Below are 72,089 nucleotides of genomic sequence, written 5' to 3' on the forward strand. Positions count from 1 at the left end.
AGTTTTCACTTTTTAAGGTCCTGATGAATCGCAGGATATTGTTCCATTTGCGAGAAACATGTTGACCACTTGTTGTTTTTCTTAGCTCGACATGAGTCACTCTACCTAACGAGGTGACACTGAGCGAGCTTGTTTTCACGATTTTAACTGTAGTAGGGGGACCACCAGAATAAAATAGTTTCCGGCACCCCTTGCTGCATTTTAACTATCACCTCAGGCTCATTTGCCTTCCCGCCCACACACCCACACTTCACCATAGGGCAGTTGGATACAAAAGATCTCCGCCAAAGTGCCCCTCTTTGAGGTGTGCCCGTCGGGGATTGCACCGCCCCCCCGACGAGGAGCAACCACCGATGATGAAGCATGACATCCTTCGGGGTGTGTGAGGCAAATACATCCAACAAAAGGGATGCCCACAGGTGTTATATTTACACCTCTGGTCACGCCAGTCTTTGCTTAGTCCTTTTTTAGTCCTCCCTTTAACTTCCCACTCCTTGTAGGAACAGTTCAGCCCCCCCTTTTTGGTGAAGACAACCCCTTTCTTATCACCTTTCTGAATTTACACAGTTTAATGAACCTACCTATATAGTGTGCTACAAAAGACAAAAAATCAGTTTTTGCTTGCACGTTGTCTGTTTTGTAAGCACTTTATCTGCTGTTTAGACAGGTATATTTTTTCCTGAGAACGTTGTACCTGCGCTTAGATACCACTTCCTGGGTGATTTGTGCACGTTATTAATTAAGTTGACATAACCTAACTCCCTTTTCACAGAAAATCCTTGTGATTCTGCATATTTTGGTGAACAAATCCACCTATGTAAGGGACAGGGAAGCCCTGAGGATATGTCTTAGTAAGCATTTTATTTGGATTTATAAGTATGATACTTGCAAGCCCAGTCTGCTTCATTTTATTTTGAGACTTTCCTGATTACCATTGTGATTTTGAAAACTTTGGCACATGACTCTAACTACAATGGAGGTAGACAAACACTAAAGATCTGTCTCAATAAGCACTTTACTCGCATTTTTTAACTGCTTTCCATCCTTTGACTTTGCATACCCTGTACCCTACTCAAACCCTCCAGTCAAGCAAGGAAGAGGCGTTAATTATAACAGTCTGGACATACTGGGGCATATTAACAACAAATTGGCCCAGTCTGGTGACACAGAGACACTCTTTTCAATCAGGAATTACAGCTTATAAGTGTAAAAGCTAATGTGGATGTTTTTCACTACCAGGACATGCAGAACCTAAGGTTACATGTCCTAGCAGTTAATAAAACAGCACCCTGCCATATGGGTTACCTAGAGCCTACTTGTGGGGTGACTTATATGTGATAAAAGGGTAGTTTAAAGCTTGGCAAGGGGTCTTAAATGCTGAGTTGAAATGCAGGGTAAACTGCACACACAATGTCTGCAGTGGCAGACCTGAGACTTGTTTAAAGTGCTACTTCTCTGGCTAGCACAATCAGTGCTGCAGTCCCAATAGTAGCTTTTCATTTACTGGCACATGTAGTGCACTATATTAGGGACTTATACGTAAATTAAATGTGCTTGTTGGTTAAGAGCCAATGTTACCATGTATAGAGGAGAGAGTACATGCACTTTAACACTGGTTAGCAGTGGTAAAGTGCTCAGAGTCCTAAAGCCAACATAAACGAGGTCAGAAAAGAAGGTGAAAGCAAAAAGTGTGGGGTGACACTTCAGAGAGGGACATTTTCTAACAACATACAATTTGATGGAAGTTTTATAATTGTGCAGTTTTGCTTTTGTGGTTTTGACAAAAATTGGAGTCAATAGTGCCGGGTGATTTAAGAAAGGTTTGTATACTTCTGTAATGGCAATCTGGAGCTTGCTAATGTTATTAATATTAGCCCTCAATATCTTATTGATTAAGGGATTTTTGTTAACTAATGGAATCCATGTCCATTTTATACTCTTTCTTTAACTTGAAGCCTCCTCCAACCAACAGCTCTTTTTTCTGCTGTTTCAGCATTGAATAGTCACATCTAATATGTGCTGGATGCCCAATTTGACTGTATGTAAGATTATCAGGGAGATATTTGCCACTACTGGTAAGACGATACCCTGCAGTGCTGCCATGGACACCTAATATTGCAACCTTGGTGTCTTGGCAGGGCCTATTCTGCGTGGCAGCTGCATAGGAAACAAGATGTCTTCTTATCCAGAAGGAATTAAACATTTTCTGAATATCTATTGAGAGGACATATACTATTACAGCCATTATTTTTTCCAAAGTACTGCTTTATTATTTAGAATCCCCAGGACCTCCTAATAAACATGTTCCATTACAAAGACAGAACCTGGAAGTCTATAAAAAAATTATACACAATCAGTTCAACAATCAGGATGACAGTACTGATATATTGACTCCTAAATTGTTCAGTGTCTATCAAGTGCTTAGGTATGATATCTGTAGAACGTGGCCTTTTCTTCAGGGTCACCCAAAACATTTTGCCTTCACTCCCTTCCTTTAGTGAACCTGTGTTTGTTGACTTTTAAGATGCTGAGAACTTTACCACTGCTAATCAGTACTATTGTTACGTGATTCTTACATTTTTTATTTACTTCTAAGTTGTTAGTAAATGGTGCTTCATGTACCCAGTGCTTGTGAATTTAATGTTGCTAGTGGCAGCAGCACTCATTATGCTATCCACTAAACTAGCTTTTTAAAAACATGTCTCAGGTCTGCCCCTCCTTTTTTTCTGACCTTGTTTTTGTCGTCTAAAATACATGTGCTCTCTCCCTAAAACATTGAAACATTGGCTCATACTCAATTATTCTGTTTAGAAACAGAACAATGCCTGCGATCACAACATTTCAGTATGTAGGGACTGAGTCACCATACCACATCAGTACCTATGGGCCCGGATCGTGACTAGCTCACAGTGCCTTACATGCCCTCAAACCTTCCTAGACTAACAAGTAAGCTGTCACCCCAGAACACAACACTCTAGTCCCCTCAGGGAACTGTGGTAACAGGTCATCACCTTTTATTCTACTACTCACACATGCCCATAACACACAACTGAAAGACACATGCTAAGTTTACAATATTTATTGAAACTATCGTGCTCTACCATGAAGCAACTGTGCAGCAATTAGAAAACATATTCAACTTAGTAACGTGATTAGCATTGTCAGTAGATTGTGCACAATGAAAAGCCCTATCATGTCGAATTACATATTTGCCTTAGCCAAACCTCAATATGTGAGCACAAATTATATATCACAGATCTCTAGGATTAGAGCCTGGCCTCATACCTGGCATTTGCCATTAGCTCGTCTCCATCTCTGATTGCACAAGGCTTTCAAGGTTTTTCAAGGATCCTTCATTTCTGAGAAATTTGCCTCTATTTTCAAAACAGCAAGTCTTTGCTTTAATGATAAGAACTGCCATTCTAAAAACAACATCTGGATCTCTTTGCTGTGTCTATGTGTTAGGTGTGATATAGACAGACCACAGAGTAAATCAGGGCACAGTGTTGTTCAACCTTGTATGAAATGTTCTAACTAAATCCCAGCAGAAAAGCTCAATAGCAAAACACATGTGCAGCCTATTTCTAGAATAATAATGTGGTTTGATCAGATAGAGACTTGTTATTTACAGTCAAATAAATTGTAATTTCAAATCCTCTTAAATGGTGAATTCCGATTTTAGTCACAATTCTGAAAATGCCACTTTTGGTAAGTTTGTGATTTCTTCTCCTAACCATTTGTGCCTTCTGGCAGTGTCCTGAATCACATGACAATGTATGGGTCTGCTGTTGGGGTTTGTCTATTCTTTCCAGACAATGACACTAAGGGGATAAGGAGCAAACAGAATTGGTCATTCTGCCAGGAAGGCTGGGACAGTGCTGTGCGTTCCTTGAATTCGAAGGGTTTGCCTATAGCACATATAAGGGGTGCTGACACTAGTCTTTTATCACCCCAGACTTTGTGAGCTTTTAAGAACCAGATGTTGGTGTAGTATAGGAAATCCCCCACTTCAAAGGTTGGCTAAATATTAGCCCTCCAGAGCCACTCTTCAGAACAATCCTGTACCTGTGGACAATACACAAAAAAGGCTGCCTTGCTCCCCCGAGGAATTACCTTCTTCTACCCGAGGACTACCCTGCTGCTTGAAGGCTGCTTTTCTCTTCCAAAAGGATGACTGGACCTGATCCCTAACCTGGGTTACTCCAAGGGTCAGTTGGCTGACCTCTTGCCTGTCCTACAGAGACACAACAAACCAGCCTAGTTTCTAGTTTAAGAAAGTTTATTGTTTCAGTTAATTAAAACCACAACAATACATTTTATAAAATCAATTGCTACAGTTGAAAGTCTTAATGTTTGTCTACATTCTGTTTTCCTTAATCCTAATATTTTCTTTTTTTTTTAAATATAGACGTTTTAGTGTACACAATATACAAGTTTAAAATTGATCAAAAGATATTTGGAGATCCATGTAAAATATGACTCCCAAGGCTCTGGTACTGTTCTTTGTTGGGTTGGGGGAGCCCTCTGCTGCAGAGTCAACCATCCTATTAACCCTATTCAAAGCAGGGTACCAGGTTACATTTCAACGCTTGAGCATGAGCCAAAAGGAACTTTATTAATAGGCAGTTCAAACGAGTGTCTATTGGATTTAGGGTTGCCATAATCGCCGATCTTCACGTTCTTATGCCTCGATCATTCATGGCTTTTTTTAGGTAGATGGCTTGAGCATGGGCTAAGTTCGGGCAGTTGCAAACAAGATGTATGAAGTCCTCCTTGCTGCTCCCATATAGTCTACAAAATGTGGGTACGTTGTGAACCCATATTGGCTGGTCCATGGTGGAAGGGAATTTTCCCAGTTGTAGCGCCATTAGCTGTTGTTTTCTGTGAACCGGGAATGTGATTGTTGGATATGGAGCTGCAGTGAGTGTTTTGTATTTGGATATAACCATCCAGGCGTGTTTTCTTGTGCTGAAGATGGTTTTGTCAGTTAAAAGTGAATGGAACTTTGCTGACTTATTTATGGCTTGCTTGAAAGCCGGTTAAGGCAGATTGGTTTCCCAGAGGTTTCTTGTGCAGGTATCTGTTAAGGCTTTCTCGAGGAATTGATTATATGGGGACTTTACATCAGTTTTTATTTCGTCCCACAGTGCTTTGTGCAATTCTGAAGCTGCTATATTCTGTTTCAAGCTATACCAATGCTTGATAGCTGCATACTTCCTTCCCAATGTTTCGTTTACTACTCCAAATTCTAATCTGGTCTGTGCTGGTGAAGCTCCCCGGTGAATTTGGAAGGTTGATTTATAGATAGCCATCTGTACTTTGTTCAGCAGTTCCGCATCTTTCCCATGGAGGGCTATGCTGCCGTATGACAGCGTCGGGAGCACCTTACCTTTTATTTTTGCCAGTAGAGGTTTGTATGATGGCCCCTTGAGCTTGTTTGCTCTCTGGACAATGTAGGTTTTTTGCTGCTGGTGATTGTGTCGTTTGTCGAAGTAAAAGCCCAAGTACTTATAGTTAGGCACAGCTTCTATCTTTTTTCCCTCCAGTTGGACGTGTTGATTGACTATCCGTCGTCTGGTGATGAGCATTGTTTTGCTTTTTGTTGTGTTTATCTCCAGGTTGTTAATGGTTATAAGTTCCGCAAGCCCCTCAAGTGACCTTTGAAGGCCAATCTTAGTTAAACTCATCAGTACGACGTCGTCCGCATAGGATAAATGAGTTAGAGGTAAGGAGCCTAGGCCCAGATGTAGGTAATAGCAAATTACGAATGGTAAATACCGAATTTTACCGATTCGGTATTTACTATTCGGTAATTGCTATGTAGGTAAAATATTCGGTAAAAATACTGAATCTGTAAGATTCGGTAATTACCGATTCGGTAATTACCGAATCTGTATTTGCCATTGATTCCTATGGGCCTGAAGCCCATAGGATTCCATAGCAAATACCGATTCGGTAATTACCGAATCGGTAAATTTACCGATTTTACAAGGGGGACAGGGTGTCACGTTGACACCCTGTTTCACCCCTGTTTCTGGCTTGTGTGCCATGTGACACACAGACATGCCCTGTACATGCACAGATGTGCATGTACACTGGAATTCGTTATTTACCATGGAATATTATTCCATGGTAAATAACGATTCGGTAAGGGCCTGTGGCACTGATTACAGTGCCACCTACATATGGATTTACAAAATCGGTATATGTACCGATTCGGTATTTTACCGATTCTGTAAATTTACCGAATCGGTAAATATACCGATTCTGTAAATATGAGGCCCCCTACATGTCAAATCCCAAATACCTGTCGGTAACGGCCGAAATCGGCCGTTACCGACCGGTATTTGGTGACCTACATCTGGCCCCTAGTTTGGGTGGGTGGGATGGGATCTTGTTAAGGCTTGATGCTAGGTCTGCCATAAAAAGATTGAAGAGATGCAGGGCCAGAACACAGCCTTGCTTAAGGCCTTTGCTGGTATTGATTTTTCTTGAAAGTCATGATCCGCTCCCAGTTTTACTTCCATCCATGTGTTGGAATAAAGGAGTAAAATTCCTCTGAGTGTTTTTTCCGGAATATTCCAACTGCGCAGTTTCCTCCATAGGATATTGCGATCTACACTATCGAAGGCCGCCTTTAGATCAATGAAACAGAGATGGAGCTGCTGTTTCCTTCGTAGGTATTTGTCGGCTAGCACTGAGAGAGACAGGATGTTTGTCATTGTCCCGCTCCCCTTCCTGAATCCTGTTTGATTTGGCGGGATTCTCTTTGTGGCGTCAGACCAGCTTATCAGATCTTCAAGGAGTAAGGATGCATAGTACTTCGCGTCCACATCCAGGAGAGCGGTTAGTCTATAGTTTGCAGGAGATGTTCTGTCTCCTCCTTTGAAGATAGGTGAGATTATTGAGCCTTGCCAGCTTAATGGAATTTGATTTTCAATTTCTACCTCATCGAATAGTTTTTTTAAACTTCCACTCCAGAAGTCCGGGTCAGCTTTAAAAACTATTGGGGGGGATGTCGTTCGGGCCAGGAGCTCCACTGCCGTGGCTCTTCCTTGGTATTCTTCTTATGTCGTCCTCGCAGAAGCCTGGGTGTCTGAACGTGTTTGCTGTCTCGTTGTCCTCCAAAGGTTGTACATCTTCGCGATGGGATATTGATGACTATTGATCCCCATCTGATGGTTGAGTTGCACTGCGTTCTTCCTTCGGGTATGCTGCATTTGTACAAGGGGTTATATGTTCGCCACTAGCTATGGAGCTCGTTGTTCTTTGTGTGACCTTTTTATTGTTGTTTTGTTGTTCTGCGCATGTGTTAGGCAGATCTTGTGTTACATCCGAGAATCCCTGTATTAGTAGCGCAGCCCAGTCTGCTTCTTGGACATTTGATGTTGTTGGGTTTGCAGGATGGTTTAAGCCATTGATGATCCTCCAGAATGCACTTGAGTTGGTGTTCTTTGATGTGCAGAGTAATTTTGCCCAGAAGTCGTCCTTCAGAGATCTTTTATATTCCCACATTTTCTTTTTATACTTTTTCTTAAGATTCTGTCTTTGGGCCCAGTCTTTTGATGGCGTAGTTGTCTTTTTTAAAGCTGTCGCGTTTCTCCTTATTTCTATTTTGAGCTTTACCAGGTTTTTTGGAAGTGGGATATTGTGAGTTGAGGGCCGTAATTTTTTTTGAGAAGTGGACATAACTGTTGTTAACTCTTCCGTGAAGTTCTCCCATTTTTGTATCTGGTTACCTATAGTTGTCTCACTCCCCGTTTTTAATCTCTGTACTTTTGCCTGAAGATCTTCAATGTTGGTGCTTCGATGTTTGGTAAGTTTTAAGTTGAAATAGGTATGCTGGTAAGAATGGGCACTTTTTGAGTAAATTCAATTGAAAATTGCTGAACGAAGGGCAATAGTGGAAGTGAAACTGCTGTGTAGTCGAGTCTTGAAGTGGTCGAGGTTCCTAGAACAAACCAGCCCTTCCTGCAACTAACCAGCTGACCCACTGCACTGTACCTGTCTGGAGCTGCAACTAGACTTGCCAGAGCCCTGATGGCCTCAGCCTGAATGGGTCCCTGATCCCCAGGTCCTAGACACTTGGCTGGCATCAAGTGAGCTCCCGGAGTTTTGTGCTCTTCGTGTCCATGAATGGTCATGTTTGTGCCACGACGCTGCTGCCCGTGATGACTGCCAATGCGGAGCACCAGTGAACCTGACTCATCATGCTACAGTGACTTCCAGCAATGACTGTCAATGCACTATCTGCACTTCATACTACAGCCCACACCTCCAGGCCTGCTCTACACACTGCAGTGACAAACATCTGTGACACTCTCCCTTTCCCTAACATCCTAATCCACAGCAAACAAAACTCATTGTGCTTGACTTTGAGAACGCAACTTTCAGCAGGACTAACCTTGTCCCTGTCTCTGTGCCACACTCATGGTTGGCCTGGATTTCTGACTTTTTACCAGTCTACCACCACCGGATGACCATGGGTAGGACTTTAAGCTCTTTGGTGCTATATTTACCCAAAACCTTGAATTTGCATATCTCTGGTTTCACTGATTGGATTTTAGTCATTGTTTTATCATGAATATATTTTTCATTTTACTTCATTTCAGTACTTTTCTACATTTGTTTGGGATTTTTCTTGGGATGTGCTTCTCCCTTATTACTGTTTGTGTGCTGTATACACTTTTTAAAGTTTGTCTCTAAGTTAAATCTGACTGCTTTGTGCCAAACTACCAGAGGGTTAAGCACAGTTTAATTTTGTGACTTTTGTGGTTCACCCTGACAAGGATTATAGTTGCTGACTGAGTAAGACCCCCCCACCCCATAACCCGATCATTCTTACATTATCAATGCATTTGATATGAGCGTATGGTAAGTGACTTACTAGATAGTAAATTTGAGGCATTACTACAATAAAAGACGTTTGTAAGAAATTAAGGTATTAGGTGAGAGGGTGAGTATCAACCTCATGTAATAACTACAACCCTTGTCTTTGTAATCCTTTAGTGTGGGTCAGATACAGAATGCAGATTGAAACCCGTTCAAAAGTTTTACCTTTGGAGTTACCCTCTGTAATTGAAGTAAAAAATCCTCAGCAGAAAAGACAACAGGTTGTGACCAAAGAAGGCTCCAGCTCGTAGATAGCCATTAGACAAGGTCTTTGATAAGCCATTGACTTTTAGCTGGAAAGCAGGTGAGTATGACAAATTTGAATTTCACGCCCAGAGAAGGTCTCCCGCTGTTGTCATACTTTTGACACCTTTGCCCGCTTAAGATTTCTACTTTCGGACTATATCAGTTTTTGGGAGTTCTTATGCTTCCAATGGGGTAAGGCTGTAGCTGAAGACTGCTCTTTGAGACTAAAAACCTTCTTCACAAGGTCCTGCTGAAACGGATTTGCAGCTGCAAGAAACCTTGAGTATGAACAACCTGAATCTTTTGCCCAGCAGCAATGTACCTTGGTCAGATTTACTTGGTGGGTTGGTCTTGAACATCTGGAGGTTCTTGAGGTCAAGACGTTTCTAAGTCCCAGGTCCAGGAGATGATAAGGGGCGTATGCTTTGACAACAGGTGAGACCTGCAGGAGGGTCCAGGACAGGTCCAGTGTGAACCGGCCAGCCGGGCAGTTGCCGCAAAAGGCAGCTGGCAGATTTTTGTCTGCCTTTATCTTTAACAGAAAATCCACTTCATGACATTAGAAATCCACTTCTTTGTCTACCATACAACAGGTCACAAACAGCACGTCTTCTTCTGTTCTTCCACAGCTCCAGAAAGTGTTCTGAGGAGGGTACTGAAAATGCCATATTATTGCCTTGAAACAGGCTATGAGTGGGAGAAACTCCTGGCCACTCCTTACCCAATCGGGTAAACATCCCCAGGGGAACCCTACCCACATCTGGAGAATTTTGTTTGTGCCCACCTGCAATAAATACTGCATTGCCACTCAGAACATAAAATTATTATTATTATTATTGTGTCCTTTATAAAGCGCGCAGCTACCCCAGCGGGGTGTCCCGGCGCTGAAAGAATTGAGAAACCGTCTCCCTGAGGAGAAGTTTATAGGCGAAACAGGAATGTTTACAAGGATCTACGGAATTCTCGTTCCAAATTGCTCCTGCGTAGGTCCAGAGGCAATTTATTCCATTTTTGAGCCGCACCAAACTCAAAGGTTTTGCCTCCAGCTCGCACTTTTTTAAATCTTGGGGTGGCTAGCAAAAATTTGGAATTTGAGCGAAGGGCTCTAGTATTGCAGTAGGGCCGGAGGGTCGATCGTAGGTGGGCAGAACCAAGGCCCTTCGTGGCTCAGTATGCTAATGCCATGGATTTGAACTCTATTCGTTTACTCATGGGGAGCCAGTGCAGTTTCTGCAGATATGATGAAATGTGCTACCTGCGGATGAGACCACCTATTAATCGCGCTGCGGCATTTTGTACCATTTGAAGTTTTTGACAAAGGCTTTTAGTTAAGCCTAAATACAGTCCATTAGCATAATCAAGGTGAGAAATAATGAGGGCGTGGACTATAGTTTTCCTGTTAGCACATGGAAGATAATTTATTAATTTTTTTAAAGTTCTTATTTTTGAAAAACAAGCAGCTGAAACTGTGTGCACCTGGTTTCCAAAGGAAAGTTTGTCATCCCAACGGACTCATAGATTTCTGATAGAGTCCTTTGGTGTGGGGGCTAGACTCAGATCTTCCGGCCACCATACGTTCAAACTTAGGGGGGATGGTTGGTTAAAGAAGATACTTCTGTTTTGCCTGCGTTTAATCTCAGAAAGTTTAGGTCCATCCATTTAGCGATGTCTCTCAGGCAAGCTTTGAGGGGGTCAAAGGCGCTAAGAGATGGCTCCTCAAACGTGAAGAGTAATTGAATATCATCCGCATAGGACGTCGTTTTGATTCCTGAAGGGGAAATCAGTTCTGCCAATGGCGAAAAATAAACATTAAATAGAAGAGGGCTTATGGATAAGCCTTGAGGGACACCCCATTTCAATGGCCTAGCCATTGAAGTAAAAGGTGGGGTGTGGACCTGTTGCTTCCGATTTGAGCCTGCCCTGAATACCAATAGCTCTCAGTCTATCCAACAGAATAGAATGAGAGAAGGTGACGAATGCTGCTGACAAATCCAGCAGCACCAATACCGCCCTCGACCCCTGATCTAAGGTCCAGCGCACAGAATCCATTTCAGATGAGCCCGGGAAGGAGGAGGACGGCGTGCAGTTCAGCTACCATTCACAAAGTGGACCGCTAATGATTTAAGAAAAGCCCCACTAAGATGAACCTATGATGGAGAGGAAATAACCACAAAAATTTCGTTTTTACCACAAAGAGCAAGTGGTTGACGAAACCAACAGAAGGTAGCTCCCAGAGGCGTTCCCCTCAACCTTATAAAAGATCAAGATAAGGTGGACAGGACTGAAGCCTGTCCTCCATCTTTCCTAAAACAAGTGAAACCACATCAAAGGTGTTTTTACAAGGAAATAAAGGGACCAATAAAGTGAGCGGATGTAAAACGTGCTCAGCCATACCATAAGAAATATAACCAGGAAGAATAAACCTGGATTAAAATTGAACTACGAACGAGTCCTTGAAGAAGGTGCAGAATAAAGAGGCACCGAAACGCCGCGTCGACAATTTTCGTTCCTATGATAAATTTCTTTTAATTTTAATTGTAAAGATGATGTTGTAATGTTTGCGTAACACATTGCTATATTAGCAACTTTGTAAGGATGATGTATGTTTTTGTTTAAAAATCTTTATAAATTGTGCATTTACCCTGTACATGCTACCATTTATTTTTAACTAATTTTTAACCTTTTTTGCAATAAATGATTGATCAATGTTTTTATAAATATTACTGTTTCATGTCATTGTTGATACTATTAGGCACAAAGGTGTAAATTTGGTAACTGGTGAAACATTGTAACCCCCTGCGTCGTCATTAACGCCCTCATGAATGGTAAAAAAATACTATTTATGTTTTAGTGAACCCAGGAGAAGGTACCCTGTTTTTGTATAGATTGTTGACCCAATCCTTTTCCTGACAGAAAGGGTAGCTCCCATAAAACCTTTTTGTTCAGCGCACAGAATCAGCCATCTCAATGAGGGCCGACTCTGTACTGTAGCCCTTGCGAAAGCCATGTTGGGAGTCGTGATAAAGGCCATTGCTCTCAATGAAGCAGGCAATTTGCTGGTGGGCTAACCTTTCTAGAATTTTAGCAGGGGCTGGAAGGAGGGATATCGGTCTATAATTAGCCGGGTCTTCTGGATCAGCGTTGGCCTTTTTTAGAATAGGGACCAGGAACTCATGTTTCCAGGCCTCCGGATAGATCCCAGAGCTCAAGGAAGGGTTCCAAATGGAATTTAAAAAGGGGTTAAGAAAAGAAGCTAACGATTTATATTGTTTTGCAGGCCAAGGATCCCCTGGAGAGCCTGACCTGTACCTAAGTAGTTCCTGAAGAGAGGACTCTTTAAAAATTTCTGTGAATTCTGTAAGCATTGGGCCTGCAGGATGAGAGTCTGCCTGTGCCATGGGAAGGTCAGCTCTATCACTAAGCGGAAAGGAGGCATGGATCTGAGCAATCTTGTCCTCAAAGAACTCTGAGAGTTGAGTGCAGAGTTCTTGAGAAACTGGCTGCTTTCGAATCAAAGCTTGGGGGTCAGTAAATGATCTTACGATCGAGAACATTTCTCTGGGAGCATTGCTCGCTCTGTCGTTCTTCTTGGCTAAAAAGCTTCTTTTGTGCTTTACAATCTGTTTACGATACTCCTTAAGGGCTTTGCGGTAATTAGATTTACTATCACTGGAGGAATCAATTCTCCAACACCTCTCCAACACCTTACATGCGGACTTTAATTGGCGTAGTTCGTCCGAGAACCAGGGGGCCGCAGGAGAAGATCTAAATGTTTTTATCAGCCTAAGAGGAGCCAAGGAGTCAATAGCCTTACTGATCCACTCGTTGAGGTTAGAAATACGTAAATCCAAATCCGCGGCCGGGTAGGCATTGCTATCTTTAAATTTATCTTCGAGGGTGGACGAGGAAATTTTGCTCTAGTTTCTCCTGAAATCCCTAGGGGTAGAAGAGGGCCTATCCTGGCGAGTCATAAGAGTAGAGAATGGGATCAAAAAATGGTCAGACCATGTGACTGGAATTGGGTCATCTATTCTCATGGCAGTAAGAATGGAGCAGATTATATCCAATGTGTGCCCGCCTCTATGTGTAGGGTGTGCCACTAATTGGGACAGATCGCAGGCAGGAAGGGTAGAAATGAGATTAGAACTTGTTGTGCAGGTAGGATCTTCAACGTGCAAGTTGCAGTCCCCAAGGACAGTGTAATCGGCGTAGTGAGTACAGGCTTGAGTTTTATAATTCAATAATGCCGGGAGATGAGTAGGACTGGAGTTAGGCGGGCGGTAAAGTAGCAAGCCCGCGAAAGAAACTGACGCTGAGAGATGAATACAGAAGGGAAGCCCCTCAATACAATCAATAGTGGGGGGAGGTGATGGTCCATCTATTTTTATAGATGATTGCCACTTCACCTCCCTTTCTTCCACTCTGTCGGTTAGCGCAGACAATGCTAAAACCTTCTGGGATCGCCAAGGTGATCGCGGGGTTACTTTCCTCATTTAGCCAGGTTTCCGTAAGAAACATGAAATTCCAATTGTTGTCCATAAGGGATTGCTGAATATCAAAAGAATGCTTGACCAGTGACCTACAATTTATCAGGGCGGCCTTAATGGGTATTGTCAAGGAGGGGCTGCGGGAGAGAGGCAGGGAATTTAACTTGTTGGGCTCCCTGAAGTAATTAGAGGACAACCCACAATGTCTACAGGTTATATCCGCTCCTCGGAGTGTGCTGCGGGGTCGGCGCGCATATGAGAGTAACCCGTAGGTAGGAGTGCAAGTATTTCCCTCCGAGAGTAAATAATCCTAGACTGACTGGTGTTTCGGGCAGCTTGTCCGGCCCGGCCGCTTTCTGGTCGCGGACGGGCGCAGACGGACTTCCCTTTGGCGCGCTTACGGCGTGCCTAGGGCACGTCCGCTGTACAGCCGGGTAGGTGGAACTATTTTATGCTGTGGAGGGCGGGGGACGTAAACAACTAGACCTCCATCCCCAGCCTACCTTCAATATGACGGCTGTGTTGCTTCCCTCTTCAGCGCCTAGTCGGCTGAGGGGAATGAGACCTCCAGGCAGGTAACCGTCAGTGTACAATAGCAGAAAATAATTAAAAGACGTTTAAAAACAATGTGCTAAGTGGCAAAGCAGTTTAAAAATGCGGGTTCCTATGTCTCCGGCTTCCGCCTCAGAGACCAGTTCTCAATGCGATCTGCGCGCGGGAACCTGAGCGCGTCTTTTATGCTGTGGAGGGCGGTGGAGGTAAACAACTAGACCTCCACCCCCAGCCTACCTTCAATATGGCGGCTGTGTTGCTTCCCTCTTCAGCTCCTAGTTGGCTGAGGGGAAGGAGACCTCCAGGCAGGTAAGCGTCAGTGTACAATAGCAGACAATAATTAAAAGACGTTTAAAAACAATGTGCAAAGTGGCAAAGCAGTTTAAAAATGCGGGTTCCTATGTCTCCGGCTTCCGCATCAGAGACCAGTTCTCAATGCGATAAAAAAGATGAAAGATACTTGCTTCTCATGTGCAGACCTCCTGTGCCCAGCCCAATTGTGTGGTCAGTGAAATGAGCTACCCCATCCTCTGTGGGCACTCTGTACCAGTTCTGTAGGCAGCTCCTCTCCCATTGGATTGGTGAATGACTGACTGAGGGATCAAAGAAGGGGCCTGTACAGGCATCAGCTACCCTGTGCCTGTGACAGGGTAGTCCTCTTTAAAGTTCATCAAGTTCTTGCGCACAGCACATATGGCCATTCTGCCAGAGGAACAAATGCACTTCTTCATGATAAACAGCCTTTGTCTTACTCAGGCAGTAGTTTTCACACCTCATTCAGAAAGCATTTGGCTGCCAGGTGACAGTTGGAACTTATGCAAATGGCCTCCTAAAGGCTGTATCAAGGTACAAAGTAACACTCTAAAAGTATGTTTCACAAAATATATAGTTAAAATATGACTTCACCAGTAGTCTTTTCAAGGATGAAATTTGTAGCTGTTTCCTAACAGGAAAAAGCATTAGTAAATTTAATATTGTATCCCTATGCTTTTCTATAGAACAGACAGACTTGCCACGGGGAAAATGACTTTTAGGGCTTTTTAACTGTAAGGACGTTTCCATTCAACTTTCACATATTATACTTGATAAATGGCAATGACCTTGCTTTATAGTCAATAAGACTTGATTAGAGGTGGTATTAATATTTAAAAGGAAGGCTTTGATATGTCGAAATGGGTATTTTGCAGGCTGATTTTGCAATTTAAATACTGCACACCCGGGCTAACAATGGTAGGCCTACAGTCCTATATCCACTTTCCCTGCAGAGGCTGGTACAATAGGTGCTACATTACCCTGCTACATTTATATTACAGGCTTTGGGTGAGCTTACTACCGTAAACCAGGCTTTATAGTTAAGGTATCTATACTAATAAACAGTATGCCAATTCCATCATGTTAAATGGGAAGTGTTAAAATGGGGAACATAGGCAATTTACCACTTGTTAGCGTAGAAAAGTGCACAGAGTACTACAACCAGCAAAAATCTGGGGGTACACTACGTAAAATCTAGTAATTTCCTACAGTGTGAAAAAAAGGGGTATATGATTGGAATCCATATATTACATCATATTTTTGGAGTAGGCTGTACCAATCAACTTATGTGGTGCATATATTGCTCTTAGATGACATTCCATTGTTAGTAATGCATATAGTGCAAATAGCTGCTTTTTTTCTGTAATCTGTAAACGTGACCAGTATCAACTTCCTGAAGTCCAAAGGCAAGTGTCTAGGGGTATTTTTCATCAGGACCAGTATGTCATTTTAAAAGAATAAACTTACATACAACAGGATTCTTATATTCTTATTCTGAACTCTTAAAATGGTCTTCTTTACACGGGAGGGCAAAAGTGATAGATGTTATATGTAAAACTTAAAGCTTAACAATTTGTTGTTACAATACATTGCAGTTTCTAACATTTCTTCCGGTTTCATAACGTCTTCCTCAAGAGATGGAGATTGAAACAAACTTGAAACACTGTTTAAGGTTGTCAAAGTGGGAATAAGGAAACATCCCATTAAGTAAATACACCAGATAGAAGGTGACAAAAGTAGATTTAGTATATCCTTAGAATGTGAGACTGATATTTTTATATCTATCAACATTTGTTTCTGTTATTAATCTCAATATTAGATTGTCACATGCACTATCACAAAAACTAGCACCCTTCATTGCCATACCAAAGAATATACTTCCTACACTTCTACAAAATTTTGTTCACTGTAATTTCATTTTATGTAGAGAATCATATGTTATTGAATTACAATTATTGACATAGGTCATTTTGAGGTCTCAACTACAGATCTTAACATACATACTATATTAAATATTGACTAGAGTGAGCTCTATGCCACAACCCCACTCATGATTCAATGGCTTTCTTGTATGTTATTTCCCTGACCTAGATTGGACAGTTTCCTCCATATTCTTCTATTTGTCCAAGCCAAGGAGCGTGTCTATGTTACTGTGTTTACATAGGATGAGTTGTAGTCTTCCACTGCTGACACTAGGACTTTTCATGGCCGTGTATGAGGATATATTTTTTCACTTCCTGACTCGCCCTGCACCCACTTCCTTTACATCCCCACCTTTTATCTTTATTATAATATGACTCGACAGCACTCGATTACCCTGACAGTGACCTCTCACTATCTGCTGCTCACCATTGCATTGATTGATGGCCATGTTAAATGGCATTTATAAAATTTCTAAAAATCCATCTGTGTTTGTGCATGTGCCTGCACTTGTGAATACATGTGGAATGCTAATCTTGGAAAGTTTACTTTTAAAGAAATTAAAAGAAAATTCAACAAAAATTGCATGTGTTAGAATGTGCAACAGCTTTCAGGGAAATTAAAGCTAAAAGTCCAATAAATCTGCAAACCAGTGTCACTAGCAAACCTATTTAATTTGACAATGCTTCTTAACACTTTAGTTGGATCTAATGTAGATTTCATTAACCTGCTATACTAATTGGGTTTCATGCACAGAACTAAAATGAGGTGCATATTTGATATGAATATGTATAATTGTTTAATCATCTTAGAGTAAACACTGTTTTACTCTTACAAGACATGGAACACAAAAGAGAGCTATCTTTCAACTGTTTGTTCACAGAAAAGCTTTACAACTGGTAAACTTGCCTAGAAAGAAAATGCACACTCTTGTTCTTGTGAGCAGAAAAGCTCTGCAGAGGATAATATAACAGAGATAAATTATGCATACATTTTAAAGCTCGTCTGTTGGAAGGTGGTATATTAGTAGGGCTGACTGCACCTACTACTAGAAATAAGGCTGCCAAAGCAATATAAGGTCAAGACAAGGTCTCAGTAAAATTTTCCCTGCTCAACCCTTGTTAGATAGCAACAAGCAAGCAGTCTTAAGTTAGGAAGCAGGAATGTAAAGCATGCAAATGCACCAATACATTAAATAAGACAAAATACACAATAAAAATCCCACACCAATTTATAAAAGATTGAAATATTTTTATCTTTATGCTAACACCCAATCGACAAAGATCCTATATAATGATCCAGAGATATGAGTTTAATCACTTTCTAGTGCTTAAAGGAAAGATGGCCGCCTAGCAGGAGCTCTTAATAGAAGCTCCGGGCCAAGGAATCACAAAGTTTTGAAAATTCCTGTGTATGGCCCCTAGCCATCCGTACACTCTACACGCATCGATAGATGTATATCGCCACAACGGATCGATGACAACAGCAACATTTTGGACAGCTGGTAATATCCCTACCTGGTATCTGCAGCCGATTGACTTGGGAGGGGTTCGGAGTTGAGACCAGTCTGATGAAGATGACGAGTGCCGGAACGTCCAACGGATAGTCAAGAGTATTCAGCCTTGATCAGTTGGCGGGTACGTGTTTGGAGCGGGCAACCGGCTTCGCCTCTACTGCTGGACTCACGGCTGACTCGGTGGGAATCGGGCTGGTGCTGATGCCGAGCTGCGACTCCGCTCCCTCTGGTGAATCCCCCTACCTTGAGGGACGTCGCTGGTGCAGTTGTGGAGCCCTTGCGCTGCTGCCACTGGGTCAAGCCCCCTCCCTCACGGGCCTTCTATTTATCTTCCCCTAGCCAGTGGGGGTTTGCCCCAGTCGGGCGGTCTGGAACGCCACAAACATAACTTTACTCCAGGCTCTGGGATCTGCGTATCCAGCAGGCGCTTTCGGTGTCCCTATTGTACCGGTTATTTGAGGGGGACCGAGACGCTGCCTTTGAGGGTGGGACAGACGATGCCACGCTCTTGGAGTGACTCCTTGCTTGGTCAGTTGCCTGGTTGCCGTTGAGTCGCGGCTGAGTTTGGCATGGTGGCCCGCTTCTAACTGGCGTGAATTTGAATTTGTGTGTAATTTTGTGCGGTCTGACTAGGTGCTATCTGAGCCATGCTTGAAGGATATGAGGCTTGGTGTTGCGAGATGGAGAGGCTTTTGGCAGTCCCTGATGAGGTCTGAAGGGGGAAACTCTCTCAGGGTCCTTTGAGATGCTTGGGCATTCGGTGTTACCCCACCGCTGCTGCCTCCTCTGCCAAGATCGGGGGGACTCCTGGTTTTTGTGTTGAACCAGCAGTTTGAGCCCTGACGATTTTGGCCTGCCTGTTGATGCGACTAGCACACTTTGAGAAGCAGCTTTTACAAGTCTGGTGACAATGATCTTGCTGACCTTGTCTTGTTTTTTGGACCCTGTCCAGGTGGTGGTCCTCACTCTTAGTGCCCATTTTGTTTTGTTTTGGTCATTTGCTCTCTCCCCCTGACTACTCCATCCTCAGGAAAGATAGACCTGGCAGAATTGGAGGTGGTCTTGCCATAATTCATAAAAACAAACTCCAACTCTCACTTGTATAGAGCTCCGATCATTTTACTTTTCAATACCTTGGAACGGAACTTCGATTGCATGGTTACCCGCCAAATCACCTTCACAATATCTACCACCCCCCTAGTGACTCACTTCCCTTTGTAGAAGAATTATCTGACCTTCTTTCTCAATCCTCGCTTTCCAACTCTAAAAACCACTTCCTTGGGGACTCCAACCTGTGCCCTGCTCCAATTAGACACGCACATCGACACATTCAATCTATTTGACTCTTTGCAATCAGGTTTCAGAAGGAGCTGTAGTACGGAAACAGCCATGCTCAATATAATTGATCTTAACACAATAGAGCCACCCAATAATCCCCTATGGACTGGGTATAATCAATACCAAAATATAATTGTCCCTCGAGGAACCATTGCAGATTAATTATAATTTATACTCAATGTCACATTCATGATCATTAATTCAGTTTATCCAGGGAAATATATGTACATATACCTGAGTGTATCAAAATGATATGTTTTTTATTCAACTGCACTTATTTTCATATCAATTGATGCCTGGCTACAGACACACTACTGCAATTCTCAACACGGTTAACAGTAGTGTACACAACACCTTTTGCTGAGGTTATGTACAATCAAAATACCATATCAAATGTAGATTAAACATAACCATTCATCAATTTATACAGTCTAAATAATAGACATATAAGCAAAACAATGTTAAGCGTCGACGTTTCGGTCCCCCGTTGGTCTAATAGATCCTCAGGACCATCATCAGGACGATGTTGTTGCACATATAAATTTAATCATAATACTTCCTGAAGGAAGTGACAAAGGAGATATATCCTCTTTACAATGTTAATCCGATGAACATGTCTTCAACACTTATAACATATCATCAAAAGTTACTTGTACACAAGCGTCTATTAGCTTGGATTGTGAACCTGCTGGGGTAAGTCCGTATCTGCCCAACTCACAAGACCTTCCTCTTCTCTCTAAAGCCCTTCAAAAATGTGCCCTGCTCCAATTAGACACGCACATTGACACATTCAATCTATTGGACTCTTTGCAATCAGGTTTCAGAAAGGGCTGCAGTACGGAAACAGCCATGCTCAATATAATTGATGACATCCATCACTCCCTCGACAAGGGCGAATCCTTCCTTCTCATTCTCCTTGTTCTCTTTTCTGCTTTCGATACTGTGAACCACTCTCCTTTAATTAACACTCTTGAAGATCGTTTTGGCCTCAATGGTTCAGTTCTCAAATGGTTCTCCTCCTTTTTCCAACACAGAACCCAGCAAATTAAAATTCACGACTGCATTTCTAAACTAGTGCCTGTCTTGCTGGGTATCCCCCAGGGCTCTATTCTCTCTCCCTCTCTTTTCAACCTCTTTATGGAACCCTTCACCCTTATTCTTAAGCAGGCGGGATTCAATCCCGCTCTGACGTGCTACACCTTAATGACGTCTTGACTAAGATCCAATCCTGGTTCCACTACAACCACCTCAAACTCAACCCCAAAAAACTGAAATCATTCTTTTCTCCCCTAAAAACAGCTCGCTCCCCATCCAATCCTGTATCTCGGACCTTGCAGCTCTCAACTGTTCTCTCACCTTATCCAATTCAGTTAAATCCCTCGGAATTAACAGTGACCAGAACCTTTCTCTTATCTCCCACATAAAAAAACTCGTCCAAAAGTGTTCTCTTCACTCTCTATCACCTCAAGAAACAAAAACCCTTCATTCCTGCTGATGACTTTATATCAGCTGTCCAATCACAGGTCTTGTCTAAAATCATCTATGGTAACACCATTCTCTCTGAAACACTTAAAGTCCACTTATCCCCAATCAAATCGGTTCTTAACCTCACTGCTAGTCTCATTACTGACCTCAAATGGTTTGATCACATCTCCCCAACCCTTAAAGCCCTTATTTGGCTTCCCATTGACGGCAGATCTACCTATAAGACCACCTGTATTACGCACAAAGCCCTGCATCAACACACCCCACTGTACCTCGCAGATAAACTCCTCAAAGCGGGCTGCTCTCGAACACTGAGGAGCTCAAACACACCCGTTCTTGTCCCTCCTCTGTTAAACAAGAAATCCACTCAATCACGTGTCTTCTCCAGAAAAGCGCCTATCATCCGGAATGCACTCCCTAAAGAACTTTGTTGCAACCCCTCCTACTTCAGCTTCAAAAAAGACCTCAAACTACATCTGCTCCGCAAATTCTTTGGTCCTAAACTCCTTATCTGGGCTCATATCTCTACCCCGTTTTCAACCTTATAGGATCCCCCCTTCTGTTCTCCCAGCACCCTTTCCCCACCCTCTTTTTCACTTCTTTCTTTTCTTCTCCCTCTATCTCACTCATCCCTTTCATAGGCTGATACACTTGATTTTTCTTACCCCCTCACAGCCTCTCACCATTCTTACATCCTGCCCCCCTCTTCTCTATTCCTCCCTTCTCCACAACAACCTCTCTTCAACAGACTTGCTGTTGAATATCGCAATTTGTTGTAACCAGATCGTATAAATTGAGCTGTTATCTATTATTTTAATTGGAGTTGTATGCTACCTCATTGTATTTATTTGCTATTTTTATATCTACTCATGTGATCCTTGTAAAGCGCTCTGATACCCTTGCGCCCAGCAAGCACCATATAAAACCTTTAAATAAATAAATAAAAACGTATAGCACCAACGTGGAATATCTGGTCACACTTGTCAAAGTTTGAGATCACACTCGATGGAACCCTGGTTTGATACACTAAGCGGCTGACCCCGGTAAAGATTTTATCTTTGGACTTAGAACATTTTCTGGATGATTTTCTCTTGACTTTGTGCATTCCCCTCCAGCAGGTCGATTTCAATGTGACATCCTCTGATTGCTTTTCCTTGAGGTCCACTCAAAGTCTGGAGCTCCAGGGATTCCAGTGGGACAAACCTGAAATCAAGGCCAGGTTGCGGTTGAACGTATTCGACTTCACTCTTGACTTTGTGCCTTTCTAATTATGATGTTTTTTCCACAAGTTCTTCCAAACTTCTGGAACGTCTTCCTGAAAGTCCTCGTAAGAGTTCACTCTGTCCAAAACAAAATTCCAAGGATCTAGAAGCTCTGAGATGGAAGTTTAGACTGCATTTCTCACCATGCACCTAGCCAAATCCTTAAAAGTCCACTGACTCACTCCAGGCTGGCACTTCTTGAGGGAGATGGTGCTGGAATCCTCTGTTAACCTGTTGCTTTCAGGGAGTCTACTCCTTAATCCTTTTTGATGCAACGGAATGTCCTCAGGGCTGTGGTTGCAATGTGCAACAGGAACAGTCCTTCAGGGAGCAATCCTGTGTGGCGCAAACAAGGGTTCCAGCAGGGGAATCCTCCTTCTTGTAGTTTCAATCAGCAAATTGAAATTAAAATTCAAAACTGAGTTTCTCTGAGACTCTCACGTATTTATTCAGTGATTTAGGGGAAAAGCAGGGGGGCACCTCTGTTTAATGGGGTGCAGGATGCCACCGAATAGCATGGCTGCTTCCTCCATAAAGTGGCATATTCGTGTCCCACAAAGCATTGCACTTTAAAATTCAAGATGGAGATTTTCTCTCCAGCAGAGTAAGGTCTGGATAAACCAAACTACTGGTGTGGCTGATTTCGATTAACACTCCCCCTCCTGCAAATTCCATTCCAGGGACTGCCATCTGGCTTGGCTTACAGGAAGAGGGGGTGGGTGGCCTGGCATTCCTTACTGTCCTGCTCTCTTTCTTTGATTTACTGAGCCCCCTTTCTGACCCATCGTCAGCAGCTGCAGAGCCCTTCCCATCAGATTAGCTCTGCTTTATGCAGCTACTTATCACCTCATCGAAGCAGCCTGGCTAAACCGGTTAAGGCTGACCAATCAGGAGAGGCAGCTTGAAGGCTGGATTTTGCCTCACTGGAATGAAAGACATGTAACATATTTTCTGTATTAGTTATGATACATTCAACAGTGGCAAGTTGTTGGAATTATAAATGCCAATCTTTGAAGTCTTTGAACGATATTTTGAGCTCCTTCCTAGCAATATTTATCATTAAATAGTATATTCAAATTTTAGCCTATGGAGCTAATAATCTTCAAGGGGTAAAATGTAATTGGCAGTGTTTCCTCCACTAGGACTTATAAGACATCTGTTTTAATGTCCCTGCTTATAGTTACAAGGCACCACAACCCTGGCTCACATAGGGGAGACCTTAGGGATGACTTATATGTAAATAAATAAGGTAGAACACCACTTTGGAAGTACCTTCAATTCCAAAGTCGAATTTGCATAGAATTTACTTTTAAAGACAGCCTGCAAAGCAGGGCTGCTTTTATAAGTAACAGCAGGCAACACAGTAGTGCACACTCTAGTACAGTTAATCGACTGGGTCTCTATACCTCAATGCGCTATTATATACTAGGGACTAATAGGCAGTTTGAATCCCTCTTGTCTTATTATATACTAGGGACTTAAAGGGGTCTGTGGTTGCTAATTGTAATTATACCTAAGTACCATATATACCTTTTTAATCAAAGCACTGGTCCTGGGCCTGGTTAGCAGAGCCCAGGGCACAGTCAGAGTCAGTTTCCACCAGTATCAGTCAACACATGGGGATAACTTTCTCATATCGGCTGTAATTCATGAAATTTGCCTTGCTAAGCAGTGACATTTTGTGGAGAAAAAGTTTACTCTAGAAAGTTTGCAAACTTCATTGAGGACAAGAAAACTTTTAAAACAACAAAAACTGCACAACTCTACTAGGGAGTAATTGAGAATCTTTGCAGCCAGGCTATGAGCATTTACACATGAATGGACTGAAAGAATACTGTATGCCATTCACATGAAAATGCTGTAGCAATTTATACAAACCTTTTAAACGTAATAAAAGAAGGCTACTTTCACCGGCCAAATGCTACAGCTCAACACTGAATGAGTGGAGGAAGAATAATGGCGCTTACCCCGAACTGGCCCAGAGCAGCAGAATGAAAATCAGGTAATTTTAGAGAGAGAAAAGGAGGCTTATTTGTTATTTTCTGATTGATGTTACATGTTTTCTAACTTCAGAAGTATTTCCCGACGGTTTACATTTGACAATTGAAGGCCAGACTAAAGAAAACCATATACAGTTTGAAGTCAAGGAAAAGAAGCTAGTATGCGTCCTAAGGGAAATAAATGGAAAATGCATATCCTACGGGGGATATTGCTCCACAGCAGCCAGTCGGTCCGTCACCTCAATAGTATCATCAGTCCCATCAGTTAATACATATTTATAAGTTGGTTTATTTCCTTTTTCACCGAGTGTCGAATAAAACCATTTTACATTTTAAATGGTCAATGCTTCAGCGTTTCATGTTTGAAATTGTTTCTCCTGCCCACAGCTACTGATACACAACTGCCAGGATATGAAAAAATGTGTGCATGAAACTCTTTCCTTTGGCATTGTTAGCCGCGGAGAATGTTGTGCCCTGTCCTCCTAAAAAGAAATATATGTTGATTTCGATTATCTAAATGCATGCCGTTAACGGGAAAAAGAACTTGTGGCAGGCGTGCATAAGGATGTGCTTCAAAACATGACTAAAATGTCTAAATTATATTGACCAAGGTATAGCAATGTAAACAGAGACGTGTTAAGGCCTGTATAAAATTGACAATTTTTTAGGGACCCAACTGCGTAAAGGCCCCTAGTAAAAAATCGGCATGGAGCAGCCCTATACAGTAAAAACAGATATGATTCTTACTGTAACTTTACAAAAATGTATTTGGTGACACAAAGCAAAAGAAAACTTTCAGTCTTTTTAAAACTACCTGAATGTTTTTTACAGAGCAGCACAGATTACTGCATAAGTATCTTTTCTGCTGTACATTTGGGCTAATCTTTTAATATTGCTTTAAAAGGCTGATTAAAAACTAGTACAACTATGAATCCATGTCTGTGATCACGCGTGATAAATATTGGCGCAATTAAGCCTTGAATTCAATGGGCCTCAATTTATTAAAAGTGACGTATCGCTGTGTGAAAACAGCAATGTGTCACTTTTCATTGTACCCTCCTTGCAACATGCTAGAAGCGTCATACAGTATGACGCATCATGTTGCAAGGAGTTACAGATGCCTCAGTATTTCTGAGGTTTCTGTAGGCGCAAAAATGACGCACTACTGGAGTGTGTCACAAAAGTTACACAAATCCAGCAATGGGTCATTTCACATTGGCAGGTCACATTTCAAATTGTGCCTGCGTCAGTCTTACGCCTGTTGTGAGGTAGGCGTAAAATATTGACGCATTTTCATCCTAGAATTGGCGCAGAGATTATGTGTCACTTCTACGAGGCTTACTTGCATTAGAATTCCCACCCTGCATACATTATACCTGGCGCAGGTATAATGTGGTGCAGGGGTTTGCAAAGTGAAACATCTACCTAGATGCATCACTTTGTAAATATGACGCAACATAGCGCATTTTTTACATCGTAGGTGCGGCACAAGAAATGACGCACCCGTGGCGCAAAAGTGACGCAAGGGCTCTTAAATAAGCCCTAATGTTTATGTACGTGTGTTTTCACAACTTTAATCCCGTGTGTTTGGTATTGTAATGTTCTCTTTGTGCCCGTAGGGCAATGTTAGGCTGAAATGTATTCGAAATTTGAAGTGATGTAAATACTGTGTAATATGGAGTAGCTTATTACATTGGGGAATGATCACATATGTTATTTACAGCGCTTATATTTTCTAATATTGTATTAAAGGGGTTGATTAAAAGATTACAATTGTGTGCCAGTTGCTCAAGAGTTTTAGGTGCAATGTTTGCATTTAGCATAAGTGAGAGAGTACACAATCAAATGCCTGTGTGAACTGGTGTCGGTTACAGGTAGACTTCTGATATCATTGTTATGTTATGTTATGTTATAGACATTTATTTGGCGCACAGCTGCCCCAGCAAAGGGGCGTCCTGGCGCCTGACAAGGTAACCAACACAACACAACTAAAAAGGCAGCAGACTAAGAAGGAATAGGCTTTAAGGGAATAAAAAAGTCCTGATGGCCCTACGAAACAGAAAGAGGTTGTCAGATGCACGTATCTTTAAAGGAAGAAAATTCCAAAGGGCAGCAGCCCGAACTCTAAATGAGCGGCCTCCAGCTTGGCTAAGCTTGAACCGAGGGACAACTGCGAGATCCTGGCCTAAAGATCTCAAGGAACGGGCAGGGACATAAGGCGTCATGTCATGTATTCCTATAGGTTCTGAATCGATCCCCCTATTCCTGACCCTATTCTGGTTAAACTAACTATCAAGTTAACTAACAGTCAGCCCATGAGGCAAGAAAAGCCCCCATGATGCAGATACCGTTATCTGACGCAGTCACACTACGGCACCGGAACGTGTTATCTGATTAGGTCATAACGCTTGAGATCTAATTAGACAAGCGACATTCCTCCAGCCCCTGATAAGGCATACGACGTTCTCATAACAAATCAAACCTATGACAACCTGGAAAATCCGTACGGCCATTGTTTTGATTTCACAGAGAACTTTAGTAAAGAATGTGCTAACGAGCAAGTCGTATGACATCTTTATTGACGTATCTATGTCCATCCTTACGTCAATCTCGGCACCTTTAAGGTAAAAATATTGCCGATCTTGCCCTATGCAAACACACGCGTGGTGACGAGACGGAGCAGCCATACTTGCCGAAGCCGAGAGCAGAAGCAGACCCCGCTGGCAGCAGCCCCGCCTTCCTGACGCGCTGAGAGACGCGCTGCTATCTCAAGCCGAGAGACCCAGCACCGGCGCTTCTGGGCAGCCCTCGCAGGCAGCCTGGAATATCGAGAGCAGAGAAAGAGATACCATTCCTCATTCATCCTAAATTCCAGGTACAGAACTGAATAACCCCTCACAGAGAATTCTTTAGTTATTCACTTGGCAAAAACAAACTTAACTTAAACTGTAACTTTCTACTCCCGCCCACGCATTAGACTTAGGTCAGGTACACGGGGTAGGCGTATTTAGAAACACCAGTTGAGTACGTTTAGTCAAATGTATATGTGTATGTAAATATATTTTAATCATTTTAAACATCATATGGCTCAGAAACCATATCAATGTTTTTACAGTATTATTTTATACTATTGCTTTTAATGTATGCACTTTACTTAACTATAAGTATTGCAATAATATCGATCCATTTCTCTTGTACGAGAAAAGAGACTGATCAATAAATAACACCTTTTTATTGAACACGCCCGTCTCTTCCTTTTCTCTACAATCTGATGAGACTAAGAATGCACGTACTGACTGAGTAAAATAATTGCCTTGTGCTCACACGACTCTCGAGATTGACTCTTGATTAGGGGAGAGCAAAGTTGTCATGTTCTATGGTTGTCAGAAACTAAATCCCTTCTTGTCTAATCAGGGGAGTTAATTCTTTCCTGAACATTCGAGAAAGTTTCTAGCGAACTCTGAGCTACGCTGGCAAACCCAAAACTTAAGTCTAGTATCGACAGTAGTAGACCTAGTTAACGTCTGGCCTAGGCCTTTACTGCTGTAGGTATTATTCCAATGCGCAGAGCCTATTGGGAAGATAGGAACTACACTACATGGCGCCCAACGTGTTTGGAAAGGGCGATAAAACTAACGTAAGACATTTAGAGTAACTCAGTCGTGCTTTCTCACTCAGACCCCTTTTCCCAAATACTCCAAAGACGTCTGGAGTGGGTGAAAGGTAATATCCTCCAAAACCTCGCAGGAGGGAACTCCTATGTATGGTTCTTGGTATAGTCAATGTTGAAGGATAAACTGTTCCAAAATATTGTGCATCTAATCTCTGTTTCCATAAGAAACCTGATCTGCAAACAAAAAGAATAACCTTTCTAACAGTAAAATGTCAGGAAGTGATGACGAAAGAGAGGCAGTTAGATTAGCAACTGAACTCGCAGATGCTGATGCTACCATGCAAGCAGCAGACGCGGATATAATACTCATTCCGGTCATCAAAAGAAGATCTATAACTCTAAAACTTATAGAAAATGGACTGACACCTAGAGGTGGCACAGTCATATTCGTAATTGAGGCACACGAATATCGGCAGACAGAGGTATACTATACATGGATACATTTTCCAGCAGCAAATGCTGTAACAAAGTACTTCCACTATTACAAAATAGAGGAACCTCCTAATGAGTACACTCCTTTCGAGGAGGTGGAAGTACCACTCAAATTCCAAGAGCATTTGCTCTTATTTGATGGCGCCCTAAAACATAACATTCACATTACAAGACTCGGTCCTTTAGGTAGACCAGGAGCAACGTGGCCGGTCTTAGCCGGATACACACCACACCCAGACATCGAAGGAATGTCTACAGGAGAGCTGTTAATACAGCTAAAACAATTACTAAAAATTCATAGACAATTAGTTCAGTATGTAATGCGGACTTCAACAATTCAGCCAGCGATTAAACTACCACAGCTGACCCCTCACCAGGGGAACACAAATAAAATCACACCACAGAACATCCAATCCTGCCTAGGTAAAGTTCTGGCTAAACGGGAACAGATACCATTCTGGTTGGCACAGAAAATCACCCAAATAGAGACGGTGTTTCCTGACACCACCCCGCTAGAAAAACACAGGATTCTGACTATATGTCTCCCAATGGGAATCGCACCACACATAGAGGACTGTGACACTTGGGGTACAGTCTTTGCTTCCATCTACACAAAAACGCACGGTGTTCCATCCATTTCAGTGATACCAGATGTGCTAAAACAAATTCAAGATGAATACGGTCCAGAACCAGCTTTAACTCTTGGTATGAAATTACTGAAAGACTTCAAGCAGGTCTCGGCTATATTACTAGCCAACATAAAAGGTGAAGCAGCAAACGTGGCGATCCGCCAGAGGTTAAAAGAGACAGATATAGCAGACCAACCAGCTGAAATTGCAAGAATCATAGAAAAATCCTATGAAGAACTAGGTAGAGATAGTTTAGGTGGAATACCAGTAAAACCGCAACTGACTAAAAGTCCAGAAAAAATATTTTTTAATAATAATTCACCAAAAAAGAACTGGGATGGAAACAAACAATCCAATCCTAAAGAAAAGAAATTCCAGTCCAGAGGAAGGTCTCCTAGGCGAAGAGAAAAATCTCCAAACCGAAGACAGAGGTCACCGCAGAGTGACCCCTCTGGGAATAGATATAACCTTAGAAATAGGGATAATATTAAAAAACCTGATAGATATCAAGACATTGATACACGTCCCTCTCAATCTTTTCAGACTTCCTCGCAGAAATCGGAAAGAAGAGGACGATCAGAACAAAGAGAAGAGCACGCCAAGTCCAAAGACAAGGAACCTGCTCAACAAAAAAAGAAATTACAATTTCCAAAAAAGAAGGTAGCCAGTATCAAGGTAGTTAACAATGCCGAGAATACTGAGGACACAACTGAAAAATGGAGAGTGGGCTCAGACAATGCTAGACAGCGCAGCAGAGGTGAGCATAGCTCGCAAAGTCCTTATGAATCATCTGGAGACAGTGGACACGAATGAATATCTTCAAGTGGAAACTGCAGACACCAGAGTTAGCAAACCCCACAAGATATACGAGATAACATTACGTATAGAGGGAGATAAGACTAGGAAAATAAGGGGACTATTTTGGGATAATCTCTCCAAGGGCTATGATATCCTTCTAGCTGAAAAAGACTGGCCACCAGAGTTTGTCAGGGAGTGCCCTCATGGCGAAGAAGTAATTATGCCTGCCTTCTCGAATCAAATCCCGATTCATAAAAAATACACACTTGCTAGAAAGTGGGCAGTGGCCTTAGCACCTGCTTTATATAAAAATCATGTAGGATGGGATGAGGATTCTCCTCCTCACAAAATCCAGTTAAAATCACAACCTACTGCACAAAGGCAGTACCCAATTAAGCAAGAAGCTAAAAAACAGGTAAATGAAATACTAGATCAGCTAGAATACCAGGGGGTGATTGAAACTTGCACCTCACAAATGAACAATCCTTTGTTTCCGGTCTCCAAACCAGACAACTCATATCGTCTAGTTTTGGATTACCGACACCTTAACACATGTTGCAAAACCTTTGCAGTGCAAAACTCACACAGTGCTGCACTAATGAATAACATAGTGCGCAAAAAATACAAAACAACCTTGGACATCTCCAATGGATTCTTTTGTCAAAACATAGCACCAGAGAGCAGATATTTAACTGCATTCTCAGTAAATGGCACTCAAAAGCAATTCTGTCGGTTAGCCCAGGGGTACAAGAACAGCCCGGGGGTATTCTCAGCGAGAGTAACAGAATTACTACAACTATATGATGATGAAGCGTTATCTTATGTCGATGACATTTACTTAACAGATGATGACTTGGATACTCACTTGAAAAGAGTGAACACCATAATACTTGGGTTCGCAGCAGAGGGTTACAAATTCAACTTTAAAAAATCCAGAATTGCCCATCTGACAGTCCTGTTCTTAGGATATGAGTTATCAAGTGAAGATAAAAGCCTGGATGACAATTTCCTAGAGAAATGTGCCGTAATCCAAGCTCCTAAAACACTAAAAAACCTACAGTCAATTCTAGGCTTCCTAAATTTCGGAAGAACATACATTGCAAATTACGCAGAAAGGGTCAAACCCCTTTATGATCTAATTAAACCAGACTTTAAAAGATCCAATTGGACTCAAACACACACAGAAATTTTGAGATCCTTACAAACAGACATGCTAATTAAAACAAAATTAGAAACACGTGATAACACACGCAATCTTGTGATTCGAGTCATCCCAGGGAGATGCGGATTCACATACCTAACCTCTAATGAGGGAGAAAAGGTACCAATTGCATTCAAATCACACTTGTACACAGAAGCTGAACAGAAATTCAGTAATACAGAAAAAATCATTTGTGCAGTTCAAACCGCAATAGCTAGAGAAAAAGAGATAGCTGACGGTAGACATATCACAGTCAGAACAGCAGAATCAGCCTTTGAGGCACTAACAACACCGTGTAATTTACCAACAACAACATTGAATCCGGAATGGATACAATGGGTGAATTCAATCACAACGGACAAAGTATACTACTACTTTGATCCAGAACTAGAAGAATTAAAAAATCTAAAATATGAAAAGACGTATCCTCTGCCAATCAACATTCTGCCTCTACGACATTACACCTGTGTAATCTATACAGACGGACATGCTCAACCCTCCGTTTGGGGAGAACATGCATACAACCCCACATGTGAGATTACAAAAGAAGTGTGGCGCGGAGGTAAACTAAGACCTCTATTAACAAAATCACACTCAGTAGAAACTAATTCAGAACTACAAACTGAAATAATAGCATTAAAAATGGCGCTGGATAATGCGGATCGCGAATTCCCGACACTTATAGTGTCAGATTCATATTACTGCGTCAAAGCATATAACAAGGATTTGCAGACATGGATTCAGAACGGTTCCAAAGATGACACAGATGCACCAATAAAGCAGAAATTGCTCTGGGAACAAATAGCTCTTTTACAAAAAGAACTACCAAAGACTCACGTGACACACTCACTGAGTCATCAGCGTGATGGCGTTCACGTTGTAGGGAATTCATTGGCTGAGACAGCCACAGCGGCAGCCACTAAACCGGCTCCCGTAGATCGAAAAAAGCGTACATTAAAATACATTGACGGTGAAACAGTGCTGGCAGTGAAAACGTCATCAAAAGGCGACTGCTCAGCGTTACCGATCAACTATCCACTCAATTATACATACATAATCGATGCAAACTCCGTCCCTTTTGCTCGAATCCCTGGAGTGGGGGATAGAGTGATTCCAAACATGGACAGGAGAAGCTTGTTAATCGCAGACGCACACATGGGTGAGGGTCTTGGACACCTCAAACTGAAAGATTCTCTGGAAGAATTACAATCACGGTACTGGTGGCCAGGCATGAGCCTGCATTACACCATGTTTGTAAAAAACTGCCCAAACTGCAACAGAGATCGCAGTGGGGAGAGAAACAGTTTAATACCTCGTCGTATCAAGGCAGATAATATGACAAATAAAAAGCAGGGCTTGCGATTAACATATACAGGCTAGTTTCCACTTATAATGTAGATCACCAGCACTCGGCTGACGTCCGGACTGTTATACAAAGATTTGCGAGTTTAAATGGCATATACGCTAAGAGCATGCTACGTTCGACCATTGTTTTCACTCAAGCCCACCAGCCTGGGGGGAAACATGGCCGAATGAGCACAGTCCAGCGGGAATCTTCTCACTTCCTTCCTGAGGGTACGGGATGGTGTAAAGAAAAAACCAAGGCAGAAAGCAATCTATAATGGAAAGGATATTAGGTTCGGGAGCTGGGTGGGTCAAACATCTAATAAGTGTCCAACGTAGTCTAAATAACTTGCCAAGAAATTCTCTGAGGGGATTCAATCCGTACGAATTATTATTTGGAACTAGAATGATTATCTCTGACCTCGACAGTCAGACTTCAGTGGTTAAAGATAAAAGCTTTGATGTCAAAGACCGTTTGGCTATTTTGCAGGACTTAAACAAAACAAGAAAAGACCTGAGCAACATACAGTTGAAACAACAGCCAACAACCACTGAAGAATCACCACCTGTCCCAGCAAGACCTGTCTGGATTCCAAAAGTCGGGGATCTAGTCAGGGAGAAGATCGCGGTAAAGAAGGAATTTGGGCCTTCTTACAGAAAAGCAGTTCCTGTCTTGTCTGTCAACGGGACAAGATCAGTTGTACTACCGCCACTTGCTGGTAAAAAGGAGAACCGAGTTGTATCCATCGACCTGGTAAAACCACAACATGTGGCCGATAACAAACAGTAGGCCAAGTGGACTCCCAATAAGTAGCAGAACACCAAGGTTTGCTACCAATACAGAGGTCCTAACAAAGAGGCTCATCACATTCGAAACGCCTACAGAAGAACAACAAGGACTATGCAACAATGCAATAGAACTCAGACCTCTGACAACCCAAATAAAAATATTTAGCAGAGACACACCAATCTACAATGAAGTACCAAGTGACAATGCAAGAAACAAAAATCCTGAAGCAATTGGAACAATTGACAGAACTGCATCCGGGTACTTCATCAACTTCGATGATTCCTCTGAAGGCTTCAGTGAATCAAAGACACAGCCATCATCAAAATCCTTTAAAGACAAAGCTAAGGAACTTTTGAACCAACTGAAAGAAACATATCTGATTTCTCCATGGATTGAATTTTGGGTGGGTTTTGGTGCATTTATCCTCATACTTTGGCTCATCATGGTATTAACTTTGGGACGCTTCATTGAGGGAAAATATGCTAAAATGGACACAGCAAGTCAGAACATCAACTTGGTCCTCAAACCACACACATCTTCACACGTCGAGAAAAGAGAACTTTCTTCAGCCAACTTCACAGCCATTCCGATACCTGGTGGGGTAGCCTGGGACAACACTGACTATGAAATTTATGGTCCGGTCGAGATCCTGAAATATCCACACCAAATCAAGATCTCCTTGAGTGACTTTGCAAAACCAAACTCATTTGCTGATGATTGGGACTTCGAAAGCATTAATAACATGATGTCTGACTTAGTAATGTCTGCTAAATTTACAAAACATGATTATTTGCAAGGTTCTACAAATTATGATAGTATGTATTGCTATAACCACTATGGTAACCACTTTTTACATAAATCTGCACAACCTAGAAATGTTTTAAATTATAATCAATGGGAACATTGTGCTACACCTCCAAAAGGGAGCTCAAGAACCGCTTACGACAAATATTCATATTTTTCAGGCTTTAACACAAGTAATGCTGAAACATTTTATTTTAAAATGTCAAACAAGACAGGGATGAAAACCATGAGAACCAACACAAAATTGATATATTCAGATTCATTCTTCGAAGAAATGAATACTTTTGGATTTGATTATTGGGACAAAAATGTTGATTTGAAAAGTGTTTGGGGTACAAAAGATTGGCAAGTACAGGGTTTAGAAGCTTTGTTAAGAGCCTGCATGATCCCAGAACAAATGATATTTTTAAATGACACTGTTCAACAAACCACCTGTCTTGGCTTAGCCAAAATCAAAGATTTAAATAAACCGTCTATTCCAAAGCCAATAATGTTTAGCAATAACTCTGTAACAGATGAAGAGATAGACGTAAACCATATATTAAACCAAAACAGAACACATCCTGATTGGAAACAATGGTTGATCTGGCCCACAGATACAAATAACTGTCAAGATAGATTCCTGAATAAAACACAGGGTTTCAAAATGACCAGGCCAGACCCTAGATATCCCCAAAGACATCACCCAGGGATAATAACAACCTACAGTGTGGGCAAATTATGCCTTCAGTGGCTACAAACTTCCACACTGCCTGAAATTAAGCAACACCTAACTTTACTTACTGATGGTGCTGACTTGCGTGATTTCATACTGGGACCACGCAAACAGCGTCAAAAGCGTTTCATAGCAGCCTCTGTATATGCAGCATACAATGAGGCCTGGAAGGTTAATCAAATTGAGACAGCAGAGAGAATACGGGAAATTGACCGTATTAATTTGGAAAAATCACTTTCTGTAGTGGACAATGGGTTAATGACTCTGTCCTCCAGAATTTTTTCTTTGGACAGCATTGTGTCTTCAGCAATCGACATATTATCGCAAGACTTACTGTTATTACAACATGGTCAGTCACAATTGCGTTCTATTGTACAGCTTGGCTGGACGTTACAAAATCTGCGTTCAGGCTATGTGCCTTGGCGTTTAATCAACACAACGTCACTATTCCAAATCTTTAACCTTACTGATAGACAAATCGGTATGGCGCAAAAGGGTGCTGATTATACAATCTTGAGCATTGAAAAACTAGAAAGATTACCAATGACAATGTCAGAACGACCTGTCAGTGAATGGATAATCCACGGAATCATAAATATTCCAATCTCAACCTTCAGGTTTCAATACTGCCAAAAATATATACAGGCTGGCATGTACGAGAAATTGGGGAAGGGGTACCTTAAACAACTTGGAACCTGCCCTATTCACATGCATGTGTCAGTAATAAAGGACAGAAAGTGTTTCTTAGTGGCAACAATTGTGCTATGTCACTAAGCGGCACGCTTCTGTGTAACGGAATTAGTTTGCATGGAGCCTGTGAAGGGAATTCATACAACCTTTCATGTCACCAGCAAGGCGCACCTGCAACTGAAATAGAACCATTCTTTCAAAGACTCTATAATGGGAGTTACATTCTTATTGTAGACCGCAAATGTTGTAGTCTTATGCCCGGGACTCCTTATCTAGTCACTACGACTGCGAAGGTCAAGTGCTGTGGACGTTCTTTGTTCCCCAGCTCCTTTCCAGACAGGGAGGCAAGGGCATGGCCCAGTTTGAAAATTACTTCTATTCGAATAGATACTTTAAGCAGAATGAAAACAGTGCTTCTTCAGACGCCTACAAGGCTCACGTCATCAAAAGAAACATATGATCTACAAGTCGCAAGGACGACTGCAGAGATACATACATTATTATCGACTAATTCCCCCGTACATTTCGCGGAAATCCTGAGCGAAATCTTAAATATTTCTGATACCACTGGGGTCTCAAAGGTATTTAAGACAGTATTTTCGATGGCATTAACACCATTCAAAGCCATACTGGGTATTTTTCCAGATTTCGTCCATTCGATTTTTGGCGGACTTCCCCTGATCCTGGGACTAATTGCAGGAATCCTATTCTTAGTCCTTATTTTTCGTTATGGCAACCCATGTCACAGATCAAACTCTCGCGACAATGGAAGATACGATCCTAGCCATTGGATACCGGGACCGAATATCAAAAATCCTGGGACTCTCCCGGCTTAGATACCTAAACATGACTTGGTTTCGATCATTTCGACCAATGTGGCAAAGGTGTGTTTTACCTGTACTAAGGTGTCTGCTATGCGGAGAAGAATGCGTGTTAGACACCTGTATGACGCTACAATCGGATGTGCCAGTGGATGCAGATACATTGTTGGTTCCTACCAAGGTTCACGCTTTGTGCTGCCCTCAAAGGCTGCCAATCCTGATGACGGCATTCGTGGAATCTTCACCACTACGATTGAAGAGTAGTGAAGTTCAAGATGAAAGCAGCATCGAACAGGTACGACCTTCTGTCAGCAATGCGAATCAGAATGTCAATGCAGACAATCATGCGCACGAATGCATGGTTACACCTATTTCCGATATGTGGAACTTTCCCATGAAGCTGTTGACAGTTTTTTCGAAAGCCTTAATGATATGATGTTCTCTCCAGAACAGAAATAGAGACTTTTGAGCAAGCTCGCACACGGCGTTCCCTGAATTCGGCCTTCAACTTTAAAAATAAAGTCACATGAACAATTTTTCCCACCAGTTCACGGACAGCAATTGTTTAGCAGCCCAAATTAATTTTTACAAAATTTTCGGGACACTTATCTTCTGCTTAAAGTAAGAAACTATTCCTAGAGAACTAAGATTTCTATTTTCAGATACTTTATGAACTTTAGTTGCCCGCTGGGATGTTCACGAATATTTTATTATGTGATGAAATGGTCTCGCACTTCCTTTCTGTATAGCTATGTTAAGAGCCATTTCATGTGTATTTCTCATATACCAAATAAGCAATAATGCATACCAATGCGTGTTTACTTTAGCGTTTTTTTCATAGCTTAAGTGCATACAATATATATGACTGCAATTTTTCAGTATATTTGAAAATTTCAAAATGCATTAATGTATTTTGGGGTGGTGAAGTATACACTATACTCTATAGTATGTTGTACTATGTTATACTATGCATAGATTAGTAAATATGACCATAGTTAGCGTGGAGTGGGTGTCATGTATTCCTAATGTTCTGAATCGATCCCCCTATTCCTGACCCTATTCTGGTTAAACTAACTATCAAGTTAACTAACAGTCAGCCCATGAGGCAAGAAAAGCCCCCATGATGCAGATACCGTTATCTGACGCAGTCACACTACGGCACAGGAACATGTTATCTGATTAGGTCATAACGCTTGAGATCTAATTAGACAAGCGACATTCCTCCAGCCCCTGATAAGGCATACGACGTTCTCATAACAAATCAAACCTATGACAACCTGGAAAATCCGTGCGGCCATTGTTTTGATTTCACAGAGAACTTTAGTAAAGAATGTGCTAACGAGCAAGTCGTATGACATCTTTATTGACGTATCTATGTCCATCCTTACGTCAATCTCGGCACCTTTAAGGTATAAATATTGCCGATCTTGCCCTATGCAAACACACGCGTGGTGACGAGATGGAGCAGCCATACTTGCCGAAGCCGAGAGCAGAAGCAGACCCCGCTGGCAGCAGCCCCGCCTTCCTGACGCGCTGAGAGACGCGCTGCTATCTCAAGCCGAGAGACCCAGCACAGGCGCTTCTGGGCAGCCCTCGCAGGCAGCCTGGAATATCGAGAGCAGAGAAAGAGATACCATTCCTCATTCATCCTAAATTCCAGGTACAGAACTGAATAACCCCTCACAGAGAATTCTTTAGTTATTCACTTGGCAAAAACAAACTTAACTTAAACTGTAACTTTCTACTCCCGCCCACGCATTAGACTTAGGTCAGGTACACGGGGTAGGCGTATTTAGAAACACCAGTTGAGTACGTTTAGTCAAATGTATATGTGTATATAAATATATTTTAATCATTTTAAACATCATATGGCTCAGAAACCATATCAATGTTTTTACAGTATTATTTTATACTATTGCTTTTAATGTATGCACTTTACTTAACTATAAGTATTGCAATAATATCGATCCATTTCTCTTGTACGAGAAAAGAGACTGATCAATAAATAACACCTTTTTATTGAACACGCCCGTCTCTTCCTTTTCTCTACAATCTGATGAGACTAAGAATGCACGTACTGACTGAGTAAAATAATTGCCTTGTGCTCACACGACTCTCGAGATTGACTCTTGATTAGGGGAGAGCAAAGTTGTCATGTTCTATGGTTGTCAGAAACTAAATCCCTTCTTGTCTAATCAGGGGAGTTAATTCTTTCCTGAACATTCGAGAAAGTTTCTAGCGAACTCTGAGCTACGCTGGCAAACCCAAAACTTAAGTCTAGAATCGACAGTAGTAGACCTAGTTAACGTCTGGCCTAGGCCTTTACTGCTGTAGGTATTATTCCAATGCGCAGAGCCTATTGGGAAGATAGGAACTACACTACAGTCAAAAGGTTCATAAGAATCGGCGCCGAAAGTCCTTTAAAGATTTTATAGGACAAACAGAGTACTTTAAACTGAATCCTCTGCTTGACAGGAAGCCAATGCAGAGACTTCAGAGTATTAGCAGTGGAGCAAAACCTGGGCAGACCAACCACCGCCCTGGCTGCCGCATTCTGCACCCGTTGCAGACGTGTGACTTCAGCTTGATTTACCCCAATCAAAAGAGAACTGGCATAATCCAGCCCAGAAACCAATATGCTATTTACATACTTTGTTACTGGGCCACTTAATTTTTAGTAAACACTCAGAAATGCAGACCGACAGAATTATGTCAAATTTAAATACTGCCTAGGGTAAAGTTTCAAGCACTCACCAGTTCTCACCAATAGACAACAGCAGACTTACTGAACCGAGAAAAGGAAAGTTAAATGTCTGAATTACCCTAGCAAACCACCCCGTGCACAACACCCAGCCTGTATTCCTTCCTAATGAAATTGATTATCTATATGAAACACCACTTACTCTCCTGATCATAAATGAGATCTAAGACTCAGCCCAGTTCCTATTACCGCAGCTCAAGGAATGATGACTCTTACACCCAACCGCAGCTCAAGAAATGGTGACTCTTACACCGTATCCCATGACTGATAACACATGTTACAATGCATTAAAGCTCTCACACTTTCCCAAGAAATAAGCTTCACAAATATACTAGTGTCATGGCTTTATTTATAGAGCTCTGTAGAATCAGCATGTGTCCTCCATAAACGTGCCCATTCGTGCCCCATTCTGTATCAAGTGGTACTGGAAGACTGGATCCTTTCGTCACAGCTGTAGGATAATGCCTGTTTATGATATGAATGGATGGTTTTCTAAAAGGGATACTACAGTGCCTCAGACAGCTCTACTCTTCCATATGTATACCACACCCAGTAACATAGACACAGCTGTAAGGAGATGTTTGATCAGCAATAGAGAGTGTGGAGTGCCTCAATTCTGCTTCCAACCTCTGTGCAGATATTGTGGAACAGACTGTGCCATAAAATGTATGTCTGGTTTGAATTTGGATATCTTTTGTTGAGGTTTTCATCTGTATTTTGGCTATTAGCTTCATTTTCCTCAGGGTAACATTCCAATCAGACTCTAGCCATCTTAGTTTTTTTTTTGCAAACAAGCTCACCATTGCTCTATTGCCTCCAAACATTTTAACATGTTGTGGGGATAGGAAGTAAGGTAGTTGGGATACATGTCAAAGATCATATACATTGTGTGCAATCAATGCATCATTGACATTATTCCACACAATCACTCTAAGATAAAGGATGAGATTAATTTACAGAGAAGTTAGATTTGGGAGCACACTAAAGAGCTGCTAATGCCTTCTAAAGGAGCAGTAGTCTAGATATGTAATGAGCATACCAGCATTTGAATGATGATAGTAAGATTGGGCGTAAGTTGCATAGTTGCATGTATCATAATTACATCGTATTACATAATAATCACAAATATTCTACAAATATAATTACCCACTGGCGGTCGCCAGTAGGTAGTTATAGTTAGGCCCAAGTTTCAATAGGAAAATCGTTTTTTCTTTACCTTATAACTTTGGCGCCTGTTGATGAAACTTCGTGAAATTAAAAAAAAAGTGGCCAGCTCCGGTCAGCTTCTGTCTTGAACATTTCGGGGTGATTCGTCAAGCAGGGGCTGAGAAAAAAGGGGGTCCCATGTTAATTTCCATTGGAAACTTTAGACGAAGCTATCGCCCGAACTGCTGAACGGAATTACACCAAATGTGGCAAGAAGGTAGGTCTTGGTTCAGAAAGAGCCCTTCATTGAAATGGTGTAAATCCGTTCAGCAGTTTCTGAGAAATTAGAAAAAAAAAATGGGTTTGAAATCTGTCCTCCACAGGAAACTTTAGACAAAGCTACTGCCCATACTGCTGAACGGAATTACACCAAATTTGGCAATAAGTTAGCCTGTGCTTCAGAAAGCGCCCTTTTTGTTAACTTGTGTAAATCCGTTCAGTAGTTACTGAGAAATTAGAAAACAAAAGTTTCCATATCTGAGCACCGAGGAGGGTTCGCGCACCCTCCTGGGCATGAGCTACACTCTGATTGGCTGCCAACACTCCAAACCAGGAAGTGTTGCCAGCCATTTTGTGACTCGGTTACCAAGTCAGAAGATAACTGTGGTAAAAAGGATAAAAAACAAGAATAGAGGGCAGGATAGGAACACCATAACCCCCTAGGACTGCCCAGGGGGATCCACAAGGACCCCCATGGCCCCATATTTAAAAATAAAAAAGATTTGAAGTTGTACTGGGTGCGCGCCTCCTGCCGTGATAATTAAAAAAACCAAGCGCAGGTTCCCACGCTTTGTTTTTCAAAGCCCCCGGGTGGGTCAGGTCCCGGGGACACACAGCAAATAATATGCGGGAGCCCATGGGGCCGTCCGCAGACCCGGGGACCTCCACCTTCCCGGGGCTGATACAAAAAAATATGTGTGGGGGATCCCAAACTCCACATGCTGACTCAAGGGCCACCACCTCCCCGGGGCTCTGTTTTAAAATAAAAAGTATGTGTGTAGGGGAAGAGCCGCTCCCCACATGCCTTGGGGACCACCACCTCCCCGGGGTACTTAAAGTTGAAATTCGGAGGTTTGTTATGGACCCCCAACCCTTTGGGGACCCCTTGGGGACCACCACCCCCCAGGGCCAGCTCCTGCAGTGTCCCAGGGTTCCCACCCCCGGAACACTTCTGTTTGCTATGGCAGGGCAGGAGCATGTCTCCCGCACTGACATACCAAAGTCTGCTTTGCTTCGTTGAAGCGAGAGCAGGGTAACCTGCTCTCGCTTCAATGAAGCAAAGTAAGATAGCTTTTGGGCAAGGGGAGCTGTATGTCAGCAGCTCCCCTTGCTGAAAAGCAGTACCGGCTCCCTCAGTATGTGGGGAGCCAATGGGAAAATGGGGGCATTGGGGCTCCCCCACGGTCCCCAACAAGTGGTCATGCCCTGGGAGATGGGTCCACAGGGCCACTATTTGCCCTCGAGGGGACCACACGGTCCCCCTGTTTTAAAGAAATAAATATGAAAGGATTTGCCATGCCTTGGGGGATGGGGTTCCCGGGGCGAATATAAATTAATGGAAGTAGACATTTTTTTTTTGCCAAAGTTTGAAGTCGCGACTTGAGCGCAGCGCTCAGCGCAGCCCCCTAGTGTAAACGCAATGGGTGTGCGGCTCCAAGCAAATATATTTACGATTTTTTTAAATGCTTGATTATATGTTGGGTTATTGGGTGGCTCTAAAAAGAGCCCTTGTTTTCATTGGGAGATTGTTGTAGCTATATGTAAGAGTGGATGCAGAGCTTCAGGTTGTTGCCTTGATCAGTGAAGTTCACTCCATCTCCACCTCAGACCGATGCCTAAATCTCCCTCTAATTGTTATTAACTATACAGTGGCTCGGTCTGAATCTATACACTTAGCCTTCATGGATTTGACATCTGCCTTTGACACAGTAAATCGAGTGAAACTGTGGACCCTGCTTTGTGGGATGGGAATTGATCCCAGTATCTTAGCCGTATTGGCTAACTTGCACTCAGAGACCAATGCCTCAGTTTGCTTTTCACAGGATGCCCCCTGTACTCAATCATTCTGGACCTGCTCGGGAATGTGTCAAGGATGAATTCTGGCTCCATTTTTATTTACCCTGTATGTAAATGGACTTGAGTCCATGCTGTTATCAACTGCGTCGGATTGCCCCAAGGCTTGTGACAGATTTCTTCCAGTGAAGTAGGCTCCAAATCAACTAGGAGCAAGACCTTCAAGGTGGCTAATTCTACCTTGGGCAAAGTGAAGGTGTTCCCCTTTTTAGGGGTTTTATTTGATGCAAAGAATTGTTGGAAACCTTTGATGGAGATTAAGCGATCTGAGGTTTTAAAGACCATGAGGGCGGTTCTTAGCTTTACATAGAGGGTTGACTCTAGGCTGCTAAGGGACCAGCTAAATATTTACCAGGCCAAGTGTATTTCCCAGTTACAATATGGTAGAGAGGTCTGGGGGTAAGCTAAGCTGAATGGAATACAAGCGGTCAAAAAAATTCTATTCGCAGAATGGTTCAGTCCCCACACTCTACCCCAGCTTTCTCCATATAGGCAGACCTTGGGCTTCACCGAGTGTCGGACTTGTTATCTGAGTCTGCTCCTGAGTTGGGTCAAGATTTGGAGTAGAGCGGAATTGTCTTTAAACTGATTGATCCTAGCGGAATGACTGCCTCTTGAACGAGCCCATCAGATTCTCTGGCTAGCCCATTTTAAAGCTGCTTTCACCCATAGAGGTAGACCAGATATTTTTGATGATCCCATCTCTCTTTCAGAACAGGATGTGGGGGGTGTTAAAAGGTCGTTCTTGGAACACTTATATCAGGAAAGAAAGCACCTAGAGCTTCAGAAAAAATCCGTTTGGGGTAATATGTTGCTAAAAACTGTTCCAGGGTTGCAAACTGTATCTCACCATTATTCTCTAACAACACAATAGGTTTTTGCTGACCAGATTTAGGTTTAACTGATTGCACCACCTTTTGGTATCCCCTTCTGGGTGGGCACGGACTGAGGCAAGGATTGCGGCTGCGACAATATGTCTATTCAGGATTTGTTGCACTTCACAATATTTTGTTCTTATTATAGTTGGTTGAGGAAGACAATTTTAACTCCTTTGCAGAAATATTCGAATTTTAATCAAGTTAGTCCAACCTTGTTGTATCTCCAGACGAGGCCTGATTAATGGTCCCTTTTTATTTCTTGCATAATAATTTCTTTGTTTTTAATGCTATGAATTTGTCAAGCAAACTCCTTGTTTTTTTATGCTTTTATGGTAGTTTTGTCAGCCTAACAAAGATTCTACTGATCAACTAAGTAGGAGATCTCAACTATAGAAAGGACTAATGGAAACCATGTTTGCTATGACGATGGCAATTTGACATTTGCACCAACTCTTTTTAACATGTTTGTATGTTTTTAACATCTTAATATATCATATATATAATACAATAGATTACATAGTGACCATTCTTCCTAATGTCTCATTATTCGTGCTTAGGTATATTATTTAAGAAATTCTCTGATCGAAAGAATTAATTAAATAAATAAAGTTAGTTGTATTGCATAACTCTATTTGGGTAATAGGAGCGCTTGGAGGACCCATGAGTGAGGTTTTTGCAATCCTGTTATTAATTTGAAACAGATGACTAATATTGTATTGAACTTTTATGATCAATGTCAATGTCTATGACCCTTGTAACTTTATATTATGCACTGACACTTTTCGGAAATATAGAATTAATAATATACTGTACTATAATCTATGTTTTATTCAGATTGAATAAAGTGATTCATGATTATGAAGACTGTGGTGTGCAAAGATGCACTAGAAGCATATGCCAAATAATATGCTTTGCATATGATCTCCGTAGGAAAACACTATACAAAAGGACAGACAAAACCTATTAAAGTTGCAGAAAGCTGGATAACTGGTGACAACAAACGTCACCTCACATAATGAATGATTATGTGTGATTTGTGTAGCGAACACCAATTAATCATAGCTCTACTGTAATAAATTAGCTGGATAATTTATTTCATTTTTAATAATGCTGAAACTGTACATTTATTTCCTCTATCAAATTGATTGATCTATACATTTATATAGCTTGATGATAGAATATATTGGTTACAATATGATAAAACAAATGCATTCTTGATCAACAGATCAAGTGATCATGTGGCTATTAGAGTGTGATTAGGAGTTAACTTCTAATATTTATATTTGTAGAAGCAATACACAGTGGTACTGGACAAATATATCCTTAGTAAGCACTATACTTGGGGAGTTTCATTTGCTTCTATATGTTACATGATCTACCCCAGAAAGTAACCATTTGGGCACTGTACAAAGTGTATTACTCGCAGCAGACTTTAAATCTCTCAATCGAAGTGTGCTTCATTGTTTGACTTGGATTCTTATATGGCCCTCTAAAAAATAACAGCCTACACAGTGCATTTCAGCCCTGGGGTTGACATCTTCGGGTGGGCCAATAGAGGAATATATATATTGGATTACTAGTTTAAGAGGGTTGTAAAGTTGATCGAACATTCATACCAGGGGGAAGTGGTTCCTTCCTTGTTGTTGCCTATTGTTGTTTTTCTCAATCATGAAAAAACACAACATTCCTGTCAGGAGGGGAGCTGAACAGAGGTACATATTGACATAGTTCACCGAGAGACAATTCTTACATAAGACATTTTTGTATGTTCTGTGGACATTTTAAAAATAGGCAGTTAGGAATGCCTATCTGAGAGTTGTTATAATTACATATATTTTACATTCCATATATGCATCTTTTTATATTCCATGTTGACGTTATAACATTCTAGTTCTGGCCTGGATCTTCACTGCCGTTCTGGATTGTGGAACACGGTAGTGGGAGACAAGGCAGTTGAGGCAGCAACTGATGGGTGACCGTTTACCTCGGGGGTTGTATCACCATTAAACTTATTTTTACGAAGAAGATTGCCGACTTTTCATCATTGCAAAAGTGGCGATGAGGGAAAAGCGAACCCACATACAAACCCTGGGACACAAAAGACAAGTTTTTTGAAAAGAAGACAAAAGCTACGACTCGGAGACGTTGAAAAGACAAGTCTTTAAAAGAAGAAAAAGGTTACGACTTGGATCGCCCTTTCGCTCATCTCAGGACATATACTGGTTAAGGTATTTTCATTATATTATGCGGACATGTGTAGCATGTTGTGCTGAATTAATGAAGAGAAGGAAGGTAAAGAAGAATTTCGACATCTGAGATTTCGGTTCGCTGTGAACTATGTGCGAGAACCTGGTGTGCTGTGAATACTGCTGTCTCGAAAGACGATTGAAAGGGTTAAAACGACAATTAGTTAACTGTTACATTGGCGATTTGCAAACATATCACCGCAATATGTTTAACAGCGGAAATTGCTTACTTTTAGTTGTGGCATTTTTTGAATGAAGAACGTTCCACTTCACGCATCCTCTTACTGATCCTAAGAATCTTCCCACATTCTTCGTCATCGCGCATTATGTTGTTAGTGCGCATTACGTTGTGGGACGCATTTTTTTTTCTCAGTAATCTAGCAACGTCTTCGCTCGGCAATCCTGCATTCTTCGAAGGAAAATTTCGGTGTTCAGTGACTGAACTGGATTTTCAATGAACATAATTTACTATACAAAGACTTTGGATCCCTTTCTTCTGGCACAGGTATCTTTTATATGATGACGGTGACTACTTTATTTATTTTAATGCAATTTCAAGTCAACGGTGGCTACTTTACTTATAATATTTGTTTTTTTTTTAAATATGTGAGACATTGTAATATTATTTTTATTGTTTCACTTATAGTTTATAACTTTCATAACATTTTTCCATAATCTTATTTGATCTTTTAGTTTCTAGCATGGAAACTAATTCTGTTTTAGTTCTCGCATTCCTGCCATGGCGTGGGAGGATTGGCAAGAGTCATTTGAAACTTACCTTGAAGCCGTTGGTGGTGAAACCTTCTTAGCTTCACAGGAGTTAGCTCTTTTGAAACATAATCTTGGAGTTGAAGGGAGAAAAGTTCTAAAAACCTTACCTAGACCTGTAAGCGTAAACTCTACCACTTTAAATGTTATGGATAGCGAGAATGATAATTCCAGTGATGATGAAGTTGTTTTTGACAGATCTGAAATTGAACAAATTTGTTCTGATGAATATTTAGACGCTTTAAAAGCATTAGAAGAGAAATACGGCAAAAAGACAAGCATTGTTGTTGAAAGACATACATTTTTTCTAAGGCTCAGTTAACAGGTAAAACAGTTGAGAAATACATTGCTGTGTTAAGAACTTTAGCTGCAACTTGTAAATGTAAGGCTCTACATGAAGAAATAATTAGGGATCAATGTATTAATAGAACTAATAATTAAAAAATTCAGGAGAGATTATTAGATTTAAAAGATCCTTCGCTACAAAAGACTATCAGTGTTGCTAGAAGAGGTAAAAATAATTTACGCAATGTAAAAGAACTTAGCAAATAACACACCAAGGACCGGAGTGATGTTTGTACCATTAGTAGTCACACACCTAAATTATCTAGTGATAAGTCTTGCATGCATTGTGATGAAACCAAACCTAAACCTAAATTCAATGATAGAAATATCAACTCACACACAAAATTCACTAATGGCTGAACACAATCAACTTACAAGAAACGTTTTTGTTTCAGATGTGGTAGCAATAGACATTCTGCTGACACTCCGTAGTGTCCTGCTATCAATGTTACATGTTTTAAATGCATCAAAAATGGCCATTTTTCCATAATGTGTAGAACTGGCAATCCAGTATTTTGGAAACTTTCTGTAAATGTAGTCAGAGATACTATTGACAACAGTAGTGATAGTGAAATTGAACTCATGGCTATTTGTGCCAATAAATTAAGTGAAATATCTGGTAGCAACCAACCACCCAAATGTGATTTTGAATGCAGTGTTGTTTTGTGTGCAGATTCTTGTTTTCAGTTTACCATAATTGACAAAAACATGTGGGAGTCCGCTGAAAATGTAATTTATCATGATCTGATGTTGTACCAGTTGGATATTGTAGTAACAAACTTCCCGTCATAGGATGCTTTGTAGGCAACATTATTTATAAGGACAGATCTACACAAGCTAAGATTTATGTAGTTGAAAAAGGTAACGCTTTGTTAGGATGGAAGAACAAAAGAGTTTGGGGATAATTCTAGATTTTAACCATCCGAATCAAGTTCTTGTAACTCAAGATGATGCAGTTTCTAAATGGAGCAAAAAGTTTCCTGAATTGTTCAATTCTAAGTTAGGGTGTTTGACTGAATTTTAACACCGCATAATTTAAAAATCTAATTGCATTCCTGTGGTTCACAAAGTCTGTAATGTACCAATTGTCTAGAGATCTCAATTGAAGGTTGAATTGGAAAGATTATGCAAAGAAAAGATTATTGAACCTATCGAAGCATCAGAATGGCTCAGTCCGGTGGTTTTGGCGTGCAAACCCAACGGACAATTGCACATGTTTGTGGATTTGAGGGATTTGAACAAAAACATCTGGATTGATCGCCATCCCTTACTTTGCATTATTGAAATGATGGCTTCTGTCAAAGATGCCAAATATTTTTCGTCTATAGATTTGTCTAATGCGTATCATCAGATAAAATTACACCCCGACACTTGCCACCTTATATCATTTATTACGCCAGAGGGTGCGTTTCAGTTTTTGAGGATGCCTTTTTGTTTAGCTTCCGCCTCGGCAGTTTTTCAGAGACTCATGTGCAAAATTCTCAAAGACATTGATAACATGCTTGTGTTTCAAGATGATGTATTAGTCTGGGGTAAAAATGATGTGGATCATGATCGCATTTTGAACAAAGTCTTAATGAAACTACAACTGGCTAGTTTAACGGTATCAGCTGAAAAATGCAGATTTGCCACAACAGAAATTGAGTATTTAGGGCATACTTTGTCTGCAGACGGTGTTAAACCTAAAAAAAATTTGATGGATGCTATCAAGAATGCCCCTGCACCTTCAGACAAAAAGCAGTTGCGCTCTTTTCTGGGGTTGGCAGAGTAATATTCGAAATTTGTGTTACATTTTGCGTCCAAAGTACATTGCTTAAGACTTCTCATGAAGAAAAGTGTTAATTTTGCTTGGAAATCTGAGTGCCAATCGGCTTTTGATAGCATAAAAGATGAAATCATCAGAGGGGTAGCCCTCAAGCCTTTTGATCCCAATAAAAAATCCATCATTGTTGTGGATGCTAGTGCTTACGGTTTAGGCGCTGTAGTAATGCAAAAGAAGGACAAGACTGAATGGGTAATAGCTATCACTTCCCGTACTCTGAGAGGTGCAGAAGCTTCTTACTCGGTCATTGAAAAGGAAGCGTTAGCTTGTTATTGGGGAGTCAATTATTTCAAAACTTATGTTTGGGGCACAAATGTTAAACTCAGGACAGACCATAAACCTCTTGTAGACATTTTCACCACTAAAGGAGCAGGTAAAGCAACTCCTAGAATAGCTAAATGGATATATAAATTACAAGAATTTGATTTTCAAATTGCATATGTACCAGGCATTAAGAATGTGAATGCTGATTGTTTATCACGGCTTCCTCTTTGTGATATTTCAAATAAAGTTGAAGAGTGTGCACATATTGAGGAAGAATGGTCAGTAGCCACTATAAGTGAAGCATGTAATGGAGCCATCAGTTTGGAGGAATGGAAACAAGCAGTTAAGGATGATCTTGCTTTACAATGTGTGATTTCATACTTGACACATAATAACGATCGTAATGTCTGGTGTGACAAAGAACTTTTAGAGTATAAAACGTCTGGTTGGAATTATCTTATGATCCTGTTTTGGGAATTGTCAGGAGAGCAGACAAATTACTTGCACCCTTTAGTTTACGTTCCAGATTATTGGAATTCATTCACAAAGGTCATTCTGGCATGTCAGGCTTGAAAAGGAGAGCCAGGTGTGATTTTTGGTGGCCTGGATTAGACAAAGACATCGATAGGTGTGTTAGAAATTGCGTTGCGTGCAACTACTCTCACCCCACTGGGGATGGTAATGTTAGTTGCGGAAAAGGCATTTGACCGAGTGGGGTGGGAGTATTTGTGGGAGGTTTTGAAGAAAATTGGTATTGAGGGCGCCTATTTTGATTGGGTACGTTCGCTCTACGATGCACCTCGGGCGAAGATTAGCTATGTGGGAACGGAGTTATCTACGTTTTTGATAGAGAGGGGAACAAGGCAAGGCTGCCCTCTGTCCCCTCTACTGTTTGCGATATCTTTGGAGCCTTTCTTAAATGCATTGACAGCTCAGGATAGTATTATACCTGCACAACACGGGGGTAAAAATCTGAAGATAACTGCTTACGCAGATAATATAGCGATATTTACTACTGATTTGGTTACAGCAATTCCGGTAATAATTTGGAGATGTGTCCGGCTATAAACTTAACGTAAGCAAGACACAAGTTATTGCTAACTATAAACCATCCGAACCAGTTCTGGGTCTATGCCAAAGCGCGACTTATCTTGGAATCAAGCTGGCAGCTAATATAGACAAGGTGATAACTATGAACTATGACTCCATGCTAAAGGAAATCACGTAACTTCTAAAAAAATGGCACACAATTCCGCTCAGCCTAGTGGGGCGCATTAATTTAATTAAAATGAAGATTTTGCCCAAACTACTGTATTTATTTAGATCAATCCCCTTGCAAATTAACAAACTCTTTTTTAAGAAACTAGAAGGCATTTGTAGCAATTTTGTAGATCTATCAAATTACTGAAGCTACCTATTGAAAAGGGAGGCTTGATGTTTCCTGATTTTAGATTATACTATTTTGCTACTTTTTCTTTACGTATACGTAGCTTGTTGAAAAATGATAGTTCTTTATTTTGATGTAAGAGGAGCTTTACAGTGTCTGTTTCCCATCTCTATACTTTCTATGTGATAACACGATATGCAGCATTGTGCCTTAATTCATGCTGACATCCCAAGGAACTTGAGGATTGCTGGGAAGCGTACATTTATGTCTGTATAGGGCAGCATCATGAGGAATTTCTTTTACTATCATCGTTAGCTGGTAAGTCTGTTGTTTGTTAGTGTTATGATAGCTGGTGGTTTGAAATTACCAAGAGCTTAAGTTGTGGTCCTACATAGGGCTCTTCACATGTGATTGGAACTATCCGAGATAGAGAACATAGAACATGCTCGCTCAATCTGTATGTTCTGATAAGAGGTTGAATAAAACAGGGTAACTCAAAGGGTTGCCTCCACTTGTGTCAGCCTAAATCCGGTAGTGGAACTGTTCCATTTTAGTTTGGTACTCCATCCAAGATTCCTGCAGACATCTGATTTATTCAATCTTTGCTGACCCATTTTAAATTTTATAGTCATTCATGCCGCTGTCTGAAGGAGGCTGAATTACAGATACTTCCTCTTTCCAATCAAAAATTTGAAATCACAAACTTTGCCCAGACTTCTCATGGGATGGCCAGATCATTACTTAACTGGGAGTTCTTAAGTCTATTGTCAGCAAAGTTCCTGAAACTCATTATCCTGATGTGTTGAAACCATAAGCTTCCTAGCATCATTTATAACATTTTGTTGAGTAATATTTGATTTTGATTTTATTTATGTTCATTACCAACTGCAAGTATCAAATCTGGAAAATGGTTCAGCTCTCCACACTTCATGGTGGCCCAGAAATAACTATTGTCCTCATAGCAACCAGGAAACTTCTCATTAATTGATAGTTTAAGTATTTTTTGGCGTTCAAATTGTATGTCTTCAGGGTTGCCACCAGAATTTTGTATATGGCAGAGCCATGAATTTAATACAGGGGGCTTAGTTGTGTGCAGCATAGATATTTCATTAGACGAGTGCTTCAACCTAGCCTGGGACGACATCTTTGTCTGTTATAGGGGGTTTGCACATTTGTCTTGCAAGTAAGCACTGGCCCAGTAATTTTTTTTCACTTTAAAAAATTCTAGAAAGTAATCATGCTTATTTGAATTTCTGAAATAAAGCTCTCCACATTGCTACTTCATGTCTGTCATACCACCCTATGTAATACAGCACTCAACCACACTCCTAACACCTGCCTTTGCCCTGTCCAAACTGGGTTACTATCAAAGTAACATACATTTAATTTCCCAATATTCCTTTAATATATGCACATACTATTGTACTACATTGCCTGGATCCATGTCGGATGACTAATAAACACCACAAGATTGGTAGAAATTAACCACCATGGTATCTGATTTAACGCATGGAATGACACAAGCCCATAACCCAGCGAGCTTGTCTTCATCTACAATACTGATTTTAGTCTTTAATCATCACCTAAAAGTGAGGATCAAGAATAACCAAGTCCCATTTCATGCGTTTCATGCACCTGGTAGGGGAACTACCATTGATTAACTTTTATTCCAATCTCAGATTTCTCTAAATGCACAGATTTTAGGATTAGAACCAGACCTCAAAACTACAACTAACCCCAGCATATACCTTAAAAATGGCCAGATAACCAGTTGAATTCCAAAAATATCTTTGAGTGAGTAAATGTCAATAAAAACTACAATGACAGCACTCAGGGAAAGAAAGGAGCAGGCTGGACTTTCCCAAGGGAAATTCGTGCCTAAACAGGACATGGGTGGGTATGGTTGTTCAGGGGGGAAGGGGCAGTCATATGTTTTACATATAAGGGTCCAGCGAGGCATAAACAACCTCTCCCGGACTGCGTGCATCACCGGGGGGTGGGAGGAATAGAGGGGAAAAGTTCATGTGTTGAGGGAAAAAGTAAATTTTTGTGAAGAGTCCAGGGGTGAGTTTTGGCAGCGGCGGGGAGGAGAGCATGTCTTCCCCCTCTGCCAGCAAAATCAGGGCTTTGTTCCAGACGTTAGCAGCGGCAGGCCAACGCAACCTTTTGATGGCTAGTGTGTTAGAAGAGGCGTGGGTTGGCATGATGTATCCAGCGCTTCTGGTGGCGAGCGATGTCACAGCCGCTGTAGCCACCTGCCTCCCCGAGGGTGGGGGAGGCAGAGTGAAGGTAGATCAATGTGTGTGGGGGAGGGGTGGGAGGCACGGGGGCCCCAGCAGGAGTGGGGGAATGAGGTGCGCCAGCTTTCCAGCCTGTTTTGAGCATCATGAGCTACCCCGCCCCGGAGATACAGAAGAGGCACCGGGCGGGACTGTGGCCAAGCAGGAGAGAGGCACTTCAAGCAAAGCAGGGGCTCAGCATGCTGCTGAAGGAGGAAGCCTTGGCATACAATGTTTTCAGCCACGGGGGAGCAAAAAGAGCAAGACCCCATTGCAATTGATAGCCAAGGAAAGTGTCAAGGGTCAAGTGGCCAAGGGCCCCTCCCTTAAAAAAGTGAGGTGCACAGGGGAACAACAGGACAGGAATTGTTGCCCCAAGAGGATGTTGGTGCGGGGGGAGACAGGGCCCCCAGCAACCATGGGCCAGAATCACCCAATTAACAAATAGGCGAATGTGGACATTGAGACGCAAATCAGGGAGCAGCGCTACCTGGTCCAGGAGACAGAGGCACGCTGGTTTGCAATGTGCAAAGCCCATAAGAAGGAGAGAGCAGCCAAGGAGCAAGTGGAAAAGGCGAAGGTCAGGGAGCAGCAAGCGGTCAGGCAAGGGGACAGTTGGTTTGGGTGCCAACCAGTTGGGAGTCGGGGGAGGACACTGGGATGCTTCTATGGCCCACTGGGCGTGCTTCTATGGCCCACGGGATGCTCAGGACACTCCTGTTTGGTGCAGCCAGGAGGGACGCAAGTCAGGGTCGATGACAAAGGCTGACAGAAGGAGGGATGTCAGTGGGGCGCAACACAGCCTTGAGACATTGGCATGAAGTCATAGAGGGGTCTGCGGCAGCCAAACCTATGCAGAGGGAGTGGGCTTGCAGTAGCAGGAGTGTCAGAGACAAATGTTTGAACAAAGATGTATGTGAAGATGATGGAGTGAAAGAGGCATGCTATGGAGGGGGTACAAAGTATGCTGGGTAGGATTAGTTGCTTTTTGATTATGAGAGTGATAAGTGAGAGGAGGGTGAGTTGTGTGAGGAAGAGGGGGTAGTCCAGCAGGTACACCGAGTGTTGGACAGAACACTGGGTGCTTCAAGGGTGCAGCATCACCTTTTTGGAATTCTTTCCTTTTCTTGTGGTGCTACATCTATGGAGAGTGGAGATTGCAAACAGATCTGCACTCTTCCATGTAGATAAACATGTCTATGGTCGATATTGTTAAACAGACAGAGGGCCAGTGATGAGACTGTTGTGATGTTTTATGCTGACATTTGAATATTGTGTTCAGGGCGTGTAACTTACCGTGAGTCCAAAATGACATTGCAGATGCTTTATCTCATTTGCAGTGGCAGCGCTATTGATCACTGGCACCTGGAGGGGACGCAGTCAAGACGCCACTACCGGTCGAAGTGTGGCAGTTGGGAGGATGAGGGTCATCAGTCTGGTGAAGGGAACTTTAGTGGAATCCACAAGGAAGAGCTATAGGCTGGCATGGACACATTTCTGGGCCTTTGAAGGGAATGTACCAAAGGGACAGGATGGAGATCAGGAGGAGAGAAGAAGGAGAGTGTTATGTATTGTACTATTCAGCATTGATAAGGATCTGTCACCCACCACAATTTGGGGTAAATTGTATGGGGTCTTGTTCTAAGGCAAGCTGCATTAGGGGTTTGACCCTGCTGGAGATGAGATCTTAAGTCGAATATTGAAGGGTTGAGGCAACCAGAGGAATGGGAGAAATCCACCACATGACTGTTATCTCACACAACAATTTAGAAAATTATGGAAACACATTTTCATGAAAACCATCCTCATCAATACACTTAAAACTATTGAATACACCTGGGTTGCAAATTTCTGACAACCAAAATATTTGTTTTATGTTCTACATTCCTTGTATCATCTACAATAGTTATGCCGTGATCCTCACCAGATTTACAGAAACTCAAGTGCTCATACCAAAAAACATTACGACAAGTTTTAGTCCTTTACCTCTCTCTACACAAAGGGATAAATAATTAGCCAGCTAAAAAACAAATATGGAAAATTCAAGATATCAAATTACATCGACAACAAACAAAGAATCAAATGGAAAAACAGACGAAAATGTTGTTTCCTCATTGGGTCCGGAGCCTAGAATTAGAAGGAAAAAGGAGACTTTTGCATCCCTTATGAAAACTTGAATGACTTTATTAGTGATTTATATGGATTTAATGGTATGAAGTTTAACATACGCCAAAAACTGAAGAGTCTCAATAGCTGCGAACACTCTGAAGACAATCTCTCTAATATAACAACAGGCAGTAAATCATACGGTGCACCAGGGCCCAAAGGTATACCAATTACTATAATAAACAAGCATTTGCAATGCAACAGGTCTCGCATTTGTGAGAGTTAGAGGTATTGGCGGTGTAAATGAAAATGTCTTTTACCCATGTGTTCAGGATTGGAGTGGAGTGGATATATGTGGTGTGGAATGGAATTATGTTGGATTGGAATTGATAGTTGTTAAATTGTGTGTGGTGTGGAGTGGATCTGTGAGGTGGAATTATGTGACATGATGTGCAGTGGCAATATGTGAATAGTAATCACGTGGCATTGAGTGTACTGTAATTATGTGGACTGGGATTGTGTCATATAGTGCAATTATATGGAATGGCATTTTCTGTTGTGGATGTATGTATCTGCAAACTGAAAAAGGTAATAACATAAATGCTAGTGCATTAAGCATGGCCAGGGGATAAAAGATGTTTGGCAAGGTGAACCGAACTTAATGATGAAACGCAGGAACTTAGGCTGAAACTGCGAGACGTTAAAGGACAATAATGCGCCCCTGAAAACCAAATGCAGGTTAAATATTATTGTCAATATATTACATGAGTGCGTGTGAAAAGTAAATAAGCAACAGACTAACCGCATGCGGACTACAGCAAGTGAAAAACAAAAAAACAAAAACCTTTAAACCCTGGCGAGTGCTTTGTAATAAGGATTATGCCAGAGTTAAGTCACTATTAAGATTTACAGAAAATAAGATCGCCTCATGAGAAATAGACACATAGGGCAGATGTATGACGCTTGCAATTAGCAAGTCGCAAATTGCGTCAAATTGAGACTCACAAAATGCAATGTAAAACAGTGTCTCAGACACTGTCTGTGATTCCCAATGGGGTTGAAAATTGCATGCCTCATCAATATTCATGAGGCAAACGCAATTTGCGACCCCATTGGGAATGGCTAGCAGTTTCACGGATGGTGGCCTCCTGGGGTCAGCAGACCACCATGTCTGTGACTGCTTTTTCAATAAAGCAGTTTCTCCTTTTAAATGCAGCCATTTTTCCTTAAAGGAAAACGGAATGCATTTAAAAAAGAAAAATTACACTTTTCAGTTTTATTTTTTAAGGGCAGGCAGTGGTCCCTGCGACGACTGCCTGGTCTTAAAAAATATTTTCGCACCCATTCACAAAGGGGTCCCCTGAGGACCCCTTCCTATTTGTGAGTGGCTTACCACCCTTTTATGAAGGGTGCTAAACTGTGAGTCTTTTGCAACCGCAATTGCAGTGGCAAAACTAATCATACATTGGTGTGAGACTCCCTATTAGGAAGGGACGCCCTTGTCTTGCCTGTTCCTAATAGCGAGTGGCAAACCATATTTTGTGAGTCGCTAATAGGTTAGCGAGTCGAAAAATATGATTTGTACATGGGGCTGACCTATTTTGTGGTCGCAAATGGGCCAAATTCCCGTTTGGGACAGCAAAATCCGGTCGTACATCTGCCCCATAGTCTCAAATTGAAAACCATCCAAGTTGCATACAAATAATAATGAAGATGATGGAGCTTACTGAGACATATGTCTACCACTTGTGAATATCCCTGGTAACGATGGAAATTAGTGCAATCCATAATGTGTATGCATCAACAGTCAATGGGAGGGGTAAATAAGTAAGTTCTCCACAGATGGATCATACTTAATTATTTTAATGTGTAATAATTACCCAATACCATGTTTGCAAGCGAGAAATAACCCCCTTAAATTAGAATAAAGTTATTCACAAAACAAATGCAGATACCACAGCACATTTGCATGCACAGCAATCAAGCATCACAGCTCTAAGCCTGGAACTGCTACTCATAAGACCAGAAGCAACTGTTTTTTGCTTCAGTGGTAGAACCAGGAAAAATATTTGATGCACAATGAAATTATTGTCTATTAGTGAGGGCAAACTAAAATCTTCAACTTCATTCATCACCCTACCACCTGAAGCAATCTTGAAAAATGCCATTGCAAGGAAAAATACTCAATTACTAATGATCTAAAATTTTGTGCCAAAAACATGCCATCAGTCTCAATGACTTTGATTTAAAGCTGAAATGAATCAATCATACTGGAAAATTCATTTTGCGTATAATATATATTTTTTAAATACCTTAAAATATTTAAGAAATGTACATTAATTGAAAACATTTTATCAATTCAGTAGCAATATGTATTTATTATAATTTTAAACAAACAACGCTGGACACAGCCCTTTCTGCAGGCCATCCTCAGAGTTTTTCACTTCTTATTTCTCTTTCTATCTTTGATATATTTGGTTATGTTGGCCTTAGGACTCGACGAGTGCTAACTAGTGCTGAAGTGTTTCTGCTCTCTGCCTATAATATGGTAACACTGGCTTATACCCAATTAGCACTACGTGTGCCCGGGGCCTATAAATCAAATGTTATTAGAGGGTGCGCAGCACTTATTGTGCCACCCAGTTAAGTAGCTCTCTAAACATCTCAGGCCTGCCACTGCAGTGCCTGTGTTTGCAGTTCAAACTGCCATTTTAACCCAGCAAAATAAAGCATTTGCCAGCCCCAAATCTTCCTTTTTAATACATAGAAATCAGCCTTAAGCTAGGCTCTGGACAGCTATAAAGGCAGGGTGCAGTGTATTTAAACATGTCCTGGAAGCAAAAGACCTAAGGCCTATCTCTCCTATAGGGTAACATAGGAGTTGATTATTTTTCTATAGATGTAATTTACAACTGGGAAGAGATGACCAATTCATGTATGGTATCTTTGAAATAACAATTTAAAATTCAAACTTATGGTGAAGTCAGATTTTAAATTCCAATTTTGAAAATAACAACTACATCCAATGCATTCTGTTTCCTCAACCTCTCCCCAAGGAAGGGGTGATGGAGAAGTCAATTGATTTGTTGCCTGACTCAACTTCTACATCTGCAATTATGAAAAAAGGTATGCTTCCCAACCAGTGTAATTTATAGTTGACATTCCTGAAAGTACAATTCATTCACCTCCCAATGTAGAACAGCCCCTGTTGTTCCAGCTCGGATCTAGTGGTTAATATATGGCCTGAGATAACTTTTCTTTAGCTACATCATATTTGTTTTCATCTGTGACAGAGCCCTCTAAATGGATTTGTGTTCTCATCTCCTCGTTAAAAATTACTTGTCCCGCCATGGACATACATCCGGATTGTGTTGTCATTGGTATTCCTCTTCATGTGGACTGGCTTTGTGATTGTCTTTTTTCTTTTACGTTTTGGCCACTACTTACCAGACTGCTCTGCTGCCGACTTGTTTGACAGAGTTCTGGCCCCTCATACTTCATCTCATAAAATGAAACTACATCAAGCCCTAGGTAACATTTCAGCTTTCCCAGTCACTGACGACATTGTTAGGGATAAAGTGCTATTTGAAGTATATGGTCCTATGGAAAATTGCAAATTTCACACATCTTCCGAGTTTCTTTAGGTGATGTTGTTTTACCTTGAATGCACTCCAACGATTGGGATGTCACAGCAGTTTACTCACTGTTTTCTGATTTACAATATTACACTGTATTTGATACTGAAGATTTGTATTTAAATTCTGCTAATTCTGCAGAATTATTTTGTTACCAACATTATGGCCATCATTTTTTGCACAAGCTCAATACTCAGAGACCGCAATTTAGTTACACGCAAAGGGAGCATTGCCCAACACTATTTAAGGGGAGTTCAATAACACAGAAAAGGAAGTTTACATATTTTTCAGGATCCAATTATTCGGACACAAAGTCCTACTTTTACAAATTAAATGAGACCACCCTCATTAAATACATGCTTACCCGCACTAAATGTGTTTATTCATGGTCCTTCATATCCGAGTTGTCCCTGAAAGGTTATGAATATTGGAAAGACACAATTGATTTAAAGTCTATTTGGGGAACAAAAATGTGGCAGGTCCAGGGTTTTGAGTCCTTGCATTGTGCATGTTTAGTACCATCTCAACTAATATTTTTAAATCAGACGATTCAGCAAACCACCAGTTTTGCTTAGCCACTGTAAGAATTTAAATACTCCATCAATTCCATCCTTGTCTGACTATGACACATGTCATACACAGACCAACTACACAATTGAGGACTTGACTGCTATGTTTTAAAACAGTACTTTTAATTTATCTACTATTGACCCTTTGGGTTGGTTGCTGTGGCCCAAGAACACAAATGCCTGTCATTTGCGCTTTACAAAAGCCATGACAGGGTTCATTCAAAGTAGACCTGGTCCTCGTTACCCCTAAGTTTCATACAGTTACCACATATACTGTTGGTAAAGTATGACAACAATAGTTGGAACATTCCACTCTGTCATCTGTGAAACAACATCTCTCCCTTTTGTCAGGTGACATTAATCTCGTGATTTAAGTTTTAAGTCTAAAATCCACTCGCACTATACGTTTTGTTTATGCACTATAGAATGACTTTTGAAACTGTCCCAAATGGAAACAGCAGTACGCTTACGTCAAATTGATCAGGATGATTTTGAAAAAGTACTTGCTGTAGTTGATAACAGTATAAACACAGTCTTCACTTATGTATACTTTAGATAATAATGTATCATCTGTTATTGACATTGTTCAGATGAAGTGCCTACATTGCACCATGGTCAAAATTCCCCGCGTTCTGTTATGCAATTTGGCTGGACCTTGCAAACACTGAAAAATGGGAGACTACCATGGGACTACCTGAATGCTTCCTCGCTATTTTTACCATGTAATTTGACTGATAAACAAAAACTTAACTCTACGAAAGATGCGACATATAGTATGTTGCACATTGAGAAACTAGAACAATTACCATTTTCAATGGCAGAAACTGAATAAGCAGTGTGGTTAATACATGGGGGTTTTATCTTGCCCATCTCACTTTTCCAGTTTTCAGCTTTTTTTTTTTTTTTAAACTTTGTTTATTGAAAGCAGTAGATTGCAAGGATAATACCAGATACAGTGTCATTTTCATAGAACATGAATCTGCAACAGAACATCCAAACCCCCCAAATCCCGGTCTACACATTCTACAATTTAAGACATATTGTAAGAGTAGCATACATCACTCATGCAAAGTACTTAAAATGGACAAGGTTACAATCTTAGGCGGAACCTCCAGAGTAAATATCCATAGTGCCTAGAGCCTGCTGGGCCAGAGCCGCATCTCCCAGCTCCTCCTCCACATTGTCCTCTTCGCGGTCACAACTCACCAGCAGATAGTCTCTGAGTGGACCCCATATATCTTTAGGGCTCCAGCACCTGGGGAGTTCTTCTGAATATGTGTTTAGCTGCTCCTCGCAGTATACCAAGTCTTTAAGCCACTGGGACGCCCTGGGGTAGCGCTTGTAATCCCATGTAAATAACACCCTCCTTTTCGTCACCAGCAAAGCCACTCTCACAAAGCGGCCAAGCAACCCTTTATCCTCAGGCACGTGTCCCAGTAAGCACAGAAGCGGTGTACAATCCAGAGTGAGGCCTGTCATGGTATCCAATTTCTGCAGGACATCTACCCAGTAGGAATGAATAGCGTGACAATGCCATGATAAATGGATGAAGTCACCACCAGCCCGTCCACATCTCCTGCAACAGTCAGTGTCCCTATAACTGATTCGATGAAGCTTAGTGGGAGTGTGATATGTCTGATGTATAAACTTCAGGTGTATAATGCGTAAGTTGCTATTGGGTGATAGCCTACCCGTGAGCGAGCAAATTTGAACCCATGTGTTCTCCTCCAGTTGTGTGCCCAGAGCAGTGTTCCATCTAGCTAAGCTACGGTCCTCCGGAAGGACCAATTCCGAAAACAGCACTTTGTATTATCTAGTGAGCAGGTGCTTCCTAGTGGTGGACGCAATCACTAGTTGCAGCGACTTGGAGGTGAGAGGCTCGCTTGGAAAGCTAGGATAGTGATCCCTCACAGCCCGACGCAATCGATAACATGTGTATGCAAACAGGGGTGAAGCATTGGAGATATATTGAAGCTCGTCACCGGAGATATACGTTCCGTCACTGAATAGGTCACCTAGTACGGAGATGCCAGCTTCAGAGAGCAGCCGCATTGAGCCACGCTCTTGTGCCACAGATATAGCGCCGTGGCCCGCGATGCCCATGTTTGGCGCATATAAAGGTAATCGGTCCGTCAGTCTACGAATCGCTTGCCAGGCTGAGCACGTGGCGGCTATCGTATTAATCTTCATCCTAGGCACGTGCCTTTGCGTGTGCGTTAGTATGTTCTGCAAAGGAATATCTCCCGCATCCCCCTCCTCCACAGCTACGTGCGGGACAAAGCCATGAGGTCTGTACCAAAAGAACGCGAAGTGAGCTAGTCCACATAGATAATATATGTAAAAATCTGGAGCGCAGAACCCCCCTTTGTCAAACGGCAATGCTAGGGTTGCCCAGCTGATACACGGAGGTTTCGTCCCCCACACCAGGCAGAGTAACTGAGTCTGCAATGTGGTGTAAAAGTGTTTATTCAGACGAATAGGGATGTTGCAAAATAAATATAAAAACTTGGGGAGTATCACCATTTTAATGACCGCAATGCGATCCGCCAATGACAGAGGCAGAGCCACCCATTTATCCACCTGCTGTACCAAGTCAGCATAGGCCTTTCCATAATTCTCACGAATGACAGTCTCTGGGTCTCTACGAACTCAGACCCAAGGTATTTCACGGGATCCACAGTCCATAATAGCGGGTATTCCAGCGCGGGAGCGGTAGTGGCCAGTGTGAGAGGGATTACAACCGACTTATCCCAGTTGATACATAATCCGGAGAGGAGGCCAAAGCGGATATATTCTCGGACGATTCGCGTTAGGTGGGTATGTGGATGGCGAACATACACAACCATATCATCTGCATAAGCAGAGATGCCCACCGGTCTGTTATTAAAGTAGAGCGCGGCTTTCCTGTGCTGCTGCCGGATTCTAAACATTAGTGGTTCTAGTACAATAGCAAAGAGGAACGAGGAGAGAGGACACCCCTGCCTAGTACCATGCTGGATCGCCAATGGATCAGAGGTGAAACCACCGACCCTCACCCTTGCCGAGGGATCAGTGTACAGAATTTGAATCCAACGGACAAAGACAGGGGGGAACCCCATCCGACGCAGAATAAAAAAGATATACCGCCATTCGATCGAGTCAAAGGCTTTGGCCGCGTCGAGCAACACAGCCACAGCTTGTAGATCTGGGCTGAGAACATGGAACGATCAGGAATAAAGCCCGACTGGTCAGGTAGGACGAGCATGGGCATCAATGGGTGTAGTTTTGTAGCAAGAATTTTAGCAAGAATCTTGGCGTCAATATTTATCAGGGATAGGGGCCGATAGGACTCGCATCTGGTGGGGGGCTTATCTTTTTTCAGTAAAGTGATAATTAGCATTTGACGTAAAGACGGAGGAAGATAGCCCAGCTCATGTGCCTCAGCGTACATGGCCAGAATGTGGGGCGCCAGGAGATCAGCATACCGTTTATAGAATTCAGCTGTCAGCCCGTCCGGACCGGGAGCTTTCTTGTTCGGCAAAGAGAGTATTGCCTCTTTGATGTCGGTCTCATCAATAGGTACACTAAGATATTTCCTATGGGCGTCCGACAGCCAAGCACAGGCAGTGTCCTGCAGGTAGTCGTCTATAACAGAGTCAAACACGTCGCCGCGGGACGTGTAGCGTGTCCGGTAAAATTCTCGGAATTGACCCAATATAGCGTTGGTTGTGTGATGACTAGTGCCATTGTCGTCTACTATGTGTTCTATAGGATGGGCCTTTGCCCGCTCACGCAAACGACTAGCCAGTACTCTGCCCAGTCTGCCAACCTCACTGTACGCTCTAGCCACAAACCGCTTGGAGATATACCTCATCTCTGCCTCCGCCAGAGATTTATGTTCCTCAGTGTATTCCCTAATGCGTGCAAGTGTGTCCAGTGAAGGAAGAGTGTCATATGAAGTTTCCAGGTCGCGCAGCTTGGTTTCAAGACTCCGTATTTTCCCCCTCAGGTCACGTAAGATGCCTGCAGTCGTGCCTATACATACACCCCGTATATTGGCCTTAAACGCTACCCAGAGGGTGGCCGCACTATCCACCGTGCCCACGTTTAGGTCAAAATACTGTACTATAGCTTTATGGACTGTATCCGCAAAGACGGGATCTAGCAGACCGTCTGCACGAAACCGCCATATGAAGGGAGGCCGCACAGAGTGTGGAATCTGCAGTTTGAGCATGACAGGATTATGATCCGAAAGAGTCCTGGGGAGTGTATAGGTCTCAGTTACCCACCCATTGGTCGACCCGTCCAACAGCCAGTAGTCCAGGCGGGACCACGTGTTGTGGGAAGGTGTAATGTGCGTGCCTACCCGAACCCCTACGTTTCGCAGGCGCCAAGCGTCAACTAATCCCATCTCCTCCATAAACTGCCGGGCACATGCAGCGGTCTTCAACATACGGCTACTCGCCAAATCAGATTTGTCAAGCCGAGGGTCTAAGTGTGTGTTCAGGTCACCCCCAATCAGTAGGGCCGATTCTGGCCATGTACGCTGCACCTGAAATAAAGAAGACAGCGACACTGGTTCGTCAACCACAGGGCCATATATGTTGGCAATAGTCACAACTGTCTTGCCCAATGTGCCTCTCACTGCTGCCCAGCGACCTCACTATCCGTGCAGGAGTTCAGTGGAGTAAAATGTATCCCTTTTTTAATAAGGATGAGGACCCCTCTGTCGTAATTAGAATAAGAGGAGGCTAGTCGGTATCCAGCCCATCTACGCGCTATGGACCCCTCAGTTTGTACAGTTAGATGCGTCTCCTGCGATGCCTACCCCATGCCTATCCATGTGAGAGAGCACCTGCCTAGTCTTTCTGGGTGAGTTGAGGCCGCGCACATTCCAGGTGACACAAGTATATCTCTCACCCACCATCACAGAGGCTCCTTGTAAATTGCGACCCAGCGTCGTCTAACATCCTAGCACATTTACATAGCGACATAATCAGCACAGTCGAGTGAACAACAGTGCAGAACATACTATGATGCAGAAAAAGAGACCAGGCCCCCCACCCCCTGCCACTTTGGCAACCCCAACCAGCCAAAGAGCCTTAGGACCTCCCCGCCAACCCTCCCATCATAGCACAACAAACAAATCGTCAAACGGGTTACACCCATCGGGGGCAGTGGAGGCAATGCACACTTCTGGCACAAGGCAGAAGTGGGCCTCCGTAGAGAGCAGTTCGTGCCCCATGAGCGTGCCAACCAATAGAAAGAGACTGGGTATATCTGGTGAGGTATATGGCATTCAATCCGCAGTGTTTACCTTAGTGCGTGAGCTAGCAGTGTGCCCCATCTCCAGTCATCGAAGAGGGCATCATACAAGGAGGATCCGCAAAATAGATACCACCCAGGCGGGCACTGAATATTATCCCCCTCCCCCCCACTCTCCCTCACTCCCAAGCTCATAACCACCAATCACACCATCAGGAGGGGTACCATAATACATCTGAATTCAGTCATCCACGTCAGACGTGTCAGCAGGGGATTTGCGACGTTTTTGAAGTGTCTTAGCATATGCCATCGCTTGCTTGGGGGTGGTAAAGATTATCCCTCCCTCGTAGTCGCCGATTCTGAGTCTCGCAGGATAGAGCATGGCATATGGAATTCTTCCCGCTGAAGCAGTTTCTTTACTGACTGAAATTCTTTTCTCGCCGCCTGTACTTGAGCAGTGAAATCAGGATAAAAGGACAGCTGGCTATTCTGATAAATAATCTTGCCCTTCTGTCTGGTGATGCGAAGCACAGTATCCCGATCTCTGTAGTTCAACAGTCTTATGATGATGGGTCGCGGCGGAGTGCCAGGCGGAGGTCGAGCCGCTAGTGAGTGATGGGCCCTCTCGACCGCGAACATGGGAGACAAGTCGTCAGTGCCGCAGATCTCCCTCAACATAGTCTCCATGTAATCCTCCAGTCTCCCCACGTTGGTCGATTCCGGCAGACCCAGGACGCGGATGTTATTGCGCCGGGCCCGCGCTTCAATATCCTCATTCTTAGCCTGAATGACTTCCAGAAGCTTGACCATCTCCGTAGTCTTGCCCGCCACCTGCTGTAGGACATCCTCGGTATCTGTGATCCTCTGTTCCGCCTCCCCAGTCTTCTGGCCTGTTTATCGAGCTTGGCGGAGAATTGATCCATGCGCATGTTTAAGGCCTCGATTTTCCCATCTATCGCCTGAAGACTCACTTGTATCGCAACCAGTGTGGTTTCCAGCATGGAGTGACCTTGCGATGAGGAGTCGTGGTCCCCATCTGCTGCTCCTGTGTTCGTCTGCTTGCTGTTCTTGCGGAGCTCAAAGGACGACTTGGGCTGTGCCTTGTCGGGTTTGCCATGGCGAATCTTGTGCCCCACACTCCGCACACCGGCCGTGTGCTCCACTTCAACTCCCGGGCCGACGAGTAGCCCCTCTGTACCGCACACCCGGTCCCCCCAGGATCCACCAAGTACAAGCTAGATGCCACGTCGCACTCCGCAATCAAGACAACGTGTGGTTATGTCGTCCTGGAGGGTGTAGCCCAGAATTACTCCAGCCAGTGGGATGAGAGTGCAGCACCTCCTGAGCGCCTCAAGCATGCGGAGTCGGCGCAGCGCCCGGCAGGCCGGCAATGAGGAAGGCACACGCGGTATGTAGGGCAGTCATGCAGGCACAGCACAAATCGCAAAGCGGTATCCCACGCACCAGATGAGATGGCACTAAAAGGGCAGGATACTGAAGGATTTCGTTGCGGCGGCCGGCAGAGCAACTCTACTGTGCTACCATCTTGCCGCGCACCAAGCCACGCCCCCTTCCAGTTTACAGCTTGCATGAAACACTGTCCTGTAGGTTGATATGAGCTGCTTGCAAGCAGTTATATTCATGAGTTATGGTCATTACAGTTCGCATTTCGTTGTCAGTGAGCTGAGAAGGATGTTTTCCTTACAGAGGAGGATTGTGACTCTACTGTAGGACACTCCCTTCACGGAGCCTGCAACTTTAGGGCCCCTAATGTGACTTGTTTTTTTAAGGAACCCCGGTCCCCGCTATTATTCCCACACTCATTCTGCTTTCTAACTGCAGTTATCTTATCTAAAATAACCAAAACTGCTTTTGCATATGGGACGAAATTCTGTATATAGTAACAATTTCCCAACGTGTTACATGTTGCAGCAACGTCCTGTTTCCACCTGCACACAGGATTGTAGAAAGTTTGCTATGGCCTTCCTTTCCAACTTTGAAAACAGATTTTAATAAGCTAAGCAGACTCAAAGCGCTATTGTTTCAGCATGAAGTGACTTTTACATGAGCTTGTGAGATCTTCGAATTGCAGGAGGCAAGAACATCAAGTGAGATTCAGTCACTGCTAACCACGAATCTCTCCCTACATTTTGGAGAATTAATTCACAAAATATTTATTGTGTCTAATACAGGCGGCCTGGCCCACTTTTATAAAGGTTGTAGGGTCTGGCCTTGTCACCTTGTTCCAGACTATTTTTGGAGTAATCCCAGCTTTTATTCATTATATTTTTTCCAGCTTATTCGGAGGGTTTCCCCTACCGCTCCTTTTGGTTTGTGGAGTTCTGTTACTTCCACTGCTGCTCTATATTAGCTGCTCGACCTGTGGTACTGCCAAGCTGGGACCAGCTGCAGCTGTACCTTTGAACGGACGCTGCAACTTTTTGGTTTAATGCCATTGGAAGCTCTTAACATTGACTATTGGCTGACCTTCCGCTATGCCTACTTCACCTGTGTGCAACCTGTGTTCTACTGCCCCGGTGCCCTTTTCAATGGGCCCTGGACATCTGCCTCCCCAGTATGTTACAGGCTGCCCTGGATTGTGAACTGTTGATGGGTCCATTGATGGTTCATGACCAGGACTGTTCCATGGGTAGGGGCACTGTTTACGATCCTACACTTGGACCATCGGCAGACTCGAGTACCTGTGCTCGTCCACAGCTCCTCTTGGATCAGTTTCATCAAAATTAATGCAGGTTGCCCTGAAATGTTCACAACTGCCTCTGGATATGAAGTGTATGTCTTCTCATTCGAATTGCTTAATTGGATGGTATACCTTTTTTCTATTGAAGGTTCTGACAGATTGTTGAAGCTTATGGCATTCCAATTATCCCGCAAAGTTTTTGGCCTGGAAAATATGCTATGAATGGATGTTGTATTGATTATGATTTTTTTTCTTTCGTCATTCGGCTTAATTTTTTAGTCCACTATTCTTCTTCTTTGGATTTGAATGCCTCCACCAAGACGCTTTGCCTCTCCTAACCTCTGATTTATTTTTCAGTCTAGGACTACCGCCCTTACCAATAGGAAGGTGGCACATGGCCTATGGGGACATTGTTGTCTTCTCTAAGTTAGCATGAGCACTGCAGATTGCCCGCTGCTTAGCGCCCGTTACTACATGAGGTTATTTTGCAAATTCCTTTTTTGCCATTTTCAGATGAGAACCTATCACTGTGTTCACACTTTGAAGGTTCCTGGGATTTAGTCTGAGCATTGTGAGCAAGGTCGATCAACAATGTCTCTTGATATTCTGTTCTGGTCAGGCCCTAGCACCTAGACAAAACATACTGATGCAGATGTTGTTTGGGAACATGTACTTTGGTCTCATTGGAAGGCATGAATAAGGTAGCACACACTTTGTGAGGGACCTTTCCAGGGAGTGGAGCAAGACAGCACCTATAATATAGATCTACCATCCATAGACTGAGGTATGGGGACTGCAGATAACTCCAAGAGATCTTCTTATATGTAATCATTCTGCTTCTATACAAGGGGAGGGAGGATTGACTATACTGCCTTTTCATAATGACAGCTCCTTTATGGATTTATGGACTAATTGCAATGCTCACCATATTTGTGTTATGCATTTTCTTGCTTATTGTGGCACATATACTGCATATTAGAGCACTTTAGTTAACATAAATATTTTAAACTTATTCATGTCTCTGTCAGATCTTATTGTGGACAAGTATAAGAGTGTGAGCGAAAGGGTGGGTCTTGCAACTGCAATTCCTGAGAGATTCAGGAGTGTTAAGTTTCGGGGTGTCTAATCATTCGTTTGTCTGTGAGTGAGTATGAGAGCAAGTGAGACACTATAGCTAGTGGGTCTTGGGCTCATGAGTACAAAGGTGGTAGGATGACTCCGTTTTTGCACTGAGGTCCCATAATCCTACGCATAGTTCTGTGTTTGTTCAGAATCCCCGCAACACCATCACCTGCATGGAAAACTTCAACATCAAGCTCCACACAAATGACAAGACAACCATCAGAGGAGCCCTTGCATCCCGACTCCTGGGCTTACTTTCCAACTTCTGCAACATCATCACTGACTTCAGTGTGCTCCTCTCCCTGGGCTCCAAGTACAACATCTTCCTCGGTGACCTCAACTTCCACCTCAATGACAACAACACCACCCACCTCCTTGACAGTATTGTCGCAGGGATTCTAAACTCACCTCAGTGCCCTAACCAGCTAGCATCAGTGTCACATTAGCTCTTCGTACTAAAGCAAAGGAACCAATGATCGGACAACCGAGAACTTGTGACTAAGGTTATACTCAGGCATGGTGGGAAGCAAGAACACTCTTTCGTTATACTCTCATACCAGTCCACACCAGGAGTAAAAGAGACACGGGAAAGGTTAACATATTTATTTTAACAATGTGCTCTAAGATGCAGTGTCTTTGCTAACATAAGCAGACATTTGATAAGAATAATATGATCAGAATTGTTACAATTCCATAAAATACAAAGGGAGAAATCATATTTCAATGATGGTGAAGATATGTCCTATAGCGCCTAGTAAATCACCCTCCCTAGCTAGGGACTATGTTTTATAAAATACAGAAGGTATCTTAGGCTTGTTTGGGGGACCCCATACCTCTAAAATCAGCAGGAATGTATCCCATCATGATGTGCAAAAGCTCTCTGTCTCACGGGAAAAACAGGATTCCTCCAAGAGTTTGAAATCATGCTTACAGTGTGATATTAAAGGCGCCAGAATAACGTTGGCTGCAGCTGCATTTATGTTATGTCTAAAAACGAGAGCCGATCAGCCCGAACAACAGCTACCTTGTTATGATGACCTTGGAGGCTTTAGAACTAAGTTTGCAGACTAGAGTCACGATGCAAGTTTAGGGATGCTGAAAACAAGCCATTCTCATGTGAAACATTTCACGCAGCCTCACTTACAACAAATGCAGTGTCGTGTGCAAAAGCGGCAAAAGGGTAAAAAGGCGTTTAAACTTCTAATAAGCTTATGCAAACTTAACAATGTGCACAACAAGGCCCAGCCCTTACTACAGTGTGAGCAGCCTCAGACTGACCCAAATCGTCTATGACCCCATGCACATTACAGGACAAATACTGGACTCCATTTTTAACACCAGGAACCTCATCAAGTACAGCCACATCATAGAATTCACATGGACTGACCACTTTATCATCCACTTCAGCATCTCATTCCCCAAACCGCCCCACCCAAGATGGCCTGTGCCCTACAGCACAGCTGGAATAAAGTTTTAGAAACCAGCTAGACAGATGCCGTCAACACCTTCACCCCAGCGGCCACCACCAACCTGGAACAGTGAATTAAGAACCTCAGTGCCTGGATCATCAACAGTGCCGACAGCATTGTCTCTATGAAGAGAAACAATCACAGATGAACCACCAGAATGGCCAACTGGTGCACCTAAGAACTCAGAACAGCAAAACGTGATAGCAAGCAACTGGAAATTCAATGGTGCACTAGCAAGCAACTTGCCCAACAGGGCAGCCTTCAAAACCTCCCTCAACCCTGATCACCATATGCTGAGGGCATCAAAGGAGACAGCCCTAGCTGCATGCTTAGAAACCAGCATCAACAACAGCAAGGAAACATCGTTAAAGAGTTCGCCAACCCATGGCCCTCACAATAGCTGTGCGACTATCTTGCAGACTTCTTCCATGATAACATTGCAACCTTATACAGAAACTTTGATCCCCTACCTACACCCATGGACTTCCTAGACTGATACGCCCTCTATGCAACTGACATAAACCACACAGACTGACCACCTGGAACAAGCTTTCTACCCAGGACACAACCTCTAGCATGAAATCCATCCACTCTGGAACTCCCACAAACCCATGCCAGCACCAATGATTAGCCAGGAACTTACCACCCTCCTCAACACCTTAATCATCACCGCAATATTTCTCAATACCTGGAGACACACCAAAGTCAGACCATTACTCAAAAAACTCCAGCCAACTCAAAAAGTACAGGTCAGTCTCCTTGCTCCTGTTCCCAGCCAAGGTACTCAAAAAGATTATCAACAGGCAACTCAAAACAAGTCAAATGATTACTACAGGTTAACACAATGTGGTCAGTGTATAACATGTGCAGATGTCCGACAAGAGGAGTGCGTGAACACTGCATGCACTGTATTCTGATTGGCTATGTGTTCTTAACTCATGTAGCATCTGACTTTATGATGCTTCAGAAGGGCATGTAATACCTCTGGCCATGTGTGTTATAATAAGGCCATTCTGCCTTGGCCAATGTTGCCATGCCTATTTATGGGATTGACCTAGGGTTTCCTGTTCATGCAGTTATCTGGTAGCTATCCCACCTGTGACCAATAAATCTGTAACACTGGGCATTGGTCTCAGAGCCTGCCTGACTATGTATTTGCAAGCCTTGGTTGATGTAGAGTTCACAAAGGGCTTCGGTAATACTTTATTTTCATAAATGAATATATTGTTTCCCATATTCACACTGTAATTTTCCATGTTAACATTCCCCCATCAAGTCAATTCTTCAGTTATACTACCTAACTAATGCATTTGTACTATTATTTTATTAGGCTCCTGCTGATCTCCTTTTGACTTTAGCAACCTTTCTAGTTACTTGCATTTTACCTTTTTTGAGGACTGCATTTTTACAGAAGATGTTCCCCAATTATAGTACCCCGTATGTCATAAAAGAACAATGACAAGTAACAACAATGATTTACCAATTGTGGGAGCCAGGAGAACCAACTAGAAAACCACTCCTGCTCAAGGACACCTCCCTACTCTCACATTTCTCTTTGTAAATTGTGCAATGCTTGTATATCAAGTGTCAGAGTTCCATTATCTATGTCATTCCCTTGAATAAGGTGCAGCAGGCCACACCGATCTTGGAGCACACCACTCCTTCCATCACGTCAATAAATCCAACCCATATGGGTGCTGCATTACCATGAAGGGAAAAGCAATAGGAGTATAACCCGTAGACCAGATTGAGATCTGGGTGTACATATGCAAAAAAACACAATATCTCAATTGGATTCAATTAAACTGCAGATATGTTTGTATTTACAAAACATTACAAAAAACCTGGACGAACAAGGAAGAGAGACTCAGAATTTCAGTTGTTAGAAGTGCATATAGCATCATATAATTAAGGACATATTTTATACAACACAGTCAAAAGCAGCACTGGAAGGATAGAATGCGGTGGCAATCCAAGGGGGCTTTGTGCACTAAGTGATAGTGAAGCAACGAGTGACGGCGCGAGTGACATGTGGGTGAAGACAGCGAAGGACGCAAGGTGACACATATTATGGGATTTATATTTTGGCTGACAGGATATCCGTTGTGATGGAGTAACCTGTTCGCCGATATCTAAATCAGGCCCGTAATCTTTAGTGGGGCCATGATCTGGTTGCCCAGAGACCAATTGTCAAAACCTCTCCCTCCAATCTATTAAACCAGGCCTCAAGTGTGCTCATCGTTTTCTTCAAAAACAAAGTTCACTCACCTGGCTCTCAGTCTCTGTTGCGCATTCCGCCACCTTACGCAAGTCATCTCTCAACAGTTTCACGTCTATGGCGATCGCATCCACCTTAGCCTGCACCGCCTGGCAAGATGCCTTAAAGGCTGCCAATCTCTGTGCCCCTATGGGTTCTGGCATACTTGGGGGATGCGTTCCCTCAGTTTACAGTTGATTCCCAATGGCAGGAAGGCAGTGTATTGATCCATTTTCTCTGCTGCATTGGATGCACATTCTTATCTTTGCCAATAATGCAATATGACAGAGTCATTTTCCAATTGTACCAGATAGCGAAAAAACTTCCCAGATTACAAGCCTTGTTGGGTAGTGCCAAGGAACCAGACACCACGCGCGCTCCAAGTCTAGAACCCCAAAGTCTGCTAGATCTAGCTGCACTAGGCCGGCCCCCTCGTCCCACCAAGCACTCCAGTCACATCAGGCAAATCCACACCACAACCCAGAAGTGGCTGAGGACCTAGAACCGGTCTCCACAAATCAACCAAGTGTAACGTCTTCAGGGCGCAGACACCAGCACAAACTGCAGTCCTGATTACGGCAGTTGCAGCCCACAGCACTTCAGGCAAACCTGGAACCCCATTGGCGTACCCCTAGAGTGCCGTCCTCACCCCCTAGAGTGCATCATATAATTAAGGACATATTTTATACAACACAGTCAAAAGCAGCACTGGAAGGATAGAATGCGGTGGCAATCCAAGGGGGCTTTGTGCACTAAGTGATAGTGAAGCAACGAGTGACGGCGCGAGTGACATGTGGGTGAAGACAGCGAAGGACGCAAGGTGACACATATTATGGGATTTATATTTTGGCTGACAGGATATCTGTTGTGATGGAGTAACCTGTTCGCCGATATCTAAATCAGGCCCGTAATCTTTAGTGGGGCCATGATCTGGTTGCCCAGAGACCAATTGTCAAAACCTCTCCCTCCAATCTATTAAACCAGGCCCTCAAAAGGCGAATGTACACCCGCAGCCCCAGGGGAAATACTTACTGTAATTGTTGTGCAAGA

Source organism: Lissotriton helveticus, chromosome 3_1 (assembly GCF_964261635.1).
Source record: "Lissotriton helveticus chromosome 3_1, aLisHel1.1, whole genome shotgun sequence".
In the NCBI taxonomy this organism is placed as follows: domain Eukaryota; kingdom Metazoa; phylum Chordata; class Amphibia; order Caudata; family Salamandridae; genus Lissotriton; species Lissotriton helveticus.